This window comes from Jaculus jaculus, chromosome 2 (genome assembly GCF_020740685.1).
Source record: "Jaculus jaculus isolate mJacJac1 chromosome 2, mJacJac1.mat.Y.cur, whole genome shotgun sequence".
In the NCBI taxonomy this organism is placed as follows: Eukaryota; Metazoa; Chordata; class Mammalia; order Rodentia; family Dipodidae; genus Jaculus; species Jaculus jaculus.
The window spans coordinates 111,699,224-111,760,171 of NC_059103.1; the positions used below are offsets into that span (position 1 = coordinate 111,699,224).

The 60,948-nt window shown below is 43.7% G+C and overlaps 1 protein-coding gene across 1 annotated transcript; it reads left to right on the forward strand.

The window, feature by feature from the left end:
- The first annotated feature begins 12,492 nt into the window (after nt 1–12,492).
- Slc10a6 (solute carrier family 10 member 6) lies at nt 12,493–52,164 on the forward strand. The gene is made up of 6 exons (XM_004661537.2): nt 12,493–13,007; nt 37,950–38,068; nt 40,737–40,825; nt 44,311–44,486; nt 50,048–50,205; nt 51,857–52,164. The coding sequence occupies exons 1-6, from the start codon at nt 12,610–12,612 to the stop codon at nt 52,060–52,062; spliced, it is 1,146 nt and encodes a 381-aa protein (XP_004661594.1). The 5' UTR covers nt 12,493–12,609; the 3' UTR covers nt 52,063–52,164.
- The last annotated feature ends 8,784 nt before the right edge of the window (nt 52,165–60,948 follow it).

Below are 60,948 nucleotides of genomic sequence, written 5' to 3' on the forward strand. Positions count from 1 at the left end.
AAGGCATGCCCCACCATGCCCAGCCTATTTTAAATTAAAAAAAATTATCATTTGAGGGTGAGAAAGAGAGAGAGCAAAAGAGAAGAATGGGAATGCAAGGGCCTCTTGCCACTGCAAATGAACTCCAGATGCATGTGCCACTTTGTGCATCTGGCTTTACATCAGTACTGGGGAAGTCAACTAGGGATGTTAGGCTTTGCAAGCAGGCACCTTTCACCAATGAGCCATCTCTCTAGCCACCTATAATGCTATTTTAAATAAGTTATTTATAAGTAACTGTTCTATTACAGATATCTGCTTCAAGAACAACTGCACTTTTGCCAATATTTAAGCTTATTTACTAGGACAGTTTTTTAGGCTTATAGTAACAAAGTGAATTACTATATATTTTCAGACTTTTAAAAATATATATTTTATTTTTATTTATTTATTTGACAGAGAGAAAGAGGGAGAGAGAGAATGGGCACACCAGGGCAACCAGCCTCTGTAAACAAACTCCAGACACATGTGCCACCTTGTGCATCTGGCTTATGTAGGTCCTGGGGAATTGAACCTGGGTCCTTTGGCTTTGCAGGCAAGCACCTTAACTGCTAAGCCATCCCTCCAGCCCTATTTTCAGACTTTTAAAAGTAAATGTTGTGCAAAGTTTCAGTTCTGCCTATACTATGAGAGAATATCTTTTTTCACTCAATTTTTTTTTTTTTTTTGAGGTAGGGTCTCAATCTATCCCAGGCAGACCTAGAATTCACTATGTAATCGCAGGGTGGCCTCAAACTCACGGCAATCCACCTACCTCTGCCTCCCAAGTGCTGGGATTAAAGGCGTGCATCACCACGCTTGGCTTCAATTCTTTTTTTTTTTTTTTTTTAAATTTTTTATTTATTTATTTGAGAGCGACAGACACAGAGAGAAAGACAGATAGAGGGAGAGAGAGAGAATGGGCACTCCAGGGCTTCCAGCCTCTGCAAACGAACTCCAGACGCGTGCGCCCCCTTGTGCATCCGGCTAACGTGGGACCTGGGGAACCGAGCCTCGAACCGGGGTCCTTAGGCTTCACAGGCAAGCGCTTAACCACTAAGCCATCTCTTCAGCCCTGGCTTCAATTCTTATTAGCAGGCAATTTTCATCTTATGCTTTTTCTTTTTCTTTTTTTTCCAGTGCCTGGGAATGGAACCCAGGGCTGGAAGGCACTCTACCATCCCCAGGCCTGTTCGTAGTGAATTTTCTTTTCAACTCTTTCACCCCTCTTTTCTGTAAGGTATTGGGTGATAGGTGATCTACTTCAGAGGTCTGATTTTTTTTTTTTGGTTTTTTGAGGTAGGGTCTCACTCTAGCTCAGGCTGACCTGGAATTCACTATGGAGTCTCAGGGTGGCCTTGCATTCACTGTGATCCTCCTACCTCTGCCTCCCAAGTGCTGGGATTAAAGGTGTGGGCCACCACGCCCGACTTTGTTTTTTTTTTTTTTTTTGGAGACAGGGCTTCACTGTAGCCAAGTTGTTCTAGACTCACTATTAGCCTGCCGCAGCCTCCAGAATGCTGTGGTAACAATTATGAGCCACCATGCCTGGCTGATAAAGATTTAGTATTTTATGAATTTATTTATTTTCTAGAGAGAGAGAGAGAGGCAGACAGAGAGAGTGAGAGACAGAGACAGAGAGAATGGGCACACCAGGGCCTCCAGCCACTGCAAACTAAGTCCAGATGCCTGCGCCACCTTGTGCATCTGGCTTACATGGGTCCTGGGGAATTCAACCTAGATCCTTTGGCTTTGTAGGCAAGCACATTAATCTCTAAGCCATCTCTCCAGCCCCAGATCTGATTTTTAAAAAATATATTGAATTAAGCCTTTCCCTTGTGGCATGCATGAACAGCCTACCTTTTCCATTGTTGCCAATTTCCTATGGGATTTATTTCTCATCTTTTTGCCTGAACTCTTTTTGAGTCTACAGGATTTTTTCCTGTTTTTTTTTTAAATTTTTTTTTTAGTTTTTGACTTAAGTCTTATTCTATATCCTAGCATGTGGTGGAACTCACTGTGTAGCACAAGCTGGCCATGCACTTTTTTTTTTTTTTGTTTGTTTTGTTTTTTCGAGGTAGGGTCTCACTCTAGTCCAGGCTGACCTGGAATTCACTATGGAGTCTCAGGGTGGCCTTGACCTCATGGCGATCCTCCTACCTCTGCCTCCCGAGTGGCCATGCACTTTTGGCAATCCTCCTGCCTCAGCTTCTTGAGTATAGCTGTGATCTGCCATTCTTGACAACCTATAGGACATTTAAAATTCTCTTTCTCTATGGTGTGCACATGTGTGTGCAGATGTGTGCTCCTTGTGTGCACATAAAGCCAGAGAGAATATAGGGTATTCTCTCTTGCTCTTCCACTTCATTTCCTTGAGACAGAGTCTCTCATTGAACTAGGAGCTGATGTTTTTTGGTCAGACTGGTTGACCAGTGAGCTCCACTCTTATTCCTTCCGGACTGTGTTACAGGAATTCATGGCCACACCCAGCTATATGTGGGGTGCTGAGAATAAAACTCAGACTGTTTCAGGCTCTCATGTTTGCATGGTGTGGTGGTTTGATTCAAGTGTTCCCCATAAACTTAGGTGTTCTGAATGCTAGTTTCACAGCTGATGGAGATTTGGTAACTAATGCCTCCTAGAGGCATTGTATTGTTGGGGTGGGCTTATGGGTATTATAACTAGTTTCCCCTTGCCAATGTTTGGCATACTCTCCTGTTGCTATTGTCCACCTTATGTTGGCCAGGGGGTGAGGCCCACTGTTTGCTTAATATAGGCACTTAAAGATATAAATTTACCTCTTAGGACTGTCTTTATTGTGTCCCAGAGATTTTACTATGTTTTGTCCTCATTACCATTTGACTGTATAAATTTTTCGACTTCCTTCTTGATTTCTTCATTGACCCATTCATCATTTAGTAGTTTAGTTTCCATGATTTTGTGTATGCTCTATAGCTTTTCTTGCTATTGATGTGTAGTTTGATTCCATTGTAGTCAGATAGTATGCAAGACATTATTTCAATTTTCCTATATTTGTTAAGATTTGCTTTGTGTCCTAATATATGGTGTATTTTGGAGAATGTTCCATGTGCTGCTGAAAAGAATGTATATTCTGCAGCATTTGGATTAAATGTCCTGTATATATCTGTTAGGTCCATTCCTTCTATGACCTCATTTAGTCCAGATGTGTCTCTGTTTATTCTTTCCCAGGATGACCTGTCAATTGATGACAGTGGGGTGTTAAAGTCACCCACTACCACTGTGTTTGGTGTTATCTGTGACCTTAGTTCTAATAGTGTTTGTTTAATGAATTTGGGGGCCCCTTATTAGGTGCATATATGCTTAGGATTGTAATGTCCTCCTGTTGGAGGGTGCCTGTAATCAATATAAAGTGACCTTCCTTATCTTTCTTAACTAATATTGGACTAAAGTCTACCTTGTCAGATATTAGGATAGCAACTCCTGCTTGTTTTCTAGGTCCATTTGCTTGAAACACTGTTTTCCAACCTTTCACCCTAAGATAGTGTCCATCCTTTGTAAAAAGGTGGGTTTCTTGGAGGCAACAAATTGAAGGATCCTGCTTTTTAACCCAGTCTGCAAACCTATGTCTTTGGTTGGGGCTTTGAGGCCGTTGATATCAAGTGATATTATTGAAAGGTGTGTATTTATTTTTGCCATTTTTTTTTGTAGTTCTCCTGGTTTTACCTTTGCTCTCTTGTGTTAACTAGTATTTGAGTATTATTTGTTTGTTTTTTTTTCCCGGTTCCTTATATGTGTGCTTTTCCTTCTCTTCGGCATGGAGGATTCTTTCAAGTATTTTCTGTAGAGCTGGTTTTGTCTTCAGATACTCCTTTCGCCTGCTTTTGTTGTGGAAAGTCCTTATTTCTCCATCTATTTGAATGGATAGCTTTGCAGGATAAAGTAACCTTGGTTGACAGTTGTTATCTTTCAGAACTTGGAATATATCACTCCATGCCTTTTAAAGGCTTTTAAAGCTTGTGTTGAGTAATCTGCTGTAATCCTGATGGGCTTGCCTTTGTAGGTAACTTGATTTTTCTCTCTAACAGCTTTCAATATTTTTTCTTTGGTTTGTGTGTTTGGTAGTTTAATGATAATATGGTGAGGAGAGTGTCTTTCCAGGTTTTGTCTGGCTGGTTTTCTAAAGGTTTCCTGTATCTGCTTTGGCACCTCTTTCCCAATTTGGGGGAAGTTTTCTTCTATGATTTTGTTGAAGACGCCTACTATGCCTTTGGAGTAGAATTATTCTGCTTCTACTATGCCTTGAATTCTCATGTTTGATCTTTTCATAGTGTCCCAAATATCTTGAAATTCCCATTCATACTTTTCTATTAGTTTGTCTTTCTCTTTGTTGGACTGTAGTAGATCTGCCACCTGGTCTTCTAGCTTAGATATTCTGTCCTCTCTTTTATCCATTCTACTGGTCAGGTTTTCTACAGAGTTTTTTATTTCATTAACTGTGTTCTTTATTGCTAGTAATTCTGTTTTTTCTTTATTATTTCTATTTCCTTATTTATGTCTAGTATTGACCTCTTTAAAATTTTTTTTTGTTATTTTTATTTATTTATTTGAGAGCGACAGAGAGAGAAAGAGGCAGATAGAGGGAGAGAGAATGGGTGCACCAGGGCCTCCAGCCACTGCAAATGAATTCCAGATGCGTATGCCCCCTTGTGCATCTGGCTAACATGGGTTCTGGGGAGTTGAGCCTCAAACCGGGGTCCTTAGGCTTCACAGGCAAGCGCTTAACCACTAAGCCATCTCTCCAGCCCTAGTATTGACCTCTTTATTCATGAAATTGGTAACCTGTGTCTTCTTTGATTCCTTTTTCCTTTTTTAAAAAAATATTTTATTTATTTATTTTTAAATTTTTATTAGCATTTTCCATGATTATAAAAAAAGTCCCATGGTAATTCCCTCCCTCCCCTCCCACACTTTCCCCTTTGAAATTCCATTCTCCATCATATTACCTCCCCATCTCAATCATTGTACTTACATATATACAATATCAACCTATTAAGTACCCTCCTTCCTTCCTTTCTCTTCTGATTCCTTTTTTTCTTATTTGACTTCTTTGGACACATTTATAATTATTCTTTTGAAATCTTTCTTAGGCATTTCCTCTAACTCGTTCTCACTGGAGGTCATTTCTGATGCATTAATACTTTTTGGTGGGTTTATATTGTCTTGATTTTTGGTGTTTCTTGTGTTATAATGTATATACTTTTGCATCCTGGATTATTTAATGATTGGATTTTCTAGTTAGCTGGGTATTATTAGATGTATCAATCAATCTAATGTTATATATTTTCGGGGTAGTAGCTTAAGGTGCTAGGTGTAGTTCTCAAGACTCTCAGAGTATCTACAAAAGTGATCCTAGGTGTTGGGGTTGCCTGCTATGAGAGTATTCAAGTAGGCTGAGTGGAACCAAATACAGATTGTTTCTAAAATTTAACTAAACAATGTACACTTTCAATGAAAAACAGCTCAGAGTATTTATCCAAGAGTAGGTATTATGACAACCAGATCCTCTGTTTGTCCCTTAGGCTGTGTGTTGCCTCACCCACTCCCTTAATCCTGACAACAAGGACGTTAAGATTTCTGGTCTGTTGAGGGTTTCAAGTCAGTTTGTGACCAGGTGAGACAGTGAGACCCTTCCCTAAGGTATAACAGAAGAGAAAACAAAGCCACCATAAATCAAGAAGCAACAAATAACAAGCCCAAAATATAGCTTATTTAAGAATGGCAAATCTGACCATCCATCAGATTTAACACATAATTTGTCCTGATATGGAAGGTGCAATTAGCACTTCTGGTTCAGGCCTATGTACCAGGTTTATTAGGTGGGTAGTGGTGTAATCCCAGTTACCTTTTGGGATGATTTTGGTCTCAGTTAAACTGCGCTCCTGCATGGGTCCCTCTTTGGTGTGCTGTGGGTTCAAGTATTCTGGCCGGGTCACTCCATTGCTGCTCTGTTTGCCGGAGCTGAACACTGGTGTTGGGGGAGGGGAGGCTACCACTGCTGGCTCTATTTCTCTCACTGGTCCACACGTTCTTCTACCTTGTGATCTGCTTCCCCATTGTTGCCATTCTCCCTTCATGTTTCTTGAGTTTGAGAAGAGCTCCCGTGTGAGTGGTAAATCCTCTCACCTGGATTTCCCTGTGGCTCAAGCTGAGCCTGGCAGCTGTGGTTCCATGGGCCTGGTGCCCCCACTGCCGGAGCTGCTTCTGCCGGCCTCCGTGGGCTCTGGATCTCTCCTACTTCTCTGCTGCCATTTCAATTTCTTATACACCTCACTTTTTTGTAAAAGTGTGTATTTTACTGGTTTTTTTTTTTTTTTTTTTTTGATTTTCCCCCCTAGGCTGCTTTGGCATGGTTCCTATGCTGACATCTTAACCGGCCACCATTTGCTTATGGCATTGCTTTCCTCTGCCATTATGGTGCTTCTCCTTGAGTCTGCAAGCCAAAATAACCCTCTACTTCCCCCAAAAGCTGTTCTTGGTCAGGTGATTTCTGCTAACAAGAAAAACCTGACTGCAACAGTACAGTTGGAACTAGGAGTGAGGTCATTCCTACTAGATATCTGACTGTGTGGCTTTGGCCTTTTGGAGCTGATTTTCAAGAGGAATGTGGAAGAATTTGAATCCTTGACCTAAGAGACACCTTGCAGTGCTGTAAGTACAGCTTGATGGACTATTCTGGTCAGAGCTGAAAGATATGAATGCAGTAAGAATGATGGACTGTGAGGTTTGGCTGATGAGGGTGAGAAAAAGCTTTACTTGGACTGGGCTAGAAGCAGTTTGTGTGAGAGACTTGTTGTTATTCCTGTGTCCTGAGAACTTGTGCATGGTTGCTTTGTGTAGAAATGGACTGATGTGGGCAGAGGGATATGGTACAGAAAGAAACCTTTGGGCTGAACCTTCTGCCTGTTCAGCTGCAATTATTTGAGAGATTAAAACCATTGAGATTGGGCCAGCAGACCTGTATTGGGACAGCAGAAAGAATGCAGTCTTTTGAGGGAGCCTGAATGCTCAACAAATGTCCTGTTCTTCAAAGTCTGCTATAATCCCCCCTGGATTAACAAATTGGCACCCTACTGATATTTTTTAGTATAAGCAATGCAGGAAAGCAAGGGTCATTGAGTTTGCAACATGGTCTCGTCTTTTGGAAATGGCCATGGGCAGTGTGAAGCAGACTTGCTGGATATCTGCATGGAGGCCCCATGGAGCTGTGAGGATGAACTGTGGGTTACAGTGGAGACAGAGGGGAGATGCCATGACCACAAGATTGCTGCTAAGGAAAGCTGCTGGCCCCAGGATGAAGGGTTTTAGTGCTGTGAGTAGCCTAGCTGGAGGGGCAGAATTGGAATTCCAGAGACTTGTTGCTGGTTAGAATTATCAGACTTGGAGATTTGTCACTGGCTAGAGTGGTGGACTTGAAACTACATAGTTTGATGTTTGTCCTTGTTGTTTTAAATCTTGTATCTTGTTTTGGCTGAATATTTCTTTCTTTCTTTCTTTTTTTTTTTTTTTTTTTTGGTTTTTCAAGATAGGGTTTCACTCAAGTCCAGGCTGACCTGGAATTCACTAGTCTCAGGGTGGCCTTGAACTCATGATGATCCTCCTACTTATGCCTCCCGAGTACTGGGATTAAAGGCATATACCACCATGCCTGGCTTGAATATTTCTTTGCTATGCCCAGTGCCATCTTTTGCAGTGTGAATGTTTATTCTGTGCCCTTATGGGTTTTAGGGGGACGTTTTTGTATTATAGCTCAGTTAAAAGATGTTTGAACAGAATTGGAACTGATAAAAATTATGGAGACTTTTAAAGTTGGATGAATGCATTGTATTTTATATCATGCATGGTTATCAGTTTATGGGGACTAGGGACGGAATGTGGAACTAATGTCTCCTGGAAGCAGTGTATTGTTGGGGGCAGACTTATGGTGTTATAGTCAGTTTCCCCTTGCCAGTGTTTGGCACACTCTCTTGTTGTTATTGTCCACCTGATGTTGGCCAGGTGGTGATGTCCACACTCTGCTCATGCCATCATTTTCCTCTGCCATCATGGAGCTTCCCCTCGAGCTTGTAAACCAACCCCCCCCCCCCATTTTTTCTAAAAGATGCTGTCGGTCATGTGATTTCTGCCAGCAATGCAAACCTGACTGTAACACATGGCAAGTGCTCTTACCCACTGAGCCATCTCCTCAACCCCAACCTGTAGGATTTTTATGTCATTTTAGTTTCTAAAAGTTGTTTAATTCTCATTGCCCTTTGTTCTTCCCTGCTCAGGCTAGACATTTCCATCTTGAACAGTCTAGCCCTTTCTGCTTGTCTCCCTGGAGACATGACTTTCACCTTCATTCTGTTTACAGAGAAGGGTACTTCATGGAGTTTTGTAGAACCCTCACATTTAGAGGCATCCATATTGAACATATTTAAATGCCTTTTAAATTTGTGACAAGGAAGATAAATGTTGAGCGAAGGGATTTTTGCTGTCATTCCTCTGTCTTTGTTCACACAGGTGTTTTATCCCTGAGCTATTTATCCGGGTGCATCTTCTGCTCTCCTGTGCCAAGGTACTCTAGGGAAACTTGGACAGGCTAAGGATTCAACTGGAATTGAAATCTCAATAACAATTTTCTGTTTGGTAACTTTGGACGAAGACAGTCCCTAGGTCTCTGTTTCCTTATCTGCCAAATGAATAATGACAGTGAGACTGTTTAGGGGTGACAGGGCCCCCAAAATAAAAGCAAGGAATGTTCTTGAGCCTGTAGCGGGAGCATTCAGGCCACCCTTGCCTCTCTCTTAGAGAATGCCTGTATCTTCACTTTGCTAGAGTGCAGAAGGGCCTGCCTTTGATCTCTTCTTTCCTAAAGGAGTCCCCCTTTCCTAGAAGAGATAATCACCCCTATCAAGAAGGTTTCATCCCTTCCTGGAGGATTAAGATTCCTGGCAAGATTGCCCTTCACCAGAAAGTCTGATCCTCTACCTAAAAACCTGGTGCCAGGGTTAGACTAGCCATTTCAGCCCCTATCCTGTAAACTCCCATAAAAGATCCCAATTTGGGTCTCTAGGTGGGCTTTTCCATTTCTGGGAAGCCTGCACTTGTCCTGTCTTTGGGCAGGAGCTCTGCATTCTTTCCTTCTCTTAGGTTCTATAATCTCTGCAATAAAACCTTTTTAAACTTAATCCTCTGTGGGTTCCATTTTTCTGAATTCGAGAGATAACAACCTGGAGGTCACTAATTCCACAGAAGTTTTGTGTGACTGTGTCTTGCACCCTAACTCCTGAAGTACTGCCCAAGAGCTGAGAAAGGCTCCAGTGGGCTTAAAGAAACTCCCAAATCTCTATATCAACAGTACTTATTTATTGCAAAGGATGTAAGGATATTTTAAACAATTTTTTTTTTAAATTTGGTTTTCAAGATAGGGTCTCTCTGTAGCTGAGGCTGACCTGGAATTCACTATGTGGTCTCAGGGTGGCTTTGAACTCATGGAAATCCTCTTACCTCTGCCTCCCAAGTGCTGGGATTAAAGGCGTGTGCCACCATGCCCAGCTAAACAAAATTTTAATTTATTTATTAGAGAGGGCAAGAGAAAACTCCAGATGCATATGCCACTTTGTACATCTTTCTTTATGTGTGTAATGGGGAATCAAATCCAGGTTGGTGGACTTTAAAGAGTCAAGCCATCTTCCTAGCCCCAATGTGAAGTTTTTATAGGATGTCATGATCGGCCTCACTAGCTTTGGTTATGTCTTTGAAATTTTTCTACTTACTCATTTGAATTCCTACAGGTCTATATGGGCAATGAGTCCAGGACCCCTTCTTCGTTGTTTCCCTTGTAAACTGACCCAGAACCCTACGGCTTAGTCTTTTCAAGGAGTCTCCTTAGCCCCAGATGAGGAGAGCAGGGGAGCCCGATCACTCCACTGACAAGGCCAGGTTATAGCTGCCGCTGTTTTTTTGTTGGGACTTGTTGTTGTGTGGGTTCCCTTGGTCCAATGTGGACTTAGGCATTGCCACCAACCCCTTGTGGTCCCATCCTTGCCCAAGCTTGGACCACCAAGGTTACAGCCACACACTCAAGTACTGTGTCCTGTTTCCTCGCCCTGTCACATCTTTCAGGAGTGACTAGACCCAGAGGAAGCTTAACAGCCAAGACCCTCCTTTCAGCTGGGCATGGTGGAGCTCTTAATCATTCCAGTACTGGTGGATGAAAAAAAAACAGACATCTCTTTGTTTCTTGGTACATAATAAGATTTGAGCTGTTTGCTGGACAGAAGCCCTCTGTTGTAACCATCTTTTGATGAGGATTCATTCATTTTAAAATTTTACTTATTTGTTTTGTTTTTTTTTGAGGTAGGGTTTTACTCTAGCCAGGCTGACCTGGAATTCTCTCTGTAGTCTCAGGGTGGCCTCGAACTCACAGTGATCCTCCTGCCTCTGCTTCCTGAGTGCTGGGGTTAAAGGCATGCTCCACCACACCTGACCCATTTTAGAATTAAAACAATATATATGTATGTATGTGTGTGTATATATATATATATATATATATATATATATATATATATATGTGTGTGTGTGTGTGTGTGTGTGTGTGTGTGTGTGTGTGTGTGTTTATGTATATATATGTGTATACATATACACATATATTTTTTTAAAAGGAGAAAGGTAGACAGACAATGGGGGTGGGGGGTAGGCATGCCAGGGTTTCTAGCTGCTGCAAATGAACTCCAGATGCATGTGCCACTATGCATCTTGTTTTACGTGAAGTGGAAGCATCTTAACCTCTGAGCCATCTCTCCAGCCCCATTTTAGAGTTTTTGAGAGCACTGAATTTCAAGAGGGAAGTGGCTAACATCACTTACCTGCCAGGCTCCTTAAGCCCCATAGGCAAGCTTAGGCCTCTCCTCCCAGCCATCAGTACTGGGTATTGAACAAATCACAGAAGTTCTGATCACAATGTCCTCATCAGGGATTTGGGCCTTATTAATTTTTTTTTTTTTGGTAACAAAGGGACTATTTAGATGACTTTTCCTGGGAATAAATAAGGTTTGCTAAGAGACTTTCCCACATTATTTGTTCTAGATAGGAGTATCTGATACCTTCTCTTATCCTGGCGAGTGAATAAACAAAGCTCCGCCTCCCCAGACATGTGTGTATAAAGTTCTAGTACATGTTTGTCACCCTGACGTGCTCAGAAAACGTTTGCCTTCTCTCTCTCCTGTATTCCTTTCCAGCACGATCACACCTCTGCATCATCTGAGCTGGGACCCACGCTTTCTTTCCAGAGACCTAATTTATTCACCTTGTGCTTTCTGCTGGCATAAATGCGTCCTTAGGTTGACCTCTGATGACCCCCAGAGAAGTCCTATGCCAGAGTGGCTCTCAGACTATCTAAGGTACCCCTTCACCTTTGCTCAAATACTTAGAACTTATTTCACATTTGCATTTAACTTTCATAAAAATCCAGCCAACATGCCTTGAGCAGTTTGCCATGGAAAAAATTTGCTAATTCATGAACAATGCACAACTAGCATCTTGCAACTCAGGGGAGGAGCTGATGAAGTGTGTCTAGTTACCACCCTGTGCTCCACAAATAAACGCTGCCCTCTGTGAGAAAGGGTGTGGCAAAGGGTTGTTTTGTGGAAGTTCAGTTTCAAGGAACCATATTGTCCTGGTCTGGTTTCGCCCCAGGGCTTGGTTAGAATGCACAGAGGGCTTCAGAGGCTCTGAGCAGGAGACCGCCCTCAGGTCCCTGTCTGGATCCCAGACCTCGCTCTTCACAGCATGCCCTGGCAGGATTTCCAGACTTCAGGTGGCCAGAGAGCGTGAGCTGTCAAAGCAGGCTCGAGTCTCCAAAAGGAAACGACAGCTTTCCGCAATTATTTTGGGTACAGAGACGAGTTTCTGCGTGTTTTATGGGGCACAATCAGGTGCTCGATACCATATTATTTTGCAGGTGCTTGGCATTAGACACAAATTCTCACAGAAGTACATAAAAGAAAAGTCGAAGCCGGTTGCAAATATCTCTTGAAGTCATTCTCAGTCTCCATCTTCTGAAGTTTCCCCAAGCAGCCTCGTTTCACTTTAATATTTCCAAAAGAAAGACATTGCTAATGCTATGAGGCGTGGTTTTGGCATGGCTGGCTTTGTTTTTTTTCCGGACTTAGCCTTTCTCTCCGCATAACATTGCATCCTGTCTGTTTGAAATCCCTACCGAATCTGGAAGTTATGTCTTGGCATCTGACCTACTTTCCTGGAACACCATGTGATGTTGTCGACATAGGCCAGTCACTCCTCTTGACAGTGTTTGCTTGTCTCATTTCAAACACTTGAATATTCAGTGGTAAGAACAGAACAGAAAGCCGAGCTTGCAGTTTATTAGGTTTCAAGCCTGTGCTCATTGCTTTTATAATGCCACTTGTGAGTAAATCGATCAGATAAGGATGATCACGTGGCTGGCTAGTAGCAATTGGAGTGATTCTCCACGCGTGGCTTTGTCGCATTATTACAAAATATGGCAGGGTAGACCTGCCCAGCCCTCGCTGCTGGTGTTCCTTTGTGTTCATGCCGCCTTACGGAGATGAGATGAGGCCAAACTGTTCCAGCAGCTCAGCCTGCCCTGCCAACAGCTCAGAGGAAGAGCTGCCCGTGGGACTGGAGGCACCTAGGAACCTGGAGCTCGTTTTCACCGTGGTGTCGGCTGTGATGATGGGCTTGCTCATGTTCTCTTTTGGATGCTCTGTGGAGATCCGGAAGTTCTGGGCACACATCAGGAGACCCTGGGGTATCGCAGTGGGCCTTCTCTGCCAGTTTGGACTCATGCCTCTGACAGCCTATCTGCTAGCCATTAGCTTCTCTTTGAAGACAATCCAGGCCGTTGCTGTCCTCATCATGGGGTGCTGCCCTGGGGGAACCATCTCTAACGTTTTCACCTTCTGGGTTGATGGAGATATGGACCTCAGGTAAGTGACCTTCAGGAAGCGCAGTAGTCTTTTTCAGGCTCTGCAGGGGGCAAATCAACACTTTTAACATTAAATCCCCCAGTGGGGAGCTCTCAGTGGGGAACATTACCATAGGAGAGAAACTTGGGCTGTCATGGAAGAAGCCCCAGGCTGACTTTGCTGGGATTAAGTTCCACTGATGACGTCCATTCTGGTTTGGTTGTACTGACGTTGACCCCCGAGAGCATCGCACATGCCAGGCAGCACTGCGCACAGCTGCTTAGCATCTGTTAGCAGTGGGATTTGATTATCTGTAGTGATGGAGGCAGGTCTGCCCTTTTCCCAGTTCTTGTCTTGAAAAATATTTAGGGGGATTGCATACAGGAGATTTAGTAGTATCTGTTAACAATATGGTGTCTTAAGTGCCAGCGTTTATTTAGGGAGCAATATGAAGGCTCCCATGATTAACTTGCACACTTTTTCATTTAAGCCAAAGATCTTATTCCCACTTATAGTGTAGATCAACCCCTTGAGCGACATTAAACTTTGCCATCTATTCACACTTAAGTGAGGATGAATCCATTAAATACTTTTTGGAGTACATTTTTCGCTTGGGGGGGGATCATTTGAAGATGAGTCAGTAGTGGGGAAAAAAGAGAGCTACTGAAAAGGTCTTTCTAGGTCTTTGTTCACTGATAAGCACTGTTTTACTTCTTTCTCAGGGGAAGTGCTACATAAGCATTCAAATCTTTGCATGTGCATGCGTTCTAGTTGAGATTACTATGCAGTGAATGAATGACTGGATCGGGTTGATGACTCGGCTGGCAGTTGTAGTTCTGGGTTTCTAGTTTTCCTGGCATGTTCTGAAGATTTACTGTAAGGAACAGATTTCACCCATAAATTTTTATTTAATTTATTTATTTATTTGCACAGAAAGAGAGAGAGAGAGACACGCGGGGGTGGGGGTGGGAGAAAAATGGGAGTGTCAGGACCTCTACCCACTGCAAAAGAACTCCAGTTGTACGTTCCACTTGTACATCTGGTTTTGTGTGAGTACTAGGGAATCAAACCCAGGATTGGTAGGCTTTGCAGGCAAGTTCCTTAACTGCTGAGCCATCTCTCCAGCATCTTACTTATAAATTTTAATGGGTTCATACAATTCAGACAGGTAACTAGCTAACTTCCTTCCTTCCTTCTTTCTTTCCCCTTCTTCTGCTTTCTTTCTTTCTTTCTTTTTTCTTTTTTTTTTTTTTGGTTTTTTGAGGTAGGGTCTCGCTCTAGCCCAGGCTGACCTGAAATTCACTATGTAGTCGCAGGGTGGCCCTGAACTCATGGTGATTCTCCTACCTCTGCCTCCCTAGTGCTGGGATTAAAGGCGTGTGCCACCATGCCTGGAAGTAATTAACTGTCATATGGCAATGTCTTTTAGTTACCTATTTGTGAGTGACTTGAAAAAAAAAACTTGAATTTTGTTCTTAGTACTACCCCACTAATATGCTACTAATTCAAGTTCGTGTAGTTATTACCTTAACTGGGAAGTGGTAAATGTTCTTCACATAATATTTACATGTCAATGATAAAGTCCAGGCTCAGTTTTTGGAAAGAAAGAAGAAACTTGTGTTTATTAAATACCTCATAGTGGTGGCTAGTTGCTGCATGCAACTTCTCTTCTTGCTTCTCAAAATGACCTTGGACATGACCTTTTGTTATTCTGAACTTTACAACTGAGAAAACAGATTCAGCTTGGTTAAGTGGGGTGCCAAATGCTACACAGGGAATGGCAGAACTCACATTTGAATGTACATCTGTTTTGTATCAGACTGCAACTTAAGCACTTTTTTTTCCATGACATTTAGCAACACAACTGGATAGTCTATATTGAGTACAAGCATAGATCTTTAAACAGTGTTTTTAAATGCTTCTGTTCTGAGAAAGAGAATGTTTATTTCTGTTATCCCTGATTCGTCAGCACCATCGTACGAGCACCAAAGAACAGAAAGCCTGTGAAAGTCAAAGTTCATTTTGTTTCTTTTTTTAAAATTTTTGACAGTTTTCATAAATACAGACAATACACCATGATCATAATCCCCTCCCACCACCACCCTTTTCCTCCTTTCATATCCACCCTCCAATGACTCCCTTCTTTCCACCTAGTCTCTCTTTAATTTTGATGTCATCATTTTTCCCCGCCCATTATGAAGGTCTTGAGTAGGTAGTGTCAGTCAAGGTGAGGTCACGAATATCAAGGCCGTTTTGTGTCTGGAAGACAGCATTGTAAGCATTCTTCTCCTTCCCTTGGCTCTTACAGTCTTTGTATCATTTCTTCCGTAGTGGTCCCTGAGCCCTGGAGGGTGTGATAAAGATGACTCGCTTAGTGCTGAATATGCCACTGTCACTTCTCAGCACTGTGTTGGGTTGTTGAGTCGCCACAGTGGTCACCGCCATCTGAAAGGAGAAGCTTGTCGAACCAAAAGTGAGAATAGCATTAATATATGGGCATCAACGTACGTGTTTAGAGCGCAGTTTGGTGGGCATAGTACATGCATTTAGCCAGGCAATAGTAATAGTTTTCCCCCTGTGGCTTCTGACCTCCTCAGTCATAGACTTTTTTGTTTGTTTGTTTGAGGTAGGGTCTCATGTAGGCCAGGCTGACCTGGAACTTATCTGTAGCTCCAGGCTGGACTTCAGCTCATGAGAACCCTCCTATTTCTGCCTCCTGAGTGCTGGGATTAAAGGTGTGCACCGCCAAGCTCTGCGCTTGCACTACCACACCCAGCTACTCATAAGCTTTTAAAAAATATTTTATTTTTGGGCTGGAGAGATGGCTTAGCGGTTAAGCGCTCGCCTATGAAGCCTATGGACCCCGGTTCGAGGCTCAGTTCCCCAGGTCCCACGTTAGCCAGATGCACAAGGGGGCGCACGCGTCTGGAGTTCGTTTGCAGTGGCTGGAAGCCCTGGCGCGCCCATTCTCTCTCTCTCTCCCTCCATCTGTCTTTCTCTCTATGTCTGTTGCTCTCAAATAAATAAATAAATAAATATTTTATTTTTAAATAAAATTTATTTTGTTCATTTTTATTTATTTATTTATTTGAGAGTGACAGAGAGAGAAAGAGGCAGAGAGAGAGAGAGAGAGAGAGAGAGAGAGAGAAAGGGCGCGCCAGGGCTTCCAGCCACTGCAAATGAACTCCAGACGCGTGTGCCCCCTTGTGCATCTGGCTAACATGGGTCCTGGAGAATCGAGCCTCGAACTGGGGTCCTTTGGCTTCCTTCATAGGCAAGCATTTAGCCGCTAAGCCATCTCTCCAGCCCTTAAATAAATTTTTAACTTATTTTTAAAAATTGTTTTAAAAGACAGAAAGAGGGAGAGAGAGAGAGAGAGAGAGAGAGAGAGGGAGGGAGAGAGAATATGAGAATGAGTATGCCAGGGCCTCCAGCCACCTCAAATGAGCTCCAGATGCCACCTTGTGCATCTGGTTTTACATGGGTACTTGGGGGTTGAACCTGGGTCTTTTGGCTTTGCTGGCAAGCACTTTAACTGCTAAGCCATTTCTCCAACCCAGCCATAGGCTTTTGACCAGGTTTTCAGTACCAGGCATGAATTTCCTCCTGTTGATTGGGCCTCCCATCCAATCAGAGAACAGTTGGTTTCCTCCATAATAGACATGCCACCATTGCAGCGGCTGGTTACATTTGGCCTGGCTGGGCAGCTGTAAAGCTTCTAGGGTCCAGTGCTGGTTAAGACCATTGATGAGTTCTCCTCCACCAGAAAGGCTGCGTGCACCATAGCTCTCCTGACAGCTAGTCAACAGAGAAGAAACCTCTATCTCAGCTCCAACTGGGTTTCTCAGTGACCTGCAGCCCAAGCGTGTGAAATCTTTAGTAATACGGTCTTACCATCTGGTTCTGGTGGACAACCAAGAGTCCTGGCAAAAGCTTGAATGTTTTGGAGTCATTAGGAGCCTTCCTGGCCAACAACTCAAGAGAAGGTATCCCATTCCTATCCCTGAAGATTTTCTAGTAACAATCTATGGCTTCTGGGCAAAACATTATCTGCTGTCACAGGATATTCCTGCCCAAACTCTTATTTTGTAACATACATATTATTAACTAGCAAAAAAGTAGGTTTCCATATGGTTTATTCACAGCAACCTAAATTTTGATCAGCGGTCCTCCCATTCCCCTTTCTCCTCCCCCCTCCCCCTGACTCCACATAGACCAGTCCACCCTCCGTATTCTGCCCCTCTACTTACAGGGTTCACTTTATTCCTCTTGACCAACACTACCCTATCATTTAATTCATTTAATTTTTGGTCTAGACAGGCTCTCATATAGCCAAGGTTGATTTTGAACTCACTGTGTGGCCCAGGCTGGCCTCAACCTCATAGCAATCCACCTGCCTCAGCCTCCCAAGTTCTGGGACTATAAGTGTTTACCTGGCCTGGAGGTGAAATTTTAATAGGAGTACCAAAATTAGATTTTTGTTTTGTTTTGTTTTGGTTTTTCGAGGTAGGGTCTCTCTGTAGCCCAGGTTGACCTGGAATTCACTATGTAGTCTCAGGCTGGCCTGGAACTCACAGTGATCCTTCTACCTTTGCTTCCTGAGTGCTGGGATTAAAGGCATGTGGCACCACGCCCAGCTATAAAATTAGATTTTTAAAAAAATATTTTTATTTTTATTTATTTATTTGACAGAGAAAGAAGGAGAGAGAGAGAGAGAGGGAGAATGGGTGCACCAGGGCTTCCAGCCATTGCAAATGAACTCGAGTCGCTTGTGCCCCCTTGTGCATCTGTCTAACGTGGGTCGTGAGGAATCGAACCTGGGTCTTTTGGCTTTGCAGGCAAACAGCTTAACCATTAAGCCATCCCTCCAGCCCAAAATTAGATGTTTTAAAAGCATATAGATATAACACTAGTAACATCTTAATCCTCAGAAAAAGTTCTAAATAGAAAATATATTGAGTGTCACAACATGCACACTCCGCACATTGCTTTACAACTGATTACTAAGAAAAGTCACATTTCAGTATAGCTCAGTGGATAATATTGTTAGGAATTCTATCTATTCATGGCACTGGATGAAAACCCAAGAGTATTTAGTGTAGCACCTTTGTCTTGTAAATGAGGAAGCTGAGATTTACTTCTTAGTGAATGACCCCAAACGTATGTCTCATGCTTTCTTCCACCCTCTGCTTCATTCATTCTGCCTGAAGTTCTCCGTGTTCCTGAATCAACAGGTTTGAGTCAGCGTCTGTAGTCTGAGTATGCGAAGTGACATCACAGACTCCCTGGTTCCCGGGGTGACCCACTCCGTCCTCACCTTATTCGCTCAGCCCACCTCCACGCCCACACTCTTGCTGAGCTGCCTACAGCTCTGCCTTCCTATCTTATTCCTCTGTCAGTCACTTCCTCAGCCAAGGCCCTAAGAATATCTTTGTAGGCCCATTTCTCTCTCTTCATGATTATTCTCTCCACACTCAATATATGTTCTGGATTTGTTGTAAATGTACAAGACTCTAACGGCGGGCCTCTTTTCTATAACTGGAAATTTAACACTTCCATTGTAGCATTGTGAGGAGGAAATGAACATGTTATACTACTGGTTTCTTAGCACTTACCAAATTGGTCAGAAACTACCAAGCCAGTTTACCCTCCTTCTGGCTTATGTCCTGTTAACACTTTAGACACAGCTGATTTTCCAGTCCAGAGGAACTGCTCATTGTTTTTTAGAAACACCTGACAGTCTTCTAACTTTCTTTGCCCCATGTTCTTTGCATATTCTTCAATGGCAGCTGGCCTTATTTTGTCTGTTTTGGCCTCTGGATGGAATGAACTGCAGTTACACTGCAGACATGGGTAAGGGAGGGGTGAAGTCAGAAATAAGGTTTTGCATTATACTTGCCTAGAGATGGGCGGGGCTCATGCCTTTGAGGAGGAGCTTGAAGATGGAACAGCTCAGCGCAGCAGTTAAGGGTGGTGAAGCGGATACACCACTGAGCGACCACCCCTGCAGATGAAGCAGGTTCCCTAGGCTTCAGCCTCCTCACTTCTGAAGTGACGAGAAACAGCTATTTTGGGTGAGAACTAAGTGATAGTATATGTAAAGTGCTTAGCTTCCACCTGGCACATCCCACTAAGTGAATTATATTTTAGGCTGGCAAAAGAGTCCATTCAGAGATCTGCATTTCCATCTCTGCGCAAGGAGCTGAGCACCTTTGGGCAATTTCTCTCTTTGAGCCTCAGATTCCATATTTGGAAAGAACTCGCTGAGGTTCTCTTTCATAAATTTGTATAATAAAATTCATCATTTAAACAAAATTTAAACTATTTATTTGGGAGAGGGAGCACAAGACAGAGATAGTGATAGATAGATAGATAGAGAGAGAGAGAGAGAGAGAGAGAGAGAGAGAGGGAGAATGGATATATTAGGGCCTCTTGCTGATCGGAGACACAAATTGGCTAGGCAGTCAGGGTAACTGAACCACAAATGTGAATTTTTTATTTTATTCCTTGACTAAAAGCAGGAATATCACTAAGCTTGCAGAAACCTGGATGTTCTACCCTCTAGGAAAGCTCTGTAGATTAAGCTTGCACCCTTCCTAGAGCATATAAACTCTGGTCTTTACCTAAGATTACTGGCAAAGCTGTCAGATCTGGTCTTTGTCCACAGCAATCTGCTGACCTTCCTCACGTAGCCATTCCCTGTTAGAAAACCCAGATCGGAGTCTCGAGGTGGGCTTCTCAGCGCCCTCTCACCCCTCTGGGTCAGAGCTCCCCCTGCTTCCTTCCTTATGTTCTAGGCTTGAGCCCCCTTCTCCGTCCCCTCCTAAAGTTTTAAGCAATAATAAAATCTTTCTCAACCTTATCCTCTGGTCCGTGGATTTTATTCTTCGAATTCACAGGACAAACATCTGTGAACACCCCAAATTATCAGTGCATTGGTGTATAAGGAACCCAGAATTCCTGGATCATTGCCACTGCCAATGAACTCCAGACTCATGAACCATTTTGTGCATCTGGCTTTATGTGAGTAATGGGGAATCGAACCCAGCCTGTCAGGCTTTGCAAGCAAGTGCCTTTGACTGCTGGGCCATCTCTCCAGCCCTTTCCTTTCCTTTTTAATGCTGATTAATCTCCAATTGCATGTGTACAATCACGCTTTGTCTACTTATCCCTCAGAGGACAGTTGGGTTGTTTTACCTTTTAGTTTTGTTTTGATACAGGGTCTCACTATGTAGGCTGGGCTGTTCTAGAGTTCATTATATAGACTAACTTGGCCTTGAACTCACTATGATCTTCCTGCCTCTGCCTCCATAGTGCTGGGATAGCTGGCATGTTTCACCATATCTGGCTTGTTTCTACCTTTTGACTATTGTCAATATGCTGCCATGAACATAGGTATGCAAATATTTGTGTCTTTGTTTTAATTAAGTTCCAAGTATTTATGATTATAGGGGAAGAAAAGCAAATTATACAATCCAGTTGTTCCCTTCTCCTGCTCTACAACGTTTCATCTGACATTATTTGCCAGAGCTGCCTCTTCTCTCTGTCTCCATAATGCCAAATGTGTAGCTTGTTCTCATCATCTGTTGGAGGGCATTGTAGTTGTGCAACTTGCCTGCCTCACCCACCGGGTCTGCCAGCTACCTGAGGTTTGTTCATTCATGCACGCTCAGTGCCAATCTGGTAGTGGCAAGGGCTGATACATTTAAGTGAATGACTGAAAGTTTTTTTTTTTTTTTTTTTTGGCTAGTGTGTACTACAAAACGGCTCCTGAAATGCAACCCATTTATTAGTGCAACTCAGGCAGCTCACACTGCCTATAGTTTGACAGCTTTTTACCCTCAAGAATGCATTTGTGTCCTTAGGTTGAAAAGATGGATCTTTCTGACCACTGGTGGTAGTGGTCTGTGGAGGTCAGTGTCCAACTTTGACCACTGAAGTCCCTTTGAATTATATATAATATATATAATTGTATAATATATATTTATATTACATTATATATTTAGATAATATATTATATAGTACTAATCATATATCTCTATATATATTTGAGACAAGGTCTTACTTATTCCATGTTGCTGAATAAATAAAATTCCATTGTATATATGTACCACATTTTCATTATCTATTCAGCTAATCCACCTCCAATTCTTAGCTACTATAAATTGAGCTGCAGTAAATGCGGATGTACAAGTAGCTCTGTGGCAGACTATGGCTTCCTCAGGGTATAGGCCCAGGAGTGGTATAGCAAGACCATATGGGAGGCGTATCTCTAATTTTTGATTTGTTTTGAGGTAGGGTCTTGCTGTAGCCCAGGCTGACCTGGAATTTACTGTGTAGTCTCAGGGTGGCCTCAGACTCATGGCTATCCTCCTTTCTCTGCCTCTGTGCTGGGATTAAAGGTATGCACCACCATACGTGGCTATTTGTACCCTTCTGAGAAACCCCACTGATTTCCAGGATGGCTGTAGAGTCGCACTCCCTCCAGCAGTGTATGTGATTTCCTCATTCTCTGAGTGCTCACCAGCCTTTGTTGGAAATAGGACTTGAGATTCCTCAGGTCTGACCTGACTTGTATAGAACTGAAGGCCCATCATGTTTAGGGTTTTTGGGAACAGAACTGAGGTTGAACCTGTGTTAATTTTTATCTTGAAACATGACAAAATACCTCAGAGCAACTCGAGAGAAAATACTTATTCTGGCTCATGATATCTGTCACTGTGGGGAAGGCACAGCAGCAGAGACTCCTGCTCACGAGAAAGAAAGACAAAGGCTGGAACCAGGGGTAGGCATGACCTTCAAAGATGCACCCTTAGTTACTACTTCTGCCAGCGAACCCCACTTTCTAAAGACTCCACAGACTACAGATCAGTGGCCCAGCTGGGGACTGAGTGTTTACAACATGGGAGAGACATTTGAGACTCAAACCATAACAGTCCATGCAACTTCACATGAGCTCCCAGTAGGTCCTTTGTTGATAATGATGAGCAAATAGACAGGAAAGTATGAGACACAAATATGTAGCATGTAGCACTCAACAGTTCAGCTCCAGCTTGACTTCTCAGTGTCCTGCAGCCCAAGCATGAAATCATTATTGGGAAGCAGCAGATAAGGGAATGTTTGCATGTGGGGATGTAGAACCAGGCCGTGGACCCTCTCTAGGGTCATTTCTGTGTTCTTGCTCTCACAGTACACTGGGTGCCCATACCAACATGCCTTCCCCCTTCCCTCCTTTCTCCCTCTCTTTCTTCCCTCCTCCCTCCTCTCTCATTTCTTCTCTGTCTTCCCTCTCCCTCCCGCCCCTCCCTCTCTTCCTTCCTTCATGTACTTTAGTTTTGACAGTTGGAACTTTTGATTTTGTGGGTTTGAAATTAAAACAACATTTGAACAACTTAAGCCCCAATTGCAAAATGCTACTGACTGTGTATGTAGTTTCCTGTGTTAAGGGAGGCTCAGGATTTACCTGTTTGTCCAGACTTGCTGATCTGTCTCATTATTCTTTGCAATAGTTTGGGGATGACAAGATGATTCTTAATGCAAGTGGAATCTTGTTCCATTGAAGCCCAGTATTGCCAACAGTTTTCCTCCGTGTGAACAGTAGGGAGATCCAGTTGGCCACATCCCCTGTTTATGCTACCTTGGAATTTCATGGCAGTGAAATGAAAGGTGTGGCTTCCCACTGTACTCTCACATGTTCTCTCTGAGCTCTTCCAGCTTGGTTGCTACTTATAAGAATGGGCAGAGGGCCAGATCTCCCCCTGTCCTCCTTGGCCATTGTCTCGTGCATCATGGAACTGAATGATTGTACAGAAGATAGGAGCAATGACCTAGGGGACTGAGTTCACAGTCAGTGAGGCACAGATCTCACTGTTTCACTCAGTCAGAAATCTTACTTTTCTGCTATTTGTGTCAAAGCTATGTGGGGGTAGTGTAGGGATGCAATGGTCAGTTTTGAAGTTCAGGGTTAAATTGATGAAATATGGAATTCCTTCCAGGATTTGGTAAATGGAGAGCCAAGGAATGGAGCAGTGTCGCAAGCTAAGTATTTGGAAAGGCTCCCCAGATGCCATCTTTATGGCTACAGAGGTTTGGGAGTTGTGGGAAAATGCTGTTCTTCTTGGACTTGAGCCAGGAAGAAGCCTTTGCTTAAAGTAAGCGTGCTTTTTTTTTGTTTGGTTCTTGCTATTGTGGTACTGGGGATTGAGCTCAGAGCTTGCTGTTTTAAAAATAATTCCTGGGCTGGAGAGATGGCTTAGCGGTTAAGCGCTTGCCTGTGAAGCCTAAGGACTCCGGTTCGAGGCTCGGTTCCCCAGGTCCCACGTTAGCCAGATGCACAAGGGGGCGCACGCGTCTGGAGTTCGTTTGCAGAGGCTGGAAGCCCTGGCGCGCCCATTCTCTCTCTCTCCCTCTATCTGTCTTTCTCTCTGTGTCTGTTGCTCTCAAATAAATAAATAAATTAAAAAAAATTTAAAAAAAATTCCTTTCTTCCCTCCCTTCTTCCCTTCCTCCCTCCCTGTCTCTCTCTCTTCTTCAGTTTGAGAGAGGTCTCAGGTAGCCCAGACTGGCCTCAAACACTATGTTGCTGAAACAAGCCTGCCTGATCCCCCTGCCTCCACCTCTTAAGTACTGGAATTACAGACAAGCACCAATACATGTGCTAGGGACTGAACTCAGGGTAACATACGTGCTAGGCAAGCACTCTACCAACTGAGCTACAACCCCAGAACCTATTTTTTTGTATGTGTGTAGTATTGTAGTGTGGTGTGTATGTGGTGCGTGCATGCGTGTGCAGATGCACACACTCTGTGTGTCTGCGTGCAGATGCCAGGGGAGAACGCTGGGTGTCTTCCTCTATATCTGTTCTGTTTTGTTTCCTTTAGGAGAGACACTCACTGAACCTAGATCAGCCATTCCCCCCAACCTCCCGCATGTCAGACGGGATGTCAGTGTGGCCTAGTAATTCTTGAGTCTCCAAGCATGTATGGCCACACCCAGCTTTTTATGTGGGTACCAGGGGATTGAGCTCAAGGCAAATCCTCTCAGGCCCTTCTGCTCATAAGGTTCTTACCCACTGAGCCATCTCCTTAGTCTTACCCACCACCCCCATCTCCCCTTCAGCCTATTTGAAATATGAAAAAATATGAAATATTTTTGGGTTTGATAAGGAAGAAAATGTGTGTAAGAATTTGTTAGAAAAAGTTTGAAAAGGAAAAGCTACGTGGACATATTGAACCTGCCTTATCCAAAGACACTCTAGTTAAAATAATCTGGTGTTTGTTTAGAAAAAAAAAAAAGTAAGAAAATGGGCTGGAGAGGTGGCTTAGTGGTTAAGGTGCTTGCCTACAAAACCAAAGGACCCAGGTTCAACTCCCCAGGGTCCATGTAAAGCCAGATGCATAAGGTGGTGCATATGTCTGGGGTTTGTTTATAGTGGATAGAGGTCCTGGTTTACCCATTCTCTCTCTCTCTCTCTGCCTCTTTCTCTCTCAACTAAATAAATACAATATTTAAAAAAATATTATTTTATTTATTTATTTATTTGAGACAAAGAGACAGAGAGATAGAAAGAATGTCACACCAGGGCCTCCAGCCACTTCAAATGAACTCCAGATACATGAGCCACCTTGTGTATTTGGCTTTACAAGGGTACTGGGGAGTTGAAACTGGGTCTTTTGGTTTTTGCAGGCAAGCACCTTAACCGCTAAGACATCTCTCCAGCCCTCGAATATTTTTTAAAAATAAAAAAACTAAGAAAATTGTTTATCAATGGACTGGAATAGAGTTTTCTAAAAGTATCTGAATTAACTTGGCCATTTTATTTGGGATAATGTTTGCACTTCAGTTTAGTGGCAAATTATTTAGTAAGTTATATTCATACACTTGCCCCTCAAAAGAAAATAGTTTTACATTTTATATCATATAAAATATAAATTCTAGGGCTGGAGAGATGGCTTAGTGGTTAAGTGCTTGCCTGTGATGCCTAAGGACCCCGGTTCAAGGCTCGATTCCCCAGGACCCACGTTAGCCAGATGCACAAGGGGGCGCACGCATCTGGAGTTCGTTTGCAGAGGCTGGAGGCCCTGGTGCGTCCACTCTCCTCTCTCTCTCTCTCTCTCTCTCTCTCTCTCTCTCTCTTTCTCTCTCTCTGCCTCTGTCTCTCTCTGTCTGTGGCTCTCAAATAAATAAGTAAAGATAAACAAAAAAATTAAAATATATATATATATATATAAATTCTAAATGTGTTGAAAAGTGCAAACATAAAATATCAATGTGTAAATAAAATGGAGTAATAATTAAATGTCCTCAGAACAAAGAATATCTTTATTAATTTTTTGTTTGTTTGTTTTATCAAGGTAGGGTTTTGCTCTAGTCCAGGCTGACCTGGAATTCACTATGCAGTCTCAGGGTGGCCTCAAACTCATGGTACTCCTCCTACCTTTGCCTCCCAAGGATTAAAGGTGTGGGCCACCACACCCAGATTTTTAAAAGGTATCTTATTTATTTATTTAGAGAGAGAAAGGAGGGAGGAGAGAAAGAGCAAGAGTGCACACATGTGCCAGGGCTTCTAACCACTGCAAAAGAACTCCAGATGCAAGTACCACCTTGTGTATCTGGCTTATGTGGGTACTGGGGAATTGAACTTCGGGCCTTTGGCTTTGCAGGCAAGTGCCTTAATGACTAAGCCATGTCTCCAGCAAGAAATCTTTAATAAGAAAAGAAACCTGCCGGGCGTGGTGGCGCACGCCTTTAATCCCAGCACTTGGGAGGCAGAGGTAAGGAGGATCGCCGTGAGTTTGAGGCCACCCTGAGACTCCATAGTGAATTACATACAGGTCAGCCTGGGCTAGAGCGAGACCCTACCTCAAAAAAATTCAAAAAATCAAAAAAAAAAAAAAAAAAAAAAAGAAAAGAAACCTAGGAGCCATTAATACACGACAGCTCTTACTACCATTGTTTGGCTAAATGGACACTTTTTCTGTTTTGTTTTTCAAGGTAGGGTCTCACTCTAGTCCATGCTGGCCTGGTACTCACTATGGAGTCTCAGGCTGGCCTTGAACTCACGGTCACCCTCCTACAGTATTTTTTTATTTTTTGTTTGTTTTTATTTATTTGAGAGTGACAGAGAGAGAAAGAGGGAGAGGGAGAAAGAGAGAGAGAGAGAGAGAGGGAGGGAATGGGCGCGCCAGGGCCTCCAGCCACTGCAAACGAACTCCAGATGTGTGCGCCCCCTTGTGCATCTGGCTAACGTGGGACCTGGGGAACCGAGCCTCGAACCGGCGTCCTTAGACTTCATAGGTAAGGTCTTAACCGCTAAGCCATCTCTCCAGCCCCCCTCCTACAGTATTATATGGACACATTTTGTCCACCATACTGCCTTCTCAATATTTATATTTATGCCCATAGATTGGCACTGCTCTCAGCTTTGGCCAGAGAAACTTTGTTTTGCAGTGGGAGGCAGTTGATGCAGAGACTCATAACTGGTCAAAAGTTCTGAGAATAAGTGGCTGTTCAATGATCAGCCAAGTGAGACATCTGTGTTACTCCTCTACGGCACAGACAATATCACAGAAGAGAGGGGGAGGAACTGTAAGAGCCAGAGCGGGGGAGCTGGGGAATGCTGCCTTCCACCCTCTCGTGGACATTGGCATGACATCACAGCAGCTATGGTTCAAGGACGTGCACATGACAGGGCCATCAACATTCCTTCAGGGATGGGAGGGCGGGTCCTGAGGCTCTGCCTGTCCCTGAGGATCTATGAGCAGCTCATGGTTGCTTGGAGGTGGGGCAGACATTTTCTTCAGTTGTATAGTCACTGCTGAGTTGTCCACTCTCTGGCAAATAGCTCTTGCTCAAGTAAGAAACACTAATTAAACTCAGTGTGTCATGCAAAAGAAGACATGAAAGGGGCTGGAGAGATGTTTAGCAGTTAAGGCACTTGCGTGTGAAGCCTAAGGACCCAGGGTTGATTCTCCAGGTCCCACATAACCAGATGCACAAGGTGGTGCATGCATCTGGAGTTTGTTTGTGGCGGCTAGAGGCCCTGGTGCATCCATTCTCTCTCTCCCTCCCTCTCGATCTCAAATAAACATAAATTAAAAATTACAAAAAGATGACATGAGAGTAGAAAGGAGATTAGTTGGGGAGGAGGAGGAGTTCAGTGAGAGTGGGAGGGGGATGAGAGAGGAGAATAGTGGGTAAATATGAAAAGAAATTATATACATGTGTGGAATTGTCAAAAAATAAGTTAATAAACAAAAACATAAAAACAGCTTTAACTGTATAATTTTTTTTTAATTTATTTGAGAGCAACAGACACAGAGAGAAAGACAGATAGAGGGAGAGAGAGAGAATGGGCGCGCCAGGGCTTCCAGCCTCTGCAACCGAACTCCCGACGCATCTGGCTAACGTGGGACCTGGGGAACTGAGCCTCGAACCGGGGTCCTTGGCTTCACAGGCAAGCAGTTAACTGCTAAGCCATCTCTCCAGCCCAAACTGTATAATTTTTAATTTTTAATGATGACAAATATAAGCAAAGTAAAAGATAAAAAGATATACAGTAAATTTAGCAACAGAGGTTTGAATAAACCAGGCATGGTGGTGCACACATTTAATCCCAACACTTGGGAGGCAGAAGTAGGAGGATTGCCATGAGTTCAAGGCCACCCTGAGACTACATAGTGAATTCCAGGTCAGCCTGGGTTAGAATGAGACCTTATCTCAAAAAACAAAAAAAAAAAAAGATTTGATAATACATAATAAAAAAGATTTGATAATACATAATACATAATACCTCATTTTGTTTATTTCTTTATTTTTCTTTATTTATTTGAGAGTGATACACAGACAGGGAGAAAGAGGCAGAGAGAGAGAGAATGGGCATGCCAGGGCCTCCAGCCACTGCAAACGAATTCCAGATGCATACACCCCCTTGTGCATCTGCCTTATGTGGGTCCTGGGGAATTGAGCCTCGAACCAGGGTCCTTAGGCTTCACAGGCAAGTGCTTAACCACTAAGCCGTCTCTCAGCACCTGTAACCTCATATTAAAAGAGTTCCCACAACTTAAGAAAAAGCCAAGCAGGAAGGAGTGTTTAGAGCAGCCAGAGCCATGAGCACTTCATGAGCACGTGGGTCATAAAAGAAGAGATCCACACATTCCTCCATGCCCTCAGGACACTTAAAAGGGGATTGATAGCATCTAGAGCAGGCAAGACTGCACAATGCAACTATTTTGGGGGACAAGTGTCTATTGAATAGAACACACTTTGAGACAGACTTTTGAAATAAAGATTCTACTTCAGAGCATCTGCTGAGAAGTGAAAGAACTTAAAGTTAAAAAAAAAAAAACTTAAGGGCTGGAGAGATGGCTTAGCAGTTAAGCACTTGCCTATGAAGCCTAAGGACCCCGGTTCGAGGCTCGGTTTCCCAGGACCCATGTTAGCCAGATGCACAAGGGGGTGCACGCGTCTGGAGTTTGTTTGCAGTGGCTGGAAGCCCTGGCGCACCCATTCCCTCTCTCTCCCTCCCTCCTTCTCTCTGTCACTTTCAAAGAAATAAGTAAAAATAAACAAAAAATTTAAAAAACCACTTCAAGTGAAATGTACACAAGAATATCTACTGTTACTTTATGATAGCAAAAAACTAAAGATAATTTATTTGTAATTGGTGAAGTAACTGAAGAATTAGGATTTTTAGATTTAGACTGTGAAGAATTTAGAAGTATTTATTCGTTTATTTAACAGGATTGGGATGCATGTGCTCTACCATTGAACTACACCCTGAGCTACACCCATGCACAGATCAATAAATGCATGAATGATTTGAGAGGAAATCCTTTATATATGAGGTGAAATAAAAAGCCACAAAGTTGCATTGTACAATTCCTCGAATGAGAAACTTGAATGGAAAAAGTATAATTAATTGAACCAAACTGAAAAAATTGAAAAATAGGGGCTGGAGATCCCAGCAGTTAAAGGTACTTGCTTGCAAAGCCTAATGGCCTAGGTTCAAATCTCCAGGATCTACATAAATCCAGATGTACAAAGTGACACATGTGTCTGGAGTTCATTTGCAGTGGCAGGAGGTCCCAATGCACCCATATTCACTTTCTCTCTGACTTTCTCTCTCTCAAATAAATAAAAATGTTTTAAAAAATAGTATGGACAGCAATGTGGTCACTAAAATCAACATATTTTTATGTGAAGTTTTTCTATTTGATTTTTAATAAATTTTAGAAATAAAAAAATAGAAAAACAGGAGCTGGGTGTGGTGGTGCACACATTTAATCCCAGCACTTGAGAGGCAGAGGCAGGAGGATCGCAATGAGTTTGAGGCCATCCTGAGACTACATAGTGAATTCCAGCTCAACCTGGGCTCAAAAATTCCCCTCCCCTCCAAAAAAAGAGAGATGAAATTATGAAATTTGCAGAAAGATGGATGGATCTGGAAAGGATTATACTAAGTGAGGTAACCCAGGCCCAGAAAGCCAAGCGCCACATGGTTTCCCTCATATAGGATCCTAGCTACAGATGATTGGGCTTCTGAGGGAAGAGGAAAAAACTCAGTAGCAGAGGCCAGTAAGTTAAAAAGGAGATATAAAGGGAAGAGAAAGGAAGGGAGGAGGGTACTTAATAGGTTGGTATTGTATATATGTAAGTAGAATGATTGAGATGGGGAGAGGGTATGATGGAGAATGGAATTTCAAAGGGGAAAGTGTGGGGGAGGGTATTACCATGGGATATTTTTTATTATCATGAAAAATGTTAATAAAAATTGAGAAAAAAATATTTAAAAAATAGAAAAATAGGAACTAGAGAGGTGGCTTAGCAGTTAAGGCACTTGCTGGCAAAGCCAGAGGACCCAGGTTTGATTCCCCAGTCCCCACATAAAAGTAAGATACTCATGGTAGCATGTGCACCTGGAGTTGGTTTGCAGTGCCTAGAGGCCCTGGTGTGCCCACTCTCTCTCCATCTGCCTTTCTCTCTCTCTCTCTCTCTCTCTCTCTCTCTCTCTTTTTAATTAAAAATTTTTATTAACATTTTCCATGTCTCTCTCTCTCTTAAATAAACAAATAAAAAATTAAAAAATAGAAAAATAGACAAGGATCTAGACAAATATGTGAATTATCTAAATCTGAATTTTAAAATATATTTTTTTATTTATTTGAAAGAGAAAGAGAAAGAGAGGGGCAGAAAGAAGGAGAGAGAGAGACAGAAAGAGAGAGAGAGAGAGAGGGAGAGAGGGAGAGAGAGAGAGAGAGGGAGAGAGGGAGGGAGAGAGGGAGAGAGGGAGGGAGGGTGGGAGGGAAGGAGAGAATGGGTGTGCCAGGGCCTCCAGTCACTGCAAATGAAGTCTAGACACATGTGCCACCTTGTGCATCTGGCTTACATGGGTCCTGAGGAATCAAACCTGGGTCCTTTGGCTTTGTAGGCAAGTTCCTTAACTGGTAATCCATCTCCCCAGCCCTCAATCTGAATTCTTGAATGGATCACCAGTCAGTTAAACCGTTATTCTTTAAGTTTGTACTCATTTTTTTAAAAAATTATTTATTTATTTATTTGAGAGCAACAGACACAGAGAGAAAGACAGACAGAAGGAGAGAGAGAGAATGGGCGTGCCAGGGCTTCCAGCCTCTGCAAACACACTCCAGACGCGTGTGCCCCCTTGTGCATCTGGCTAACGTGGGACCTGGGGATCCGAGCCTCGAACCGGGGTCCTTAGGCTTCACAGGCAAGCGCTTAACCGCTAAGCCATCTCTCCAGCCCAAGTTTGTACTCATTTTTGTCATTGAAAGAATTTGATTGTATAGAAAACCTTCTGGACGGCACAGGTGGTATTTGGCATCAGTTGAGTGTGAAGAGGTCATCCCCGTAAAGCTGCAGTAGGGTTCACCAGCAAAGGCCTAACAAAACAGAGAAGCTGCTCATAGCACCCGGGTGCTGACAGTGGACATGCTGTCATTTGTACATTTATCGAGTAAAAATGCCTGCTAAGCTCTTCCAGTGGGCTCAGTTGGAGGCTGCCCTGGGGCAGGACCATAAGATCCTCATCCTTGGACTGCTCAGAGCCACCTACAGGTGCAAAAGCACATGTGTGTCATTCAGGAGATAATGCCAGTGAGTGTGTTCACGGGGCAATAATCTTAGAGCACAGAGTGGATCGCTGAGTCTGCTAGACGTTGCCAAATTCCATGGTATGCCATTCCCCCATCAGGGCAGGAGCATGTAGGAGTGTTTTTGACATCACTGAAGTTGTGGCTGCTGCTTTGCCAAGAGTACAAACACTGCCTGGCAGAGAACGATGATAGCTGGCACCCTTTTTAGTTGGCAGGCTGATTGGATGGAAACGTGGGTGATGCAGACAAGGAAGGATGATGTGGGACCTGTAGGCTCAGTGAAGTGTTGAAGGCTTTTGTTTTAGCTCACGGGAAGACTTCCACACTCCCTCCTCTGCTGTGCGCGTCTCTCCGTCTGCCGTCCGTGTCACACACACATGGGGCACATGGACCATGTGGTGATCTGATGTCAGAACTTTAAGCACTGAAGGTTACAAACTTTCTGGGCTTGCTGTCAAGGCGAAGGTATGTAAATTCTTGTTTTTGACTCTGGTTTGTTGTGCCACGTTCCTTTGCTTCCCCTCACTGGGCAGAGCAGTGCTAACATGGGCTATAAACAGGCTCCATGTGCTTAAGTTGGTCATGTGATGTTTTTTTCCTCAGCAATTTAAAAATATGTGATTTTGGGCTTGGAGAGATGTCTTAGTAGTTAAGGTGCTTGCCTGAGTAAGCCTAAGAACCTTGGTGCGATTCCCCAGGACTCAGGTAAGCCAGATGCACAAGGTGGTGTATGCATCTGGAGTTCCATTTGCAGTGGCTCAAGGCTCTGGTGTGCACATTCTTTCACTCTCTGCCTCTTTCCTTTTTTTCAATTAAAGATTTATTTTTATTTATTTATTTATTAGAGACAGAGAGAGAAAGGGAGGGAGGAGGGGGAGAGAGAGAGAGAACGAGCATGCCGAGGATCCTAGCCAATGCAAACAAACTCCAGATGCAAGTGTTACCATGGCTTACGTGGAACCTGGAGAATTGAACCTGGGTTATTAGACTTCGCAGGTAAGCGCCTTACCTGCTAAGCCAACTCTTCAGCCATTTCTCTGCCTCTTTCTGTAATAAATAAATAAATAAATAAATAAATAAATAAATAAATAAATAATAAAAAAATTTTAAACAAACAAGTGATGTGAATACTATCTTGTTCCTATTTATCTTATTTATCCTATATTTTTGCTATTTTCTTTTTTGTTGTTGTTGTTTGTTTTTTTGAGGTAGGGTTTCACTCTAGCCCAGGCTGACCTGGAATTACTAGGCAGTCTCAGGGTGGCCTCGAACTCACGGCAATCCTCCTATGTCTGCCTCCCGAATGCTAGGATTAAAGGTGTGTGCCACCAGGCCTGGCTTGCTATTTTCTTTTTTTCCATGGCTTTAATTACCCAGGTAGGTATGAAAGAGCACCTGAGCTTGGGAGTGGGGAGTCCACGTGATGGATGGGCAGAATGGGGTGAAGGCACAAATAGTGGGGGAGAGTGAGTGGTACTGGATTGACTTCTTGGGTTTGCATCCTCTTGATCATTTATCAGCATGTGCACATCATTTGGAAGCTTCTCTTAGTGTTCCTCAAATGTCACCTTATTCTCTATGGATATAAAAAATTCTGCTTTTAAAATAATTTTATTTATTTATGTGCAAGCACAGAGAAAGAAGAGAGACAGACAGAGAGAAGGGGAGCACCAGGGCCTCCAGCCACTGCAAACAGACTCCAGTTGCATAGATGCATGCGCCACTTTGTGCATCTGGCCTTAATGTGGGTACTAGGGACTTGAATTGGGGTGGTGGGCTTTGTAAACAAGTACCTTTAACAACGGAGCCATTTCTCCTAGTGCCTTAATGGCTGAGCATCTCTTCCGCCCTTCTATGGTTTTTGTTTTGTTTCTTTTTTTGAGGTAGAGTCTCACTCTAGCCATTCCCTATGTAGTCTCAAGGTGGCTGTGAACTCTGAGCGATCCTCCTACCTCCCAAGTGCTGGGATTAAAGGCGTGTGCCATCACACCTGGTTTCTTCCATGGCTTTTAAAAATATTATTGTGAGTCGGTGTGGTGGCGCACGCCTTTAATCCCAGCACTCAGGAGGCAGAGGTAGGATCACCATGAGTTCAAGCCACCCTGAGACTACATAGTGAATTCCAGGTCAGCCTGAGCTACAGTGAGACCCTACCTTGGAAAACCAAAAAAAAAGGGGGGGGGGTGTTAGAGAGATGGCTTAGCAGTTAGGGTACTTATCTACAAACCCAAAGGACCCAGGTTCAATTCCCCAGGACCCATGTAAGCGAGATGCATAAGTGGCGCTTGTGTCTGGAGTTCGTTTGCAATGGCTAGAGGCCCTGGTGTGCCCATTCTCTTTCCATCTGCCCCTTTCTATCTCTCTTCTCAAACAAAGTAAAATAAAAAAAAATTGGGATCTTTGTAAAACTGTTATTTGTATTTATTTATTTTAATAATATTTTAAAATTTTTTTAAAGATTTTCTTATTATTTATTTATGGTGGGCAGATAGGGGCATGCCAGGGCCTCTAGCCACTGCAAACAAACTCCTGATACAAGCACCATCTTGTGCATCTGGCTTATGTGAGTCCTGGGAACTCAAACCTGCCTGGGTCCTTTGGCATTGCAGGCAAGTGTCTTAAGTGCTAAGCCATCTCTGCAGCCCTAAATTTTCATTTTATTCCTAAATGTATTTATTTATTTGCATAACAGAAAAAAGGAGAGAGAGAGAAAGAAAGACAGAGAGAACATGCACAAGGCATCTTTTAAACCAGCTCCAAATTCATGCACCATGTTGCCATGTTGTGCATCTGACTTTAATGTGGGTACTGGGGACTTGAACCTGGGTGGTAGGCTTTGTAAACAAGCACCTTTAACAACAGCAATCTCTCTTAGCCTCAAAATATTATTTTTATTTTATTTTTTAATATTTTATTTTTATTTATTTGAGAGAGAGAGAGAGAGAGAGAGAGAGAGAGAGAGAGAGAGAGAGAGAATGGGTGTTCCAGGGCTTCTAGCCATTGCAAACAAACTCCAGACCTGTGCGCCCCCTTGTGCATCTGGCTAATGTGAGTCCTGGAGAACGGAACCTGGGCCCTTTGGCTTTACAGGCAAACACCTTAACTGCTAAGCCATTCCTCCAGCCCCCAAAATGTTATTTTAAATTGATAGTTAAAAGTGATATATACTTGGGCTAGGGAGATTGGCTCAGTTGGGAAATTGCTTTCTTTGAATGAATGATGACCTGAGTTTGAGCCCCAGAATCCATGTAAAAAGCAAGGCCTGGTGCTATAATCTTGGTACTGGGAAACAGAGAAAAGTGGACCCTGGGGCTCACTGGCTAGCCAGTTCAGTGTACTTGGCAAGTTCTAAGATAGCGAGAGACCCTGTCTCAAAAAAGAGGGGGCAGGCAGGGAAGATGGTTCACTGATTAAAGGTCCTTGCTTGCAAAAACCTGGTGGCCTGGATGTAGTTCCCCAGCCACCCATGTACAGCCAGATGCAAAGAGTGGCACAAATGTTTGTAGTCGCAAGAGGCCGTGGCATGTCCAGACACACTCTAGCAGACAGCTTTAGGTTCTCTGAGATGAACTTCCAGACCAGGCACAGTTGTGGAGGAAGGGATATTTATTGAAGATTACAGATCCAGGGGTAGTCCCATAAATGGCAGAAGAAGCTGGCCTGCCTTCACAGGTCTAAGCAGAGAGAGAGAATCACAAGCCAAAAGCCAAAAGCCACAGCACACTTCAGAAACTCCTGCTAGACATACTTTGCATATCTTTAGATTGAAATCTGAAACCCACCACCACACCTTAAGATCCACCCAGTGACATTGCCTCCAGCCAGGTGGCTGCAGAATGCAAACTACAAACCATAAAGAACTGAATATAGCCGGGCGTGGTGGCACACGCCTTTAATCCCGGCACTCGGGAGGCAGAGGTAGGAGGATCACCGTGAATTCAAGGCTACCCTACATAGTGGATTCCAGGTCAGCCTGGACCAGAGTGAGACCCTACCTCAAAAAACCAAAAAAAAAAAAAAAAAAAAGAACTGAATATATTGGGGACCATCTATTCAAACTACCGCACACACAGACACACGCAGATACACACACACAAATGAAAAAACAGAAGGTGGGAAGGTGGATGACGCTTGAAAGGAACAACGTCCAAGGTTATGCTCTAGCCTACATGCACACACACGCACACATTACATCTACAGCTACTTGCACTCATGAGCATGGTCATGTGCCATATGTGTGTGTGTGTGTGTATGATGGCACACAGCAAGGTGTTATCAGCCTACTTCTTGGGTCCTCATGCTTACATGGCAAACACTTTACCTACTAACTGACCCCATTTCCACAGCACCCGCCAACCCTTTTTCTAATGGAAGAAATCAATTCAAGAAGACAGAACTCTCATAACCTAAACACCTCCCCAAGGGGCCCAGGGCCATCACTGTGATACTCAGGCTTGTGTTTCCAAACCAGCACTTTTGTACCCACTCAGCAGTAGCCAAGACATAGAGACTTTGGAGATCTTCAACCAAAGCACTCTTCTATTTCTGCCCCACACACCTTAAACACTTGCACATCCTTAAGTCCGTGACACTTGAAACTTGTAGTCTTTGCTCAGAGGCTATCCAAGCAATGGTGAGGGTAAACAAATCAAATTGTGTGTTGGAAGTCCATCCAGGTTCGGTTAACAAAGACCAAGACTGTATTCTGATCTCAGCTGTCATGTGGTGGTGCAATTTTGTTTTGGTTCCTTGGCGCACAGGCCCACGTTACACTTCCCGAGGTGGCCAGCTCAGTTCTTCATCCACCATGATGGCTGCAGAACCATTTCCGCTTTTCTGCCCATGGGACTTCCACTGGGCTCCCCACTCTCCCCTCTGACTTAGTTCTCTTTGCCAACCTAGCATTAATGCAAAGCCTGGACTGTTTATCCAAACGTCACTATCCTCAATTATTTTTTTCGAGAGCCCAGGCTGACCTGGAATTTACTACATAGTCTCAGGGTGGCTTCAAACTCAGGGTGATCCTCCTACTTCTGCCTCCAGAGTGCTGGGATGAAAGGTGTGCACTACCACATTGGGATCTCTTCTCAGTTTTTTCCCTTTTTGTTTTTTAGAGAGAGAGCAAGAGAGACACAGAGAGGAGAGACAGAGAATTGGCCCTCCAGGGCCTCAGCCAGTACAATGGAACTCCAGATGTTTGTGCCACTTGGTGGGCATGTGCAACCTTGTGCTTGCCTCACCTTTGTGAGTCTGGTTATGTGGGGATCTGGAGAGTAGAACATGGATCCTTAGGCTTCTCAGGCAAGCACCTTAACTGCTAAATCATCTCTCCAGCTCTCTCCTCAATTTTTATTTCTGATCATAGAACTGTACATATTGGAATTGGGAGACAATTTTTACTTCAGTCCACCACCTCATACATTCCCCTTCTCAGTGGCTCTCTACCCCTCCTGTGCTTTCCAAAATGCTCTGTTCTCTGAATCCATGGGAATCTGACCCCTTGTGGTGTTTGGGTGACTTCTTTAATATTTTATTTTCAGTCATTCATTTGAGAGAAAGAAAGAAGGGGGGGGGGGGCGGGAGGAGGAAGAGAATGGGCATGCCAGGGCCTCCAGCCACTGCAAAAGAACTCCAGCTGCATGCACCCCCTTATGAATCTGGCTTATGCGGGTCCTGGGGAATTGAACCTGGGTCCTTTAGCTTTGCAGGCAAGTGTCTTAACCTGCTAAGCCATCCCTCCAGCTCCTAGATGACTTCTCTCTATATATATTTGGTTTTTCAAGGTAAGGTTTCACTGTAACCCAGGCTGACCTGGAATTCACTGTGCAACCTCAGAGTGGCCTTGAACTCATGGCGATCCTCTTACCTCTGCCTTGTGAGTGCTGTGCCACCATGCCTGGAAACTTCTCAGTATTTAATAAAACATGGTACAGGGCAGATGTTTAGTCAGATTTTTGGCATTTGAACTCATATTATCCCAGCCTTCTTGGTTGGGACGAGATAGCAAAAATAAAAAAAATAAATGGACAAATAAATAAAAAAGAAAGCTACCAACCAATATCCTTGAGTATATCTGCAAAACTCCTGACTGCAATGCTAGCAAACTAATATAGTGCAATAAAAAAAGATCATTCACTGTATGCAAAGGCAAGGTTGGGTTCAGCATACAAAGACCCATGTGATACTGGACATTTAGTAGAATTAAAAAATCATAAAAGGAATGAAGTTCTGATAGATGCTGAGTCTTGAAAACATCATTATTATGAGAAGCTAGACTCACCAAGAGGCCACATATTATGATTCTGCTCACATAAAATATCCAAAACAGACCAGAATCACAGTAGGTTAGTGGATCCCAGAGGACGGGAGCAGGGGAAGTAGAGAGTGACTGCCATTGTGGATGGAGTGATGGATATAGTATTGCTACTGTATACTCTTGTGACTAGGCTAACCTTGATGCACTGTACACTCAAAAGCACGTTATCAGGGCTGGAGAGATGGCTCAATGGTTAGAGGCACTTGTTTGCAAAGCCTGACAGTGTGGGTCCAACTCCCCAGTACCTACATAATGCCAGATGTATGCAGGAATAGGAGGCCCTGGTGTGCCCATTCTCTCTCTCTCTCTCAAATAAATATTTAAAAAAGAAATATGATTTAGTTGATGGATAACAAAAACTGCATGTATTCTTTTTCTAGACCACCTATCATTTGTTGAATACAGGAGAGAAGTGAACTTCAAGTAGTCTATCCCATGTGATCACTAAGAAAGTGGTCCCGGGAGTCACTTTTTGTAAAGACCAAGTTCTTAATTTGCAGCTCTCCACCCTAAGCATTTCCCTTCTACTTGCAGCATCAGTATGACCACCTGTTCCACAGTGGCTGCCCTGGGAATGATGCCCCTCTGCCTTTACCTCTACACCTGGTCCTGGAATCTTACGCAGAATCTCACCATTCCATATCAGAACATAGGTCTGTATTGGGCTTGTGAAATCGAGTGGAAGAAGCCATGGAGATAGTACAAATAATAGCTGCTGTAACTATATATTTCTTTATGCACGGGTTCTGGTATTATCTAAATTACCTCCATAAATAACCTTGCAGTAGAGACTCTATGACTAGTTCCACATCCTAGATTTTCAGACTCACAAAAGTTAAGTTACCCGAACAAAATCATGCAGCTGGTAAGTGCAAAAGTAGAATTCTACCCTAGAAATTCAACGGTGAAGTTGAAGCTCTTAACCCCTATGGGTTAGTCAGCTTTTTGTTGCTGTATCAAAACAGCTGAGACAGACTCCTTGTGAAGAAGATGGCTAATTGAGCTCAATTTCAGAGTCTAAAAATCCACACAGTGTGGTTCAGGTTCTTGTGAGCTCCCCTCCTAGGATGGTGGATAGTGTGGAATGCTTTCTTGCAGATTCAATGTGAAGGAGTCCTACTGACCAGCCAGCTTAGGTACAGATCACAATGCTCACCCTCTTCTCTCCTGAAAGTTCTTTCACACTAAAGTCTGATATTTTTCTAAAGAGCTCTGTGGACTAGTAGGCTTGGAGATTTCACCTGGCAGAGAAAGGAGGTAACATGGCCCAACTTTTCTAGTTTGGTCTGCATCTTTGTAGAGGAAACAGAAACTATGATTCTTCTTCTTCTTCCTCCTCCTCCTCTTCTTCTTCCTCTTCTTCTTCTTCTCCTCCCTCTTCTTCTTTTTCTCCTCCTCCTCCTCATTCTTCTTCTTCTTTTTGGTTTTTTGATGTAGGGTCTCACTCTAGCCCTGGCTGACCTGGAATTCATTATGGAGTCTCAAACTCATGGCAATCTTCCCACCTCTGCCTCCCTAGTGCTGGGATTAAAGGTGTGCACCATCATGTCCGGCAGAAACTATGATTCTTCATACTCTGGGGTGTCAATCTGGAGTCTGAGGTTAGCTTGTAGAGGCTGACACAGACGGCCCACAGCGCAAAGCTTTTCACAGACAGCCCCATAGTCATATCCAGAGCCCACTAGATCTGGAAAATTTGAGTGAGTGAAACCTTAGACATCACAATTTCACATGCAACCCTTTCTTGGTTTTCTGAGGTAGGGTCTCACTCTAGCTCAGACTGACCTGGAATTAGTCTCAGGGTGGCCTTGAACTCATGGTGATCCTCCTACCTCTGCCTCCCTAATGTTGGGATTAAAGGTATATGCCACCACACCTGGCATAACATGCAACCTTTTCGAGCATTGTTGTTTAATATGTTCTACTTTGATGACATGTTCTGAAGGGCACTAGACAGCTCCACCCTCAGACATCATAAGAGGTTCATGTAGCTGTGGAGCCAGGATGGTAGGCATGTGGCCAGGTCTAGCAATGGAAAACATCAGTATGGGTCTCACTGGCAAGTGGACAGTTACCCTTTATTTCAAGCCTGCCCTCAATGCCTTTATTCACTTGGGCTAATTACAAAGACACTTTTAAAATACCTGCTTGGATTATCTGACTACACTTGGAGAGAATATGAGAAACTGTTTTGATGATGTCACAAATGCTGCTGCTTTTTTTTTTTAGGCGGGGTCTCACTTTGTAGCAAAGGCTGACCTGGAATTTAGTCTGAAATCATCCAGCTCCCAGCAATCCCCCTACCTCAGCCTTCCCAGTACTGGGATTAAAGGTGTGAGTCATGATGCCCTGCTTACAGATGCTGTTTTTATGACTATAATAGATATTCTGTACTTTGTGAAGCAAATGACCCATTGGCTTCAAACAGGGAAACAGCAATAGTGACAGAGGTGTCACATCCATTCTTGGTGACCACAGAATTTCACAGACTTAAAACAGACTTCCTAATTCTCATCTTTGCCTTTTCTGTTGTCTCTAAAATTCCATGTAATTTATTGCCAGAGGACCCTGAGAGTGAAATGGGAGCTCAGGTGTGATGATGCTCATTATCAAACTCTCTTCCACTGTCTTTTTTTATTTTTATTTATTTATTTATTTGAGGTAGGGTCTCACTCTGGTCCAGGCTGACCTGGAATTGACTATGTAGTCTCAAGGTGGCCTCGAACTCATGGTGATCCTCCAACCTCTGCCCCCCTAGTGCTGGAATTAAAGGCATGTGCCACCACACCCAGCTCTCTTCTACTGTCTTTTAAACATTTTTTGTTGTTGTTGTTATTTTCAAGGTAGAGTTTAGCCTTAGCCCAGGCTGACCTGCAGTTCACAATGTAATCTCAGGCTGGCCTCGAACTCAGTTGCGATCCTCCTACCTCTGCCTTCCAAGGGTTGGGGTTAAAGACATGCACTACCATGCCTGGCTTAAAGGTGTTTTTTTGGCAGGGGGAGGGCAGGTGAGGATGGGGGAAGATGAATGCAAAAATAAAATTTAGCTTTCATTAAAGCTATTATGAAGCCGGGAGCAATGGCACATGCCTTTAATCTCAGTACTGGGGAGGCAGAGGTAGGAGGATCACTGTGAGTTTTGGGCCATCCTAAGACTACATAGTGAATCCCAGGTCAGCCTGATCTAGAGTGAGACCCTACCTCCACAAAACAAAACAAAACACCCAAAAAACCTATTATGGAATGGAGATAGAAATGGTCAGGAGGAATGGGGCGTTGGGTTGAGAGGAGCACTGCCTGACTGGTTTTCCTTCTCTTCAGGAATTACTCTTGTGTGCCTGACCATTCCTGTGGCCTTTGGTGTCTACGTGAACTATAGGTGGCCAAAGCAATCAAAAGTCATCCTCAAGGTGAGCAAGCCCACGGGCAGCCCGGGCTGAGACGCAGAGCGCCACAGGCTAGTAGACCCCACCCTTGACCCCACTCCCATCAGTCCCCAGGGAGGCTTGTCACCCTCTGGAGAGCTTGGCATGGGGCTCTCAGTGACAGAAAAGCCTGTGGGCGGAGGTCACCCAGGGCCTGTCCCTACACAAGGTTTCAAGCAGGACCTTGGAGCAGAGGCTCCTCCCTCAAGCGTGAACAGAACCGGGCCTGGCTTCATGACCCATCCTGGGGCCCAGCGCTGAAGCTGTGCTTGCTTCATATGAGCAGGGCAGCTGGCCACCAGACTTGCAATGAAACCGCCCTGGAGGCACTGAGGAGTCTGGCCGTGCCATGATGGCAGCCAGGACTTCCCGCCTTCTGCCATTATCAGTGCTGTCTTTTGTCTGCTGGAGAAACAAGTAAGTGTCCTTGTTATATGACTTTAAAACATCCCCAACTAAAGACATTTAAAAATTGTATTTCGTTCTTCAAAATGAAGTTATTGACAACTCCATGCGTATGCACCATGTACCTTGATCCTAAGCCACTCCCCCACTTCTTGGTCCCTGCCCTCCACTCAAGGTCCTCTTCTCTCCAGCTAGTCCTTTTTCTGTTTTGATGTCATCATGCTTTTGCCTCCTCCATCATCCATGACCACAGGGTGATGGGCCCAATGTTATGTAGGTCTTGTGCAGAGGATGACAGACAAGCCTTTCTTTAAGGTGATTTTTTTTTTTTTTTTACTTGTTTGTTTTAGTTTTTCAAGTAGGGTCTGTCTCTAGCCCAGGCTGACCTGGAATTCACTCTGTAGTCTCAGGGTGGCCTTGAAGTCACAGCATTTGTTTTACTTTTTATTGTCAACTTCCATATATATGGACAATATAACATGATCATAATCCCCTCCTACACTCTTCCCCCTCCCAAATCCCATCTCCATGGAATCGTTCCTTCTTTCCAACGAGTTTTTCTTCTACTTGAGTATCATTTAAAATATTTTTATTATTTATGAGAGAGAGAGAAAGAGATTTTGATGGATGTCACCCTTCTTTAACCAAAGATTACTGAGAGCTTGACATTGGAGAGTATAATCTTTGTCTCTGTAGGATTCTGACCTGGTTCCTAGTTCCAGATATGGGTTCCTTTCCACAGAGCGGATCTCTAAGCCAATCAGAAAGCCACTGGTTACCCACCAAGGCTGTGTGCCATCATTGTACTGGTGTGTATATCCTGTCAGGCTGGTTGTTTCTGAGTAGCTTAGACCCCTGCTTGCTCACACTGTTGTTGGCCACTTTCCCCTAGCCGTTCATGGGGTGCTTTTCAGCACTAGACAGGCTGTCTATGAACTGGCTCTCTTCTGGATTTCAGCCAGGTCATTCCGTGTTCTGTGTCATCAGCCTGTGGCATAAAAAGCCTTCTTTATTGATAATTTTTTTAGATGAACATAATATATTTTAATGCCCTCCCATAACTTTCTTTTGTTCCTTCTTCCCTACCCTTTCCACTGAATTCCCCAGAGGCCTTTTATAATCGGAGTTTTCTTTGTGTGTTTCAGCAACTTCCCACTGGGGGGGGGGGGGAATGAGGAAATGCTTGTATTTGAATGGAAAAAATGGATCCCCAGAGCATATCTACGACATGTTAGTTAGCTGTAATGACATCTGTCATGAGACCCTTACCAGAGACAAGCAGATGCCATTGTCATGATCTTGAATCTCCAGAACTGTTAAATAAATAAAAAATATTCTCATTTATGTATGTATTTATTTGAGAAAGAGGCAGATAGAAAGAATAAGCACACCAGAGTCTTTAGCCACTGCTAACAAACTCCAGACGCATGTACCACCATGTGCATCTGGCTTATGTGGGTACTGGGGAATTGAACCTGAGTCCTTAGGCTCTGAAGGAAGTGCTTTAATTGCTAAGTCTTCTCTCCAGCCCCATCTTTTCTTATTTTTAAAGTTTAGAAAGATTTTACTAGATTGGGAGAAGGAAAGAGGAGAGAGTACAGGGACCTCCTGCCATGAGAAGGCAGCAATGGGATATATCCCATCTAGAGACCCAGACTGGAGCCTCTTGTAGGTACTGGGTGGGGGCCGTGTTTGAATGGAAACCTCTTTTCTGTGTAAAGCACTCAGGCTCAGGTATTTTATAAAAGCATTAGAAAATGAACTAAAACAGATGTTGTGGTGGTTTGAATGTGAATGTCCACTTCCCATACAGCCTCAGGTATTTTTGATTAAGGTTAAGTTTCCTGCTTAAGTCTCCAGCAGCCTATTGGAGGGCTGTGTCATCAAGGCAGATCTGATTCCTGCCCAAAGATGTGGAAAGAACACTTTTTTAAAAAATTAATTTATTTATTTGAGAGCGACAGACACAGAGAGAAAGACAGAGGGAGAGAGAGAGAATGGGCGCGCCAGGGCTTCCAGCCTCTGCAAACGAACTCCAGACGCGTGCGCCCCCTTGTGCATCTGGCTAATGTGGGACCTGGGGAACCGAGCCTCGAACCCGGGTCCTTAGGCTTCACAGGCAAGCGCTTAACCGCTACACCATCTCTCCAGCCGGGAAAGAGCACTTTTGAGCTCTGGTGGTTCTGTGTCTTGCTGCAGTGTTTCTCTCTGCTTGGATCTACAGAAGTGATCAACTTCTTCCAGCATTGATGGAGTTTCTGCTGGATCTATAAGCTGAAGCAAACCCCTTTCTCCCACAAACTGCATCTGGTTGGATGTTTGTCCCAGCCATGTGGACCTGACCACAACTCTGATGTATACTGCCAGAGTCCACTCATTTTAAAATTTTGTCTCATCTATGAAGAACTCTATCACCAAAGGCTCTGTTACTTCTGGCCAGATCCTTTATTTGAGAAGAATATATATTGATCATAAAATAAGAAGACCCCACTAGTTTTTATCTTAGCTATCTCACTTGACTATCACTGAGGTTTTCCACAGCACAGTAGTCCCCTTTCAGCTTTAACTTGACCTTTTGTCTGTCGTGAAGTCTTTGTCACTGCCTGCAGCTCATATGATCCTAAGGATGTTAGAGCAGCCATTGTCCCCTGCACCCTTACTAACTGATCTGGACTGCCCTCAACTCCTCTTTCCATTGCCCATGTTGCTTACTATGAATGATGCCTGTCAGTTACACACTGCACCATCAGGAGACAACTCGAGTGCTCCATTTGCTATTCATCGTTCATCCACTTCATCATAGCTATGTATGTGTAGAAAGAACATAATATATATTTTTATGAAATATATAAAAAATTCCATCCTAAGTCTGGCTTCAGGCATCTGGCAATGGTCATGGAATACATGTCCTGTGGCTAAGAGGCCATCACTATAAAGTGAAGATTGTTCCCTGGCCTCTAAGTTGCCTCTTTGAAAGCATCTAATGTCTAAGCCTTTTATAGTTGTGATGAACTTTCAAAACTCCAAGGACGCTGACATGTGCTTATTGTATCTCTTTGCTTTAGATTGGAGCCATTGTTGGGGGCTTCCTCCTCCTGGTGGTCACAGTTGCTGGTGTGGTATTGGCCAAGGGGTCATGGAACTCAGACCCCACCATTCTAATTGTCAGTTTCATCTTTCCTTTGGTTGGCCATGTTGCGGGCTTTCTGTTGGCATTCCTTACCCAACAATCTTGGCAAAGGTACGGTTACATTATCTTGTTATCTCGAAGTGTGTGTGTGTGTGTGTGTGTGTGTGTGTGTGTGTGTGTGCGCGTGCTGGTGCTCAAATCCACAGCCTTGTGCATGCTAGAAACATGCTCACACCTCTGGCTCCCACCGACTTATGTGAGGAAGGTACATTGAACACAATGTCACCATCAGAACAGGACAACCCAGCAGAGTAAGGGCGAAGAAATCAGGATGAATGAACACAATTATTTATTGACTTATCTATGTGCGTGCGTGTGTGTGTGTGTGTGTGTGTGTGTGTGTGTATGGGTGCACCAGGGCCTCTTGTCTCTGAAAACAAATTCCAGGTGCAGAAGCTACTTTTTGCCTCTGGCTTTTCATGGGTATGGGAGGCCTGCAGACTTTGTAAACAAGTACCTTTAACCACTGAGCCATGTCCCTAGCCAGATGGCATTGATGGGGAGCTGTAATGTGTGAGGTTTGGGTTAGGGTTTTATTGTCACCTGGTAAGATATAGATACATTTCTCTTTGTTTTCCAATAATGGAGAGGGAAAGCCAGCCAGGGCTGCATAGCAAACACCCTGTCTCAACCATGAAATGGATGGTCAGAAGGATGATGTCTGAGTTCCAAGTATTAAGTAGACGAGTAAAATATCACCAAAGATCATCCTTGGGCCTGAGCAAGTTTTTGTTCATTATTTATTTATTTATTTGAGAGCTACAGACACAGAGAGAAAGACAGATAGAGGGAGAGAGAGAATGGGCGCGCCAGGGCTTCCAGCCTCTGCAAATGAACTCCAGATGCGTGTGCCCCCTTGTGCATCTGGCTAACGTGGGACCTGGGGAACCGAGCCTCGAACCGGGGTCCTTAGGCTTCACAGGCAAGCGCTTAACCGCTAAGCCATTTCTCCAGCCTGGGCCTGAGCAAGTTTTAAGGGATTAAGTACTTAGTTGTTATTTGTACTAATTTTTTTTTATTAAGTAGAAACTTTGTATGAACACATCATGTGTTGGTACCATCATTTCCCCGCCTCCCTGTCCCCATTCCACTGAGGGGCCTCCTTAGTGGATTGCTGGTATTCACTTTGGGGTTGTGAGAGCAGCAGTCAGTTATTGTGGGGTGTATCAAATTTAAAAGAATTACTACTTATAGGGCTGGAGAGATGGCTTAGCAGTCAAGTAATTCCCTGAGAAGCCTAAGGACTCATGTTAGACTCTCCAGGTCCCATGTAAGCTAGACGCATGGTGATGTAGCTGCACAAGGTCACACATGCGCACAAGAAGGCATGGCTACCTGGAGTTTGATTTCAGTGGCTGCAGGCCCTGGCGCACCAGTTCTCTCTCTTTTTCTGTTGCAGTCAGGTTCACATTGCTGGTAGAGATCACCCAACCAAGAGCAGCTTCTGGGAAAAAGAGATTTATTTTGGCTTACAGGCTCGAGAGGAAGCTCCACGATGGCAGGGGAAAACGATGGCATGAGCAGAGGGTGGACATCACCCTTAGCCAACATAAGGTGGACCACAGCAACAGGAGGGTGTGCCAAACACTGGCATAGGGAAACTGGCTATAAAGCCCATAAGCCGGCCCCCAACAATACACTCCCTCCAGGAGGCATTAATTCCCAAATATCCATCAGTTGGGGAGCTAGCATTCCCACCACCTAAGTTTATGGGGGACACCTGAGTCAAACCACCACACACTCTCTCTGATAAAAAAAAAAATCTATTAAAAAACCCCCACAAAATAGCTACTTATAAAGTGTAAGAGGAGAATGGATAAAAACTGAAAAACAATAGAGGAGTTTGCCTTAAATATTAAACAATGGGGCATAATGTTTAAAGGTACTATAAGATATTAGAACTGGTAACACTTCCTGTTGGCATGTGTGCAATGAGACGAGTGGGCTCATACAGTGATGGGGAGATGGCAGAAAATTAATGCAAACTTTCTGAAAGCAATTTAGTGCTGAATCAACGATATCATAAGTATTTATGGAGACAGGGTCATGATATGTAGTTCTTGTTAGCCTTGAACTCTCCATTTTCCTGCTGCAGTTTCTTGAGTGCTGGGATGCCAGGTCTGTACCGTCTCACTCAGCTGTAATCCGTTCTAAAGACAGCCTTTCCAGATCGTCACATGAATATTGATTGGCTAAGATGTTAAGTGCACTGCTGTTTATAAATGTAAAAATGGAAGTGATTTAAATATCTAACAATAGGGAGGTATTTATTCATGATGCATCCACATGCACCAGTTTTAATGATTTTGGAACAGACTCATGAGCTAAATTTGAATCTGAAATCCTTTTTATAAAAGGGTTTAAGTAGCATTAATTTTGTTTTCTATTTTGTGGAAAAGAATATAGAAAATACAGGAAGAAACTTGACATATGATAATATTGATTACTGAGATTAAAGACAATTTTGGTTCTTTGATATATTTTTCTTAAGTTTTTCTTTATTTAAAGAATTTTTTAAAAATATATTTATTTATTTATTTGAGAGATATGTATAGAGAAAGAGGCAGATAGAGATTGATCGATGATAGACGATAGATAGACGATAGATAGATAGATAGATAGATAGGGCACACCAGGACCTCTAACCACTGCAAATGAACTTCAGATGGATGTGCCACCTTGTGCATTTGGTTTACATGGGTCCTGGGGAGTTGAACCTGGGTCCTTTGTCTTTGAAGACAAGTGCCTTAACTGCTAAGCCATCTCTCTAGCCCTTTCTGTAACTTTTTCAATAAACACAATTACTTTTAAAATTAGAAAAGAAAGTCGGTCGTGGTGGCGCACGCCTTTAATCCCAGCACTCGGGAGGCAGAGGTAGGAGGATTGCCATGAGTTCAAGACCACCCTGAGACTCCATAGTGAATTCCAGGTCAGCCTGGGCTAGAATGAGACCCTACCTTGAAACACCAAAATAAATAAATAAATAAAATAAAATAAGAAAAGAACTATTGAAGAAAAGTCAATTATGTAGCTGAATTCTCAGGGCTGGGGCTGGGAAGGCTTTGGTTGGCCTCAAGCTAATTTCATGTCACCCAGGAGCAGAGCATTGCATATGTACTAGGTAGGCTCCACCTGTCCACCTGTCTATCTGGTTTTCTTTTATTCATTTATTTATTTATTTGTGTGTGTTTGAGAGAGAATATGAATGGTGTGTCAGGGCCTCTAGGCACTGCAAACAAAATCCTGGATCATGGCTTTATGTGGGTACTGGGGAATCAAACCCAGGTCCTTAGGCTTTGTAGGCAAGTGCCTTAACCACTGGCCAATCTCTCCAGTCTATCTTTTTTTTTTTTTTTTTGAGGTAGGGTTTCACTCTAGCTCAGGCTGACCTGGAATTCACTATGTAGTCTCAGGGTAGCCTTGAACTTATAGTGATCCTCCTTCCTCTGCTTCCCGAGTGCTGGGATTAAAGGCGTGTGCCACCACGTCCAGCTCTTAAAGATGTATTTTTATTTACTTATTTATTATAGACGGGAGATGGGTGAGAGAGAGAGAGAGCGAGCAAATGGGCGTGCCAGGGCCTCTAGCCACCGTAAATGAACTCCAGACACATGAGCCACCATGTGCATCTGGTTGACATGGGACATGGAGAATGGAACGTGGGTCCGTAGGCTTCGCAGGCAAGCACCTCAACCACTAAGCTATTTCTCTGGCCCTATGTCTGGTTTTCTTATTTCCTTCCCTATTCCGCCAATGAGTAAGCCCTTCAGAGAAGGTATATAAGTAACTTAACCAAGTTTCTGGAGCTGGAACATGGTGGTTTGGACTTAGGCTTGGGTTTGTTTCTAAAGTTAACAGGAACACAAGCTTTTGAGTACTTGACATTTATGACTGCATCGAGAGAAAGCAAGTACTACTATGCAAGCTGCCGGGCCTGACAAAGACGAGGCTTCATGTACTGCATTGGTCTTATGAATGGCCCAGGTGTGAGTCGTACATGGCTCTGTAGGTAATCATATCAAGGTACTGACAAGTGTGTGAAGGAAATGAAAGCATGAGGAAAGGGTAACCAGACCTACGGCAAGAAGAAATGAGTCCCGGAACGTGCCAATCTGAAATATTTAGCCCTCCACATCGCAGCCCATGTTGCCTCCACATCGCACCTTGGGAGTGGACACATTTGCCATCAGAAATGCCTCTCATCTCTCCACTTCCTACACACTCCTTAGAAACTGGGACAGATGAAACTGGTTTATCCAGGCCCTATGGTCCTGCCCATGGACTCCCTTTTTTCTTTCTTCTTTATTTTCAAGTATGGTTTATTTTATTTCCTGCAGCAAGAAAGATTAAACAGGAAAAAAAATTCACTAAAATTTTCCCCAGTAACAACTGTTTTTTTTTGGGGGGGGCATGTGTGGTATATGCGCATGTATGTGGGTATCCATGCATGTGCATATGAGAGCCAGAGGTCAACATCTGGGGGCCTTCCTCAGTTATTGCTCTACCTTATTATTTGAGGCAGAGTCTCTCACTAACCCTAGAGCTAAGCAGGAAGCTCCAGGGGTGCCTTGTCTCCTCCTTCCTAGCACTGGGATTTCAGGTGTGTGCTGAGATCTGAACTCAGGTCCTCATGCCTCTGTGCTAAGTGCTTTATCCACTGAGCAGTCTCCTGAGCCCTGGAGGCAGCCTTGCCTTGCCTTTCCTTTCCTTTCCTTTCCTTTCCTTTCCTTTCCTTTCCTTTCCTTTCCTTTCCTTTCCTTTCCTTTCCTTTCCTTTCCTTTCCTTTCCTTTCTCTCCCTCTTTTTTCCTTCCCCCCTCCCTCCCTCCCTCCCTCCCTCCCTCCCTCCCTCCCTCCCTCCTTTCTTTCTTTCTTTCTTTCTTTCTTTCTTTCTTTCTTTCTCCTCCCCCCCCCTTTTTTTTGAGGTAGGATCTCACTCTAGTCCAGGCTAACCTGGAATTCACTCTGTAGTCTCAGGCTGGACTGGAATTCACAATAGTTCTCCTACCTCTGCCTCCTGACTGCTGGATTAAAGGCATATGCCACCATGCTGGGCCCCTCTTTTTTCTTTCTTTCTGATGTTTGGATCTATTTAGCTCTCACGTGCTGTCTAGTTATGCCATTTCACACTTCTCGCTCAGCTTCTATCATTATTCTCTAGTTCTTTTCATGCACATTGACTTAGGGTGAATGCTGAGCTTCCTGAATAAGAGGTGTTGGGGAGGGGGCGCCTCTTACCTGTGCCTGGAGCTCTAATTTCCACTGTTTCCTCCGTATCAAGTGCCTTTTGGCATTCTGTCACATTCCTCTGCAAAACTTCCTGTAACCACTCTGCAACTTCCCTGAATTTCTACAGCATCTCTCTAGCGCTTGGTTTGTGTGTCATTTTGTTACTGAACATTTCCTGTGTATGCATCTTGGTCTTCCACCTGGATTCTTAGGGCAAGCTCCCGAGGCCCTAGTCCACGGGGCTTCTCGGAAGACTCCTCGACACACCAGGTTCTCCGTAAGTCACTCCTGAATGAACAGCCCTTTCCGGCGGCTTCCGTTCATTATTGTGTCAGGCTAGTCCTTAGGGCTGGCCTACAGCTCTCGACGTCTCTCTCGTCACCAGGTGCAGGACAATCTCCTTAGAAACGGGTGCTCAAAACATTCAGATGTGCATCGCCATGCTGCAGCTGTCATTCACGGGCGAGCACTTGCTCCAGATGTTCAACTTCCCACTGGCCTACGGATTCTTTCAGCTCCTGGATGGATTGCTCATTGTTGCAGGTGAATGAACTCTCACAGGTACAGATGATGGCACATGGGTTAACTCGGTTTACCCCCTTTTTTTAGTTTGTTTTCAATCCAATCTTGCCTGTGCTGCCCCTGTGGTAATATCTTTTCAGCCTGATGCTTTTGGGGGACGTTACAGAACAAAACCAGGGTTCTTTGCCACAGTGTTTCACAAAATATTTTAAAGCCATTTGAATGAAAGCTTATAACTAGAAACAAACACATTTGCCAAAACCAATGCACCATCTGCACTCAGATTCCAGGACTTGTTAAGCACCACCACTGACCTCAAATAGGACAGTCACTAAAAGTCAGCGCCTGTCTGTTCTGTCTCCCAAAGAGCCTTGAGGTTTCCCAAACGTTAAGTTTGCAGAGACCAAGATTTTGGCTAATTGGTTATGAAATATTTTTCAGATACAAAATATAATACATATATGCATGAATATACAGATGCTGAAATCTCATATATGCATGCACCTGCAGATACTATTGACCTATCTCTTTTATTTTTAGTTTTTATTTATTAATTGTGGTCATAGTATGGATATATCATGTGTTGGTACTACCCTTCCCCTGTCCCTGTCTCCATTCTGCTGGACCCCTCCTCTATTGACCTATCTGTACAGTCACATATGCATCATTTTAGAGTGAGTCATTATGTAGGTTCATAAGAAGTGAATTTAAAAAAAAGTACATAGGCCTGGAGAGATGGCTCAGCAGTTAAGGTGCATGCATGCAAAGCCTGATGACCCTGGTTCAACTCCCCAGTACCCACATGAAGCGAGATGCACAAAGTGGTGCAGGCATCTGGAGTTCGTTTGCAGTGGCTGGAGGCCCTGGCACACCCATTCTCTCTCACTTTCTGCTTGTCTCTCTTCTCTGTCTCCCTCTGCTTGCAAATACATACCTAAATGAATAAAAAGTATGTAAACACAGTCACATACACGTATACATGCATTTACTTTCGTCCTGGGCCATGGAACAGGCTCTGAGTAAGCCGTAATGACTTCTTATGATACCGATTATATACAGATGATTATACACTTAGTGCTAATATGATAGTATATCAATTAAGGAACACTTGGGGTATAGTTTTTCCACAAGGGAAGGGAAACTATCAAGATTACCTCCTGGTCTTAGACCCAAGTTTTAGGGAAGCATCATGTTGGATTCATTCCTGTCTATATCCTGGTACTCAGACAAGTGACCACCTCACAGTGAGACTCCACAAGGGCTCGCTGACTGCTGACTGCTGACTGTGAGTGAGCTTCAGGGACCTGATAAAAAGACCCAGTTCCCCACACAAAGAGCCATTCTGATACGCTGCATCCTTGTGTTCTTAGCTTTCTCGCTTCTTGTTTTTTTTTTTTTCCTACTTTTTTTTTTTTTTTTGAGGTAAGGTCTCATGTAAGCCCAGGCTGACCTGAAATTCATTTTGTAGTCTCAGGGTGGTCTCGAACTCACAGCGATCCTCCTGCCACAGCCTCTGGAGTGTCTAGATTAAAGGAGTACGCCACCATGCTGGGCCCCTGTTTTTACACATACATAATGCAAAGCAAGTAACTCTCCCAAAGTATGGATGAGGGCACAGGGTTCCCCAATTGCACTGTCTGCAAAATTGACTTTTCACACTGTTCCTTTTCAGCGTATCAGGTATACAAGAGGAGAGCGAGGAACAAACTCAGGATGGGGCGCCCGGGCTGTGCGGGAGTCCGCCACGACGGGACACTCAGAGGGGTCAACGCTGTCTTGGAGGGGACCGAAGAGACTTCTGCGACCCCAGACTCACTGGAGCCTGAGGGTCTCCGCGCAGCTCTCAAGCCAGTCGGCCACATCCCTTCATGTGAATAGTGGGGACTTGCCAGCCCCAGTCTGGGCCCCCAGCTTCCTCAGCGCCCCCCCCCCCCGCACACCCCTAAAGAAGGCGCAGAGCGGATGCCAGGCTGACGCTGGCGGGACTGGGAGAATATGTAAGTGCCAGCTGGAAGCACCGGTGGAGTGCCCTCTGCCTGCCGCGGGCAGCCGCTCTGGGGTTCACTTGGCTGCTGTGTGCCCTGGTCTCCCACGTGAGCCCGAGAAGAGTGCCTGGCAATGGGGGGGGGGGGGGGCTCTTCCTGCGAAGCTGACCTCGCCTCGTGGACTTCACACATTGCAGGGCAGGGCGGAGTCCAGATCCACGTGGCCTTCTGACTGTGGGCTGAACTCATGGGAGGAAACACACTGTTCTTACACACACACACACACACACACACACACACGCACGCACGCACGCACAAACTAGCTTTCTACCAACTGAACTATATACCCAGACTTTAAAAGGGATTTAAAGAAAACGTAGGGTAAGGCTAAAAAGTGAACGTGCTGCAATTTACATTCCGTGACGAGAGACGTGTGTTCTTCAAGCTGTGTCTATCACCGGACCATCTTAGCAGCCCCGCCGTTGCTTCTTGTCTGCTGTTCCTCCAGCCACTTGGTGGCATATTAGGGACCATCTTTACCAGCCAATCCACACTGACCTACCTCATTATGTAGAGAAGTGGTTACAAGGAAGTGTTGCATTATCTAGAAGGACTATGAAACATTTAGCCCATCCTCATTCATGGGTATTTAGGTGGATGTCAACATAATGGTGTCGCTGAGCTGCCACGGGTATTTCTGTAGCGCTCTTCCTGCCGCGTGAACAGCCAGGCCTCCAAATCCTTCCTCACGGCCTGGTTTCTTCTGTCTTTCTGCTTGAAGGAGGGGCTTTCGATCATTTTGATTTGTGAAAGCATCTCATGTAAAATTATTTTCCAAATTATGCACTACAGCATTTCATGCTCATTTTATGCCTCCCACCTCACTCTTCTCCCAGTCACGTCTCTCTCTCTTATTAGTTATGTACGCAGTGTGTATAGAGCGATGTTGGCACCATCGTTAGCCTCCTCCCTGTTCTCCCCGCTCCAACTTCTCTTTTCTTGAGATAGACCCTCACACAGCGACCCAAGCTTGCCTGGAACTCACTGTGTAGCCCAGGTTGGCCTTGAATATATGGTCATCCTCCTGCCTCAGCCCCTTTGGGCCAGGATTACAGGCCTGAGCCCGCTGGGCCCAGCTGCTTTAGTTTTCCCTTTTCACGCCTGGATTTTAGCACTCATGCCAGTGACTGCCACGCGTGTGTTCTATGTGCTGCCAACATCCTGCCTGCTCTCAGCTTTTGTTTCCCTAGAATGACTTTTGTTGTGGAGTTTTGTATTGTTTCACGTAGCCAGCAAGATTATTGCTTAAAAATGTTTTGAAATAGCCGGGCGTGGTGGCACACGCCTTTAATCCCAGCACTCAGGAGGCAGAGGAAGGAGGATCGCCATGAGTTCAAGGCCAGCGTGAGACTACAGAGTGAATTCCAGGACAGCCTGAGCTAGAGTGAGACCCTACCTCGAAAAAAAAAAAAATGTTTTGAAATGCAAATGTTGGAAGAGTTGGTTTCTGTGCCAATGATCAGTTGTCACGATTCCCTTTGGAGAATGCGCGCAGCCCCTCTTGAGGCGTTGTTTGGGGCGCTCATAGTACACTCACTGGCTGCTGGGTGTATTCCTTGTGTTCCAGTGGGCTAGGTAGCGCCTGGCTATGGGTCAAATCCACCCTTGTCAAGCCTGACATCATCATCATTATTATTATTATTATTATTATTATTATTTTTTGAGAGCGACAGACACAGAGAGAAAGACAGATAGAGGGAGAGAGAGAGAATGGGCAGGGCTTCCAGCCTCTGCAAACGAACTGCAGACGCGTGCGCCCCCTTGTGCATCTGGCTAATGTGGGACCTGGGGAACCGAGCCTCGAACCGGCTCCTTAGGCTTCACAGGCAAGCGCTTAACCGCTAAGCCATCTCTCCAGCCCGAGCCTGACATTATTAAAAAGTATTTTTCCATGTGCTTTTCTTTTACCTTCATGGACTCGATGCATACTTATCTATTATCCTATTTTTTCCTTTTTTTTTGTTCTTTCTTTAAATCTATTTTTAAACTTATTTTGGTTTTTAAACTTATTATGGTTAATTGTCACAACTTTATGTATTGAATCATTCATCTTTTCTCCACTGACTGAAATGCTTCCTTTAGCACATAACTTCATATATATATTTATTTGCAAACTTTTGAAATATGTGACTGAATTGTTTGAAATTTAACACTTCACAATTTTATCATGTAAGTATTGCCAGTAACATTTGAGTGAGCATGATGAAGATGATTATTATGGTGTTTTTACAACTCAGGAGGGGTTGTGGTGGTAAAAAGACAGAACCCCATCAGGTCTTGGAATGACAAGCACATTTAATATGGAAAGGACCTATGCATATTTGTAGCATGACTATTAATTCCCAGCAGTTGCCTTACTGTGTGGGTAACCCTGTTTATCCACCTGATGAGTGTTTATTGAGAAGCTGGTGTGTGCCGTGTTCAGCCTATAGGATACACAGCGGCAGGGAGGTTGAAGGGGACCTTGGCCTCGGCAGCTCAAGCCTGCTGGGGAATAGGCCATTGCAAAGGGTGTGGTAGAACTGTAATTGTCCTAGGTGCAAAAGGGTTGTAAAGTTTTAAAGGATACACACAAAAAAAGAGTTTCTTCTGAGACTACATAGTGAATTCCAGGCTAGCCTGGGTTAGCAAGACCTTATCTTGAAAAACCATCAAAAAAGTATCTAAATTGTTTCTCAACATAGACAGTGTTTTTAAAAAATATTTTTACTTATTTGTTTGTGTATGTGTGTGTGTGTGTGTGTATGTGTGTGTGTGCGTGTGTGTGAGAGAGAGAGAGAGGGAGAGGGAGAGAGGAAGGGAGAAAATGGGCATGCTAGGGCCTCTAGCCACTGCAAATGAACTCCAGACACATGCCACCTTGTGTACTGGCTTATGTGGGTACTGGGGAATTGAACCTGGGTCCTTAGGCTTCCCAGGTGAGCATCTTAACTGCTAAGTCATCTCTCCAGCCTAACATAGACAATGTTAAATAGTGAAATCAACTCTGTTCTGACAGAGTACATTTTCATCAGTCAGGAAGAGGAGCAGGTTTGTTAAAGGCTGTTGTTTAAGATACTAAATACATTGTATTATAATTGATCCAAATAATCACAAGCTAATCAATGCTACATCTCACATGAAATGCAGAATCAGGCAACAGGGATAATGTGACATCCCAAATGTAACTATGTGTCTGGAAGACAGTACTTTTTTTTTCTTTTTTAAACCTAAAATATTTTTATTTATTTGAAAGATGGAGACAGACAGAGGCAGAAAGTATTGGTGTGCCTGATGCTGCAAATGAACTCCAGACGCACGTGTCATTTTGTGTATCTGGCATTATGTGGGTATTGGGGAATCAAACCCAGTCTATCAGGTTTTATAAGCAAGATTTATACCACTGAACTTTTTACCACTCTTAACCACTGTGCATCTCTCCAGACCCTCTTTTTAAACTTCCATAAATATGGACAATATACCAAGATCATAATCCCCTCCCACCACCTTCCTTTCCCCCTTTGAATTCCCCTTTCACTGAATACCTTCTTTCTAACTAGTCTCTCCCCGCACCCTTTTTTTGGTCTGTTGAGGTAGGGCCTTGCTGTAACCCAGGCTAACCTGGAATTCACTATATTCATTACGTAGTCTCAGGCTAGTCTCGAGCTCACAGCCATTCTCTTTCCTCTGCCTCCCAAGTGCTGGGATTAATGGCATAAGCCACCATGCCCAGCGTTTGCTCTTATATTTTGATTTCATTCCCTCACCCCTGTTATATAGGTTTTGTGTAACTAGTGGAAGAAATTGTGGAAAGAAGGTAAGAGGCAAGGGAAGGGGAGGAATGCTTAGAATACAGTCTTCCAGATACAAAGTGGCCTTGATTGTTTCTTCTATTCTTGATTTTCTTTCTTTGTGTGGTCACAGTGCTTCTCACGTTTGCAAGGTCACTCAGCCTAATGCAGTTTTGCCTCTGGGCCACTGCAGGCCAGCCTGAGCCTGCATCTGTGCCTCACCAGCCAGGAGACACCCCTGATGCCCAAGTCCTCACTTTGCTGGGCAGGCTCCCCCCCCCATCTAATGAGTCCACAACATAATGTGTTAATCAATGTCTTCTTGAGGGTTTGTTGAACATGATTGTGGGATATACTTAGTTTGGGGTGAATAAATAAGATGCTTCTCAACTGAACATGACCACTTTCAAATGCTTCTTATCTGTGAACCTTTTTAGCAGTTATAAAATCATGCTTTTGGATTTAGGAAGATATTAACAGGCTGTCACAGTGTTACTTAGCTGGAGAAGAGTGGTGGAAACAGGCAGTTGAAAAGGCACACTACTTGCTCTTCCTCACTGCCATTGCTTTTTGGTCTTAGGAGAACCAAAATTGTGTTCAAGACTGCAATATGCCTAACTAGAATAATTTTTTTTTCTTTCCTCCATTCCTTCCCCTCCCCTCCTCTCTCTTCCCCTCTCTTTTTCCCCAGTGCTGAGGATTATAATGAAGGACTTAGGAAAGTAGGCAAGCACTATACCATTGAGCTACACTGCTAGCCCCGATCCTGACCTCAGTAATTTTCATGAAGGTAGAGGGTTGTTTATGTGATAAAGTTCTACAGCATAAGATAGAGGCAGAAGTCTGCTTGTGATTTCTCAGAAATCCTGTTTGGGGTCTTAGCCTTTGTCCTTGTTCATTTCTATTTCCTTTCTAATTTTAATTTTTTTTTTTCGAGGTAGGGTCTTGGTCTGGCCCAGTGTGACCTGGAATTCACTATGTGGTCTCAGGGTGGCCTCGAACTCACAGTGATCCTCCCGAGTGCTGGGATTAAAGGCGTGTGCCACCGCGCCCAACTTTATTTCCTTTCTAGAATGAGAGGGAGTGAGGTAGCTTTGGTAGGCAGTTAGGGTGACTGGGCCCCTGAAAGTAAAAAGCAGGAATGTCTTTGGGCCTATCCTTGCCGTCTCCACTTTGTTAGAGATCACAGTATGATCTAACATTTCTTCTCTATATCTGTTTTTCCACAAACAACCTGAGCTGCTCATGGGAGAAGCTCCCTTTTCCTGGAACTTAAATCTAATCCTGACAATGTGTTTAGTCAGGTTCAGGCCCAGAACTTGGCACCATGGCTGTCCTCTTCCTGAGCCTGCCTCTAGCCCAGACCAATCAGCTGTGTCTCTGGTTCACCTGAGCCAGAAGGTAGAGCCCACCACTATAAGGTTGTAAATATGCTTACCAGGGGAGGGCAAGCTCTCTTGCCCGACTCATGAACTTGGAGGGTCTGGCAAGCTTCCCTGCCTCAGCCTGACTGGGCTAAGATGAAGGAGACTCCCCCTTACTCTCACATGGGCTCTTGACCCTCTCCTGCCCTCCACATGGCAGGAGATCTTTGTACTTTTTCCTTCCTCATTCTCTTTTACATTTCTTCCAGGCTCACCGCATGGGCTCTCAGATCACATGGGTGTGTCTATTTTCCCTCTCTTGATTTTTGTACTTTCCTAAACAAACATAATTTAATAATTATCCTTCTCAGTCTTATATCCAATTCTTTGGTAAAAAGCAGACACAAACTAAGGGTTTGGGGTTCAAGAACTTTCTTGGACTCCCCACAACCCCCATATCAGGAGTATGTGTGGGATAGCTGGAGCGGAGGCAGTCATTTTGCTACCATGAAGGAAAGGCCAGGATAATAGAAAGCCGTGGACATTCTTGAGCTATAAAATCAACTCAAGCAATGGTTCTATGCCTGACTTTGTCTTCTCTTTTTAAAAAATATTTTATTTTTACTTATTTATTTGAGAGAGAGAGAGAAGGAAAGAGAGAGAGAGAGAGAGAGAGACAGATAAGAGAGAATGGGCAAGCCAGGGCCTCCAGCCACTGCAAACAAACCCCAGACACAAACACTACCTTGTGCATCTGGCTCTATGTGGGTACTGGGGAATTAAACCTGGGTCCTTAGGCTTTGTAGGCAAATGACTTAACTGCTAAGCCACCTCTCCAGCCCTGAACTTGTTTTCTTTCTTTTTTTTTTCTTCAAATTTTTATTAACAACTTCCATGATTATAAAAAATAGCCCATGGTAATACCCTTCCTCCCCCCACTTTCCCCTTTGAAACTCCATTATCCATCATATCCCCTCCCCATCTCAATCAGTCTCTCTTTTATTTTGATGTCATGATCTTTTCCTCCTATTATGATGGTCTTGTGTAGGCAGTGTCGGGCACTGGGCCTGAACCTGACCAAACAAATTGTCAGTGAGATCATGGATATCCAGGCCATTTTGTGTCTGAGGGGAGCATGTTCTAAGGAGTCCTACCCTTCCTTTGGCTCTTACATTCTTTCTGCAACTTGTTCCGCATTAGACCCTGAGCCTTGGAAGGTGTGATAGAGCTATTACAGTACTGAACACTCTGGTCACTTCTTTCCAGAACCATGATACCTTCTGAGTCATCCCAAGGTCACTGCCATCTGAAAAGAGAAGATTTTCTACCAAAAGTGAGAGTAGCATTAATATAAGGGTATAATATAAGGGTATGAATATTAAGAGAAGTGCTTAGGGGGCAGTTTGATAAGCACAGTATATACATTTAGCCAGACAGCAGCAGATATTACACCCCTAGGGCTCATGACTAAGCCTCTTTTAAATTCTCAGTATCAGGGATGTATTTCCTCACATGGAGCAGGCCTCCAGTCCAATTAGAGGGCAGTTGGTTTCCACCATGACAGATGTGCCACTATTGTACCAGTTGGCTCATTTGGCCTGGCAGGCCAAATATAAGGCTTGCAGTGTCCACTGTTGAGTATCTTCACTGGTGATTTCTCTTTCTCCCATTGAACTGTGTGCAGCATGGCTTTTCCCAGCTTTCTGTCAGCTGGTCTACATGGAGGAGGTTATCAGCTCAGTTCCAGCAGAATTTCTCAGTGGCCTTGCAGCCCAAGTATGTGGAATCTTCAGCAATAGGGTCTTACCATCTATTCCTGGTAGGAAACCAAGGGCTTTGGCAATGTTTTGGTGGCATCAGGGACCTCCCTGGCCAACAGCTCACTGGATGGTATCCCATCCCTGGTACTGAAAATTTTCTAGCAACAATCTGTGGCTCCTGAGTTGAACTTGTTTTCTTTATTTCTTTTTTTTTCTTTTCATAATTTTTATTAACATTTTCCATGATTATAAAAAATATCCCATGGTAATACCCTCCATCCCCCCCGTCCCTGTAGTTTCCCCTTTGAAATTCCATTCTCCATCATATTACCTCCCCATCTCAATCATTGTACTTACATATATACAATACCAACCTATTAAGTACCATCCTCCCTTCCTTTCTCTTCCCTTTATATCTCCTTTTTGACTTACTGGCCTCTGCTACTATTTTCCTTTTATGCAGAAACCCAGTCATCTGTAGCTAGGATCCACATATGAGGGAGAACATGTGGCACTTGGGTTTCCGGGCCTCGGTTACCTGACTTAGTATAATCCTTTCCAGATCCATTCATTTTTCTGCAAATTTCATAACTTCATTTTTCTTTACCGCTGAGTAGAACTCCATTGTATAAATGTGCCACATCTTCATTATCCACTCATCAGTTGAGGGACATCTAGGCTGGTTCCATTTCCCGGCTATTATAAATTGAGCTGCACTAAACATGGTTGAGCATGTACTTCTAAGGAAATGAGATGAGTCCTTAGGATATATGCCTAGGAGTGCCATAGCTGGGTCATATGGTAGATAAATCTTTAGCTGTTTTAGGAGCCTCCACACTGATTTCCACAAGGGCTGGACCAGACTGCATTCTCACCAGCAGTGCAGAAGGGTTCCTCTTTTTCCACATCCCCGCCAACATTTATGATCATTTGTTTTCATGATGGTGGCCAATCTGACAGGAGTGAGATGGAATCTCAATGTAGTTTTAATCTGCATTTCCCTGATGACTAGTGATGTAGAACATTTTTTTAGATGCTTATATGCCATTCATAATTCTACCTTTGAGAATTCTCTACTTAGCTCCATAGCCCATTTTTTGATTGGCTTGTTTGATTCCTTAATATTTAACTTTTTGAGTTCTTTGTATATCCTAGTTATTAATCCTCTATCAGATATATAGCTAGCGAAGATTTTTTTCCCATTCTGTAGGTTACCTTTTTGCTTTTTTCACTGTGTCCTTTGCAGTGCAAAATCTTTGTAATTTCATGAGGTCCCAGTGATTAATCTGTGGTTTTATTGCCTGAGCAATTGGGGTTGTATTCAGAAAGTCTTTGCCAAGACCAATATGTTGAAGGGTTTCCCCTACTTTTTCCTCTAGCAATTTCAGAGTTTCAGGTCTGATGTTAAGGTCTTTAATCCATTTGGACTTAATTCTTGTGCATGGAGAGAGAGAAGAATCTATTTTCATCTTTCTACAGATATATATCCACTTTTCCCAACACCATTTGCTGAATAGGCTGTCTTTCTTCCAATGAGTATTTTTAGCATTTTTATTGAATATCAGGTGGCTATAGCTACTTGGGCTTACATCTGGGTCCTCTATTCTGTTCCACTGATCTACATGTCTGTTTTTGTGCCAGTACCATGCTGTTTTTGTTACTATGGCTCTGTAGTATAGGTTAAAATCAGGTATGGTGATACCACCAGCCTCATTTTTGTTGCTCAGTATTATTTTAGATATTCGAGGTTTTTGTGATTCCAAATGAATTTTTGGATTGTTTTTTCTATTTCCATGAAGAATGCCTTTGGAATTTTGATAGGGAT

Excerpts from the sequence above, each read along its gene's own strand:
- Slc10a6 (XM_004661537.2), top strand. The coding sequence starts at position 12,610 with ATGCCGCCTTACGGAGATGAGATGAGGCCAAACTGTTCCAGCAGCTCA. Across the intron at positions 13,008-37,949 it reads GATGGAGATATGGACCTCAG|CATCAGTATGACCACCTGTT; the intron begins GTAAGTGACCTT and ends TTCTACTTGCAG. Across the intron at positions 38,069-40,736 it reads CATTCCATATCAGAACATAG|GAATTACTCTTGTGTGCCTG; the intron begins GTCTGTATTGGG and ends CCTTCTCTTCAG.